General features: G+C 45.0%; 3 protein-coding genes across 6 annotated transcripts in view; 2 read left to right on the forward strand and 1 right to left on the reverse strand.

Moving 5' to 3' along the window:
• The window catches only part of prf1.5 (perforin 1.5), a 6,433-nt gene extending 1,503 nt beyond the window's left edge, over nucleotides 1–4,930 (forward strand). The window contains exons 2-3 of the mRNA XM_024417232.2: nucleotides 2,585–3,116; nucleotides 3,483–4,930. Coding sequence (XP_024273000.1) covers nucleotides 2,590–3,116; nucleotides 3,483–4,506 — 1,551 coding nt within the window. The 5' untranslated portion in view covers nucleotides 2,585–2,589 and the 3' untranslated portion in view covers nucleotides 4,507–4,930. The remainder of the gene's footprint in view (nucleotides 1–2,584; nucleotides 3,117–3,482) is intronic.
• Nucleotides 4,931–14,428: 9,498 nt separating this feature from the next.
• Nucleotides 14,429–25,497, forward strand: LOC112248322 (hematopoietic prostaglandin D synthase). 2 transcript variants are annotated; one of them, XM_024417236.2, is made up of 5 exons: nucleotides 14,431–14,673; nucleotides 16,363–16,455; nucleotides 17,473–17,582; nucleotides 19,579–19,677; nucleotides 25,067–25,497. In XM_024417236.2, the coding sequence occupies exons 1-5, from the start codon at nucleotides 14,541–14,543 to the stop codon at nucleotides 25,229–25,231; spliced, it is 600 nt and encodes a 199-aa protein (XP_024273004.1). In that variant the 5' UTR covers nucleotides 14,431–14,540; the 3' UTR covers nucleotides 25,232–25,497. The 2 variants fall into 2 exon arrangements, with proteins under 2 accessions (XP_024273005.1, XP_024273004.1); XM_024417237.1 differs by lacking the exon at nucleotides 16,363–16,455 and having other exon boundaries at nucleotides 14,429–14,673.
• Nucleotides 25,461–48,841, reverse strand: LOC112248320 (SWI/SNF-related matrix-associated actin-dependent regulator of chromatin subfamily A containing DEAD/H box 1A). 3 transcript variants are annotated; one of them, XM_024417233.2, is made up of 23 exons: nucleotides 48,328–48,841; nucleotides 47,761–47,890; nucleotides 47,491–47,635; nucleotides 47,310–47,376; nucleotides 46,981–47,072; nucleotides 44,323–44,421; nucleotides 42,940–43,018; nucleotides 42,271–42,788; nucleotides 39,969–40,165; nucleotides 39,337–39,427; nucleotides 37,225–37,324; nucleotides 36,940–36,999; nucleotides 36,534–36,609; nucleotides 31,126–31,261; nucleotides 30,684–30,815; nucleotides 28,665–28,760; nucleotides 28,278–28,395; nucleotides 27,712–27,827; nucleotides 27,341–27,529; nucleotides 27,067–27,185; nucleotides 26,579–26,761; nucleotides 26,144–26,253; nucleotides 25,461–25,983 (listed from the first exon to the last, which is right to left on the reverse strand). In XM_024417233.2, the coding sequence occupies exons 1-23, from the start codon at nucleotides 48,437–48,439 to the stop codon at nucleotides 25,922–25,924; spliced, it is 3,027 nt and encodes a 1,008-aa protein (XP_024273001.1). In that variant the 5' UTR covers nucleotides 48,440–48,841; the 3' UTR covers nucleotides 25,461–25,921. The 3 variants fall into 3 exon arrangements, with proteins under 3 accessions (XP_024273001.1, XP_024273002.1, XP_024273003.1); XM_024417234.2 differs by having other exon boundaries at nucleotides 47,491–47,626; nucleotides 48,328–48,840; XM_024417235.2 differs by lacking the exons at nucleotides 46,981–47,072; nucleotides 47,310–47,376; nucleotides 47,491–47,635; nucleotides 47,761–47,890; nucleotides 48,328–48,841 and adding an exon at nucleotides 44,648–44,652.
• Between the last annotated feature and the right edge of the window lie 22,817 nt (nucleotides 48,842–71,658).

The raw sequence follows: 71,658 nt of genomic DNA on the forward strand, positions 1-71,658 counted from the left end.
GCTATGGAAGAGGGGGGGCTACAGAGGGGCTATGGAGGGTTGCTATGGCAGAGGGGCTATGGAGAGGGTTGCTATGGCAGAGGGGCTATGGAGGGTTGCTATGGCAGAGGGGCATGGAGGGGAAGAGGGGCTATGGCAGAGGGGCTATGGGCAGAGGGGCTATGGAGGGTTGCTATGGCAGTGGGGCTATGGCAGAGGGGCTATATGGAAGAGGGGCTATGGAAGAGGGGCTATGGAAGAGGGGCTATGGGGCTATGACAGAGGGGCAGATGGAGGGTTGCTATGGCAGAGGGGCTATGGAAGAGGGGCTATGGACAGAGGGGCTATGGAGGGTTGCTATATGGAGGGCTATGGCAGAGGGGCTATGGAGGTTGCTATGGAAGAGGGGCTATGGAGGGGCTATGACAGAGGGGCTATGGATGGCAGAGGGGCTATTATGGCAGAGGGTTGCTATGGCAGTGGGGCTATGGAGGGTTGCTATGACAGAGGGGCTATGGAGGGTTGCTATGGAAGAGGGGCTATGGAAGAGGGGCTATGGAGGGTTGCTATGGAAGAGGGGCTATGGAAGGTGAAGAGGGGCTATGGAGAGGGGCTATGGAGGGGCTATGGAAGAGGGGCTATGGAGGGTTGCTATGAGGGGCAGAGGGGCTATGGAGGGTTGCTATGGAAGAGGACTATGGAAGAGGGGCTATGGAGGGTTGCTATGACAGAGGGGCTATGGAAGAGGGGCTATGGCTAGGGTTGCTATGGAAGAGGGGCTATGGAAGAGGGGCTATGGAGGGTTGCTATAGAGGGGCTATGGAAGAGAGGCTATGGGCTATGGAGGGGCTATGGCAGAGGGGCTATGGCAGAGGGGCTATGGGAGGGTATGCAATGACAGAGGGGCTATGGCAGAGGGGCTATGGCAGAGGGGCTATGGAAGAGGGGCTATGGAGGGCTTGGAAGAGGGGCTAGAGGGGCTATGGCAGAGGGGGCTATGGCAGAGGGGCTATGGCAGAGGGGCTATGGAAGAGGGGCTATGGCTATGGAGGGCTATGGAAGAGGGGCTATGGAGGGTTGCTATGACAGAGAGGGCTATGGAGGGTTGCTATGGAAGAGGGGCTATGGAAGAGGGGCTATATGGCAGAGGGTTGCTATGCAGAGGGCTATGGAGGGTTGCTATGGAAGGGGAGGGGTATGCTATGGAGGGGCAGAGGGCTATGGAGGGTTGCTATGGAAGAGGGGCTATGGAAGAGGGGCTATGGCTATGGAAGATGGAGGGGCTATGGCAGAGGGGCTATGGAAGAGGGGCTATGGAGAGGTTGCTATGGAAGAGGGGCTATGGAAGAGGGGCTATGGAAGAGGGGCTATGGCAGAAGAGGGGCTATGGAAGAGGGGCTATGGAGAGGGCTATGGAAGAGGGTTGCTATGGAAGGGGCTATGGAAGAGGGGCTATGGAGGGGCTATGGAAGATGGGGGCTATGGAAGAGGGGCTATGGCAGAGGGGATGGAGGGGCTATGGAAGGGCAGAGGGGCTATGGCAGAGGCGCTATGGAAGAGGGGCTATGGCAGAAGGGCTATGGAGAAGGGCTATGGGAGGGGCTATGGAAGGGTTGCTATGGAAGAGGGGCTATGGAAGAGGGGCTATGGAAGAGGGGGCTATGGAAGAGGGGCAGAGGGGCTATGGAAGCTAGAGGGCTATGGCAGAGGGGCTATGGAAGAGGGGCTATGGAGGGCTATGGAAGAGGGGCTATGGCAGAGGGGCTATGGAAGAGGGCTATAGCAGAGGGGCTATGGAAGAGGGGCTATGGAAGAGGGGCTATGGAAGAGGGGCTATGGAAGAGGGGCTATGGAAGAGGGGCTATGGAAGAGGGGGAAGAGAGGGGCTATGGAAGAGGGGAAGAGGGGCTATGGACAGAGCTATGGAGGGGCTATGGAAGAGGGGCTATGGAAGAGGGGCTATGGAAGAGGGGCTATGGCATGGAGAAGGGCTATGGAGGGTATGGAAGAGGGGCTATGGAAGAGGGGCTATGGCTATGGAAGAGGGGCTATGGAAGAGGGGGGCTATGGAAGAGGGGCTATGGCAGATGGAGAGGGGCTATGGAAGATGGGGGCTATGGCAGAGGGGCTATGGAGGTTGCTATGGAAGAGGGGCTATGGAAGAGGGGCTATGGCAGAGGGGCTATGGAAGAGGGGCTATAGAAGAGGGGCTATGGAAGAGGGGCTATAGCAGAGGGGCTATGGAAGAGGGGCTATGGAGAGGGGCTATGGAGAGGGGCTATGGAAGAGGGGCTATGGAAGAGGGGCTATGGAAGAGGGGCTATGGCAGAGGGGCTATGGAAGAGGGGCTATAGCAGAGGGGCTATGGAAGAGGGGCTATGGAAGTGGGGCTATGGAAGAGGGGCTATGGAAGAGGGGCTATGGAAGAGGGGCTATGGAAGTGGGGCTATGGAAATATTTTAAAAGTTATGTTTTGATTTAGAAGATGTTGTGAAACATCACTCAACATCCCATTGCATTGTGGAGGCATTTACATGTTTTAAAGAATGTAGACACTGTTTACAGTACAAGAAATGATAATGATAATAACCTCTGTAAATTCCAGGAGCCATGGCCTTCCGAAGTCTCTTCCTTTATACCTTGAGTCTGTCCGTCCTGGTGCAGATGCCCACCAGCAGAGCCTGTAGGACTGGATCGGGGTCAGAGTGTGAGAAAGCCCCCTTTGTGCCTGGCTACAACCTGGCGGGGGAGGGCTTTGACGTGGTCAGGATGCGTCGTAAAGGGGCCTACGTCATCAACGTCAAAGCCCACCTGTCTGACAACCACACATGTGTTCTCTGTGAGAACCGCTTCCAGGAGGGACAGGTCCAGAGGTTGCCTTCTGCCGTGCTGGACTGGCGTCCATTGAGCCGCTGCAGCAAGCAGCTATCCAGTGCCCTGCACCACTCGGTGGACTCCCTACTACGTAGCTCTAGCTCCCTCATCAACAACAACTGGGATATGGACCTGAGGCTAGAGAGTTATGGCAAGGCAGTGCTGGGGGGCAGCCGCTCAGAAATGGCCAAGTTTGCCAGATCCCAGCACAGTGTGGACAAGGCCACCTTTGCTACCCATGAGATCAGCTGTACATACTACAGGTAGGGAAGGGCTTTATTGTTGACAGTTGTTTTCTATAGACTAATCTACCTCACTGTCACTAAATATATTCAATATCTATGCTGAGGTTAATCTGTGTCGTTCTATTTGCATGAATTATTACAACGCATATGATATCATTATGACAACTTACTGAATCACTAATCATTGCAGTATACAGTTTTGTCTATCCTGGTCCCAGATCTGTTCGTGCTGTACTTCAAACATCTATGGTGGGTGTCATGCCAAACATGACCATGACCATGAGAGTTGACATGAGACAGCACAAGCAGATCTGGGACCAGGCTGAGTATTCTCAATGAAAAGGGGTTGATGTAGATCCACGTGCCCCGTTGTTGATTTTCCAGTTACAGGCTGGCAGACCATCCGGACCTCAGCGCTGAATTTGCTAAACATCTCAAGAGACTGCCACAGGAGCTTGACAACAAGAGCAAATTGCTGTACCGGCGGTTGATCGACACGTACGGCACTCATTACATCCGTCAGGTACAGCTGGGTGGTAGGGTGAGGCGCGTCACTGCCTTCCGCACCTGCCTGGCCACCCTGAAGGGCTTCTCCGAGTCCGAGATAAAGACCTGCTTAAATGTTGAGCTGAAAATGGCCTTAGGCTTCCTCCCAGCAAACGCGTCCTTCTCCAACAAATGTGATGCCCTCCTAAAGGGGAACATGAGCATGGGCTTCTACCAGGGCTTTATGAGCCACAAGATTGAGGTTCTAGGTGGGGAAAAGTATTTTCCTGATATCTTGTACCACCAGGACCCGTCCGAAGCGTACCATAGCTGGATGAACAGCTTGCATGATAATCCAGATGTGGTCTCCTATGCTATATTCCCCCTGCACCACCTGGTTGATGATCCAGAGGTTAGTGCCAACCTGAGGAGCATGGTGACAGAGTACATTGACGAGAACAAGCTTCCTGTAGACCAGGGGGAATTCAAAACCTGCTCCCCGACCCCTAACCTGGATCACAACTGTTGTCCTCTACGGGCAGGACGCGGGACTCTCAGGTTAATGGTACACAGAGCCGCAGGTTTGAGAGCAGATACCTTCACAAAGACTGATGGCTATGTTAAAATATGGTACAATGGCATGTATGAGGAAACAGATACTGTCATGGATGATAATGATCCGGTGTGGAATGCCACGTACAACTTCGGCTCAGTGGAGTTTGGTCATCAGCTGCTGTTCGAGGTTTGGGACAGAGATGTGATTTACAATGACATGGCAGGAAGATGTTTGGTCTTCCCTGAACAAGGAACTCATTCACACAGCTGTCAGCTAAAGAAAGGGGTTCTGCACTTCACTTACAGCTCCGAATGTGACGCCCACTTAACAGGCTATAGGTGTGGACGGTACTCTCCTAGTACATAAAGTGTTGGATTGAAAAAACACCTGGGTCGTATTCATTAGTGCACACCGTAGCAAAACATTTTGCAACGGACACACACACACACACACGCACTTCTTATTTGACAATAATAAGAGTGTTGGTCAAAATGCTGATGTGTCCCAACCCTGGCCTGTATCAATAATTGGTGTTTATTTTTGAATAAGGCCGGGATTCATTAATAAGTGCATTTTGGAGTGTTGCCATTAAAGTCAATGATCCAGTTTCAGTTCACAGAGATCATATTATCGGCAATAGCTGCAAATGTCTGCTAATGTGGAAATAACCTTAAATGTCAAGCGAGCTACAATGTGCATCGAGGTTGAATCCCGGCCTTAGTCAACCTTTCTTTATTCCTGTATCTATTATATACTTAGAAAACCATACCAATAAAGTAGATGAACATAAGTATTCACGTCTCAGCTTTTTGTTCAGTAATGAACACAACAATTATTTATTGTTTGGTCATCTCCAGGTGAATCTATCATTGTAAAATCAGTTACAACAAACACTGCCATATAATATTTTTTTCGTGCTCTAAATTCACATGCACCATCAGGATAAATCCATTTGATTTCAATCACTTCTTGACAGCAACTACAATGTAGAAAATAGTCAAAATAAGGGAAAACCCTTGAATGAGTAGGTGTGTCAAGACTTTTGACTGGTACTGTATATATTTATATAAAATATTTTGACAACCCTGTTTGTAAGCATTTAAATGATATCAACCTCAACCGTTTCTGTTTTCCAGTGATGAAGACATTGTATGGTAGGGTTTGCAAAATGGGTCAACTTTGAGCACCTCCTATCTCCTGAATGTTTTGGTATTCAGGTCCCAAAAAACAGTTTCTGACCACTTATTCCATGGGCAAACATGTATGCAAAGTTTTGATTTAAATCATCATGGATTCTGTCAAAAAGTGATTGAATTCATGTGGATTTACCAATCAACTAAATCCACAGATCTCTATAGTTGTACTTTGACTGGTCACGATGGACTCTAGTGCAGGCCTACTAGCAAAGATTTTTTATAACTAACCCAAGATAGAACATAGCCTGTCGTTTTCAATGGGAGCAAATTAATCAGTGTGCAGAACAAGCAAGGAAGTGGGCAGAGCCAAGCAGGAGCTAGTGAGATCCTATTGGCACGTTCTAGCATGTAGTTTTACCATTAGGGAACGCCTAATCTGTGAAGTGCGCATTTGCAATAGCTAAATTCACCCTTACACTTCTTCTAAACAATGTCATTCTTTGAAACTTTTTGCAAAAGGTAAAGTCTAAAAAAAATAGCCGACTTTGTTTGTAACACCTTTTTGTTTTGGGAACAGAAAACTGTACTGAGATCTAATGTTTCATCGATGACAAAATGTGCAGAATGTCTGGGTGGAAATGCCAACCAGATGTTTCAGATTTATACATCCGGTTGGACATCTGGCTCATTGTTGTAGCTGTGCTACTAGTCCATTTTCCTGTTCAAAAGGTATAATTTTCGCTCTTTCATTTCAGCTCTCTCATTTCCTGTCAAAGTAAAAATATTATATAATATATATTATATTAGTCTTTCACAAGATCATAATCTTTCACAATGAACAAGTAATTCACAATAATACTCAAATTAGGTATAGTAATCGAGACTAGTCTTTCAGGGTCAAATACTTAAGTAGGCATAGCAATAAACTCAACGTTTATTTGTTCTGTAGATACAGGACAGTTTACATTGCACAACTAAATAGTAGCCATACATTCAGTAATGGCAGTGTAGTGGAATACAGGGAATACTTGTACAGTGGTGCAATAGAGGCAGCAGTGGTGTGGGTGTAGAAATGCGCAAAGAGTCATCCTGTGACAAGAACATGGACAGAATATATACTTTATTGTCCATTGATTAGAACGGAAATGTGAATTCCGCTTTTCCCAACACCCTGCAGTGCAGCACCCCTGGGTGGAGAACAATTGTAGGGGGGTTAAGTGCCTTGCTCAAGGGTACAATGGCAGGAGATGATACATGGGCGAATTCCAGCTGCCAGTTCAGTTCCACACCCATTGTTGTGTCGCCCTAGGTTTGAATCACTGTAGTCATGGCAGCAGACCCATTCATTACTCCTGTAAGAGTCCTAGAGCAGTCCTTCCTGATCCTGGTCCTCCTAGGGACCCAAAGAGGGGCACATTTTTGTTTTTGCCTTAGCACTACACATCTGAATGAAATCATCAAAGCTTGATAGATTGATCACTTGAATCAGCTGTGTAGTGTTATGACAAACATAAGAATGTGCCCCCCTTTGGATTCCCGGGACCAGAATTGAGAAACAAGAGGCTGGAGAGGCAGAACAGCTGCTGGAAGGTTGCTGGTTTAAGCCCAGGGCCGGGCAACACAGAAATGGGAGTGGACCGGAACTGGCAGGTGGAAGGCTGCTGGTCATTGATCACATGTACCATCTCTTGACATTGTGCCCTTGAGCAAGGCCCCTAACCCTCCAAAATTTTTCTCCGTCCAGGGGATCTGCACTGCTGCTGACCCTGTGTCAACTTGTTTGTATTTCTTGCTGTTGGAAAAGGGATAGGACACATTTTCCTTCCAACCAATGGATTGTGAAGTGGTATTAAATTCCTCTTTGAAGTCATCTACATCTCTATCCAGCAGATCTAGAGAGGGATAGACAGCGCTGAGAATGTAAGCTGGCTCCCCATGTAGTCCACTCCAGGAAAAAATACGTCTACCATCAAAACAATTACAAATAAACGAGAACAAATTAGATTCCCCTGCACAGGCATTTGCTGAAATATATCAGCACAATGTTGGTGGGACACATTTCACTTTGTTATTGACCCCTATACCCCCAAGATGAATATAGGTAGCCGATAGTGGCTAATGAATTGCCAAATCGTCCTCTAAGTTACTCGACCTCATGCATGCCACTTTCCTCCCCCCAGATTTCAGTCTTAAGTAGCTCGTAAATAAGATCTACATTTCAATAAAACAAGTGTGGATTGTTCTCAATCCACCCCTGATTCAGAATATACCATTTTCATAGTAATGGCGTGCTTGGTTCAATAGTTATTAATGAGAGAAAACTGAATATCCAATGTATACCATGGCATTGTTGAATATTAGTTTCTGATTGGCTTGAAGGACATTCTAGAGAGAGCATTATTTCCCTATAATGCATGGGATATTTCAATGGCTATGAAGTTCCTTCTTGGTCCATGTATGTTTTGTTATTTTGATTCCCGAATCAAAACAGAGAATTGAAAAACAGCTTGTTTTATGTTTTTAGCGTCAAAATTGGACATGGAAATAATGGAAAACAAATATCAACGAAATGTATTACTTTTTTTTTTTTCATACCCGGAAGTACACACCCCCTCATTAAGATATTCAGAGGTTTAGGGGGTGTGTCTACAGCCTAGGTTGGCAACACAAAGAAAGGATTAGACTGTGTGAGTGTGACAGGAAGATAAAATACTCATGTTAGCTAAGATGAAGAGCTTATAATGAAGTTAACATGCCAATAAACTCAACTACAACTGAACAAAGTTGTCTTGAAATAGCTGGCTAGTTAGTACTAACTGGCTACTGACTCACTAGCAGGCTGGCTAGCTAGCCCTACCTGGTTACTGGCTATAGTCATGCTAGTTAGTAGAAGTTTTGAAACTGCAGTTGACTGTGGTATGTTGGATGCAGTGATTGTAGAATAACTGCAGGTATACTGCACTCAAACTACAGTTACACTGCAAAGTACTGCAGTAAAAAAAAGTCATTTTGGACGCAGTAGTTGCAGCATACTGTAGTTATACTGCACTCTTTTTTAACATATCAAAATGTGGAAAAAGTCAAGGGGTCTGAATACTTTCCAAATGCACTGTAGCTCTCGTCTAGCAATAGATACTGTTGTTTTGGCTGTATAGCATCATTTAATAAGATTACCAACGGTTAGCTAGGATATATCAGTCAGCAAACCATTTACGGTAACAGCAGTTCATTAATAAGTCAACGCACACTAAATCTTAGAATTGAGAAATCTTGCCCTTTCTTGGTACTGTGGCACGGTATGGGCAGCTTTAAATCAATGAATTAATGGATAATAGATTCATAAAATGGAGTTAGAAGGGTGGCCTACTTTGAAAGGACAGGAAGTGTTAGCTGTGCACTTAACCAGGCATTTCACATTTAAGCCCACCCACATTTGAACATTCAAATATCATGTAGTTATGGGGTTTTACATTGAAAAACAACTAATTAAGCCATTTTCACGTTCCCCATTGCTCCATTTTAACTCGGAAAACAAAATATCAAAATCTTACCTCAGGAAACTTGATTTAATTTGTCCATGAAGAAGGCTAATTATCCTGACCGCTGCAACAACATTAGACACAAATGTTCTGTCAATCTTCAAGATCAACATAAATTCCTGCACTTTGGCTGTTAAGTTTCATGCATTATCACAAAAGCTCTTTATCACTTGACTGTCATTCAGAAAATGATTTCCTGAATCGGACGCTGGTGCGGGATAATGTCTCCACATAACTAAACAACTCGACATCAAATACGTATCAAACTATTATGCATATTTATTGAATAACCCTGTAAACGACCGTATCAATATTTTTTCATTAATCGTATTGAAGTTACTCAATCACATACATTGTTTTGGATATGTGTGCCCATGAAAAGTGTTTTCACACCGTAACATAGAGAGAGAATGTTACAGTTCACTTCAGAGATCTCCATACAAAACAGAGTCCAACAGCAATGTCCGGGAATCTGACGTGATCACGGTCAGTGTGTAATTCAATTGTTAAATGCTTAGTATATGATATAACAGCAGTATCATACATGTAAGGAAAGAATGGTAGTGTTTATGTCACACGGTTTTTGCCAAATCTGCGAAGACCAAGCATGAGAAAGGGTTGATTCAACGCATACATTTTATTGAATGTATCTATACTGAACAAAAATATAAATGCAATATGGAACCATTTCAAAGATTTACTCAGTTACAGTTTATATAAAGGAAATCAGTGAATTGAAATAGATTCATTTGGCCCTAATCCAGGGTTGCCCAACCCTCTTCCTGGAGATCCTCCGTCCTGTAGGTTCAGTCCAACCCTCTTCCTGGAGATCCTCCGTCCTGTAGGTTCAGTCCAACCCTCTTCCTGGAGATCCTCCGTCCTGTAGGTTCAGTCCAACCCTCTTCCTGGAGATCCTCCGTCCTGTAGGTTCAGCCCAACCCTCTTCCTGGAGATCCTCCGTCCTCAGGTTCAGTCCAACCCTCTTCCTGGAGATCCTCCGTCCTGTAGGTTCAGTCCAACCCTCTTCCTGGAGATCCTCCGTCCTGTAGGTTCAGTCCAACCCTCTTCCTGGAGATCCTCCGTCCTGTAGGTTCAGTCCAACCCTCTTCCTGATTCCTAGTTAAGGTCTTGTTGAGCAGCTAATTAGTAGAATCAGCCCTGAAAACCCCAGGACAGTCTTCCAGGAAGATCCTCCGTCAGGACTGTAGATCTCAGTCCAACCCTCTTCCTGGAAGATCCTCCGTCCTGTAGATCTCAGGGTGGGCTGAAAACCCCAGGACTCTTCCAGGAAGATCCTCCCACAGGACTGTAGATCTCCAGGAAGAGTCCAACCCTAATTCCAGGAATATCTGAAAATTCAGCTAGTTCCAGGAAGGTCTTGCTGAGCAGCTATCTCCATTAGGGTAGAATACCCACAGGACGGTGTAGATTCCAGGAAGAGGGTTGGACTGAAAACCCACAGGACAGTAGATCTCCAGGAAGAGGGTTGGACTGAAAACCCACAGGACTGTAGATCTCCAGGAAGAGGGTTGGGCTGAAAACCCACAGGACTGCAGATCTCCAGGAAGAGGGTTGGGCTGAAAACCCACAGGACTGTAGATCTCCAGGAAGAGGGTTGGGCTGAAAACCCACAGGACTGTAGATCTCCAGGAAGAGGGTTGGGCTGAAAACCCACAGGACTGTAGATCTCCAGGAAGAGGGTTGGGCTGAAAACCCACAGGACGGTAGATCTCCAGGAAGAGGGTTGGACTGAAAACCCACAGGACAGTAGATCTCCAGGAAGAGGGTTGGACTGAAAACCCACAGGACGGTAGATCTCCAGGAAGAGGGTTGGACTGAAAACCCACAGGATGGTAGATCTCCAGGAAGAGGGTTGGACTGAAAACCCACAGGATGGTAGATCTCCAGGAAGAGGGTTGGACTGAAAACCCACAGGATGGTAGATCTCCAGGAAGAGGGTTGGGCTGAAAACCCACAGGACTGTAGATCTCCAGGAAGAGGGTTGGGCAGCCCTACCCTAATCTATGGATTTCACATGACTAGGAATACAGATATGCATCTATTGGTCACAGATACCTTAAAGAAAGGTAGGGGTGTGGATCAGAAAATCACCATTTGCCTCATGCAACACGTCACATCTCTTTCACATAGAGTTGATCAGGCTGTTGATTGTGGCCTGTGGAATGTTGTCCCACTCCTCTTCAATGGCTGTGCAAAGTTGCTGGATATTGGCGGTAACTGGAACACGGTGTTGTACACGTCAACCCAGAGCATCCCAAACATGCTCAATGGGTGACATGTCTGGTGAGTATTTCAGGCCATGGAAGAACTGGGGCATTTTCAGCTTCCAGGAATTGTGTACAGGTCCTTGCGACATGGGGCCATGCATTATCATGCTGAAACATGAGGTGATGGCGGCGGACGAATGGAACGATAATCATGATAGCTCTGTGCATTCAAATTGCCATCTATAAAATGCAATTGTGTTCATAGCTTATGAATGTTCAATTCTCTGGCAACATGTCTGGTGGATATTCCTGCAGTCAGCATGCCAATTACACACTCCCTCAAAATGTGAGACATCTGTTGCATTGTGACAAAACTGCACATTTTAGAGTGGCCTTTTATTGTCCCCAGCACAAGGTGCACCTGTGTAATAATCATGATGTTTAAACAGCTTTTTGATATGCCACATATGTCAGATGGCAAAGGAGAAATGCTCTCTAACAGGGGTGTAAACCAGTTTGTGCACAAAATTGAAGAGAAATACGCTTTTTGTGCGTATGGAACATTTCTGGGATCTTTTATTACAGCTCATAAAAACATGGGACCAACACTTTACAGGTTGCATTTATATTTGTATTCTTTATCTTAATGAATTCATATGAAAATAAAAAGGCAAATTATTTGTAATGACATTGTAGCAGCTCTATTATAAGAACTTTGATCCAATATCCATAAGCCAACACCTCATTTGGCCGCCTTTCGTTCCAGTACTCTGCTGCCTGTGACTGGAACGAATTGCAAAAATCGCTGAAGTTGGAGACTTTTATCTCCCTCACCAACTTCAAACATCAGCTATCTGAGCAGCTAACCGATCGCTGCAGCTGTACATAGTCTATTGGTAAATAGCCCACCCATTTTCACCTACCTCATCCCCATACTGTTTTTATTTATTTACTTGCTCTTTTGCACACCAATATCTCTACCTGTACATGACCGTCTGATCATTTATCACTCCAGTGTTAATCTGCAAAATTGTAATTATTCGCCTACCTCCTCATGCCTTTTGCACACATTGTATATAGACTCCCCCCTTTGTTTTCTACTGTGTTATTGACTTGTTAATTGTTTATTCCATGTGTAACTCTGTGTTGTCTGCTCACTGCTATGCTTTATCTTGGCCAGGTCGCAGTTGCAAATGAGAACTTGTTCTCAACTGGCCTACCTGGTTAAATAAAGGTGAAATAAAAAAATAAATAAAAATCCCAGTATATAGAAATACCCATGCACAGAATACCCCTGTTGTCCACTTTTTAATCCACTAGATGGCAGTCATGTGCTACCACCGCTACTGAAAGTTGATGTTGGATTTAGCAGTTACAAAGGGTAACGGTGAGCATAAAGCCCATTTTCCTGTTGTTGTTTTTTTAGCCTAGAGTAAAACAAAGTAAAACACACCAATCCCATTCCTAATTTAAATGTAGTAAATCTCACTCGTTTGCCCACGGTCACAAAAATAAGAAGTGTACACCACTAAAAGTAGAGACTGGGTTAAAAAGCTCTCGTAGGGTGTTTGACATATATTTGGTGGGTGCTATGGTGGCCCAAAGGTTCCATGGCCACAATAAAACTAAATAGCCTGTAGCCACATCTCGTGTCTGAGCCAGTGAATTGCAACTCCACTTTGTCTCTGTACTGAAGTTTTGCCTGTTTGATTGCCTTACGGAGGGAATAACTACACTGTTTGTATTCTACCGTATTCCCAGTCACCTTGCCATGGTTAAATGCGGTTGTTTGCGCTTTCAGTTTTGCTCAGATTCTCCCATCTATCCACGTTTTTTGATTTGGTCTAGGTTTTAATAGTCACAGTGGGAACAACATCCCCTATACACTTCCTGATGAACTCCCGTCACCGTGTCCGTATATACTTCAATGTTATTTTCAGAGGCAACCTGGAACATATCCCATTCCTTGTGATCAAAACAAACTTGAAGCATGGATTCCGATTGCCAGCATGGAATATACCTTAGCACGGGTACTTCCTGTTTGAGTTTCTGACAATAGGAAGGGAAGAGCAGGATGGAGTCGTGATCTGATTTGCCGAAGAGGGCCTTGGAGCCATCCTGGAAGGGGGAGTAACAATGGTCGAGTTTAATGAGCAAGTACTCCAGGCAATGTGTTAGAACGTCGGTAGCTTTATCCCTATTTGTTTTGTTAAAATCCCCAGCTACAATAAATGCAGCCTCAGGATATGTGGTTAGAAGTTTGCACAAAGTTCAATGTAGTTCCTTGAGGGCCGTCGTGGTATCGGCTTGAGGGGGAATATTCACGGCTGTGACGATAACCGAAGATAATTCTCTTGGGAGGTAATATGGTCGGCAATTGATTGTGAGATATTCTAGGTCGGGTGAAGAAAATGACTTGTACGTTATCACAATCACACCATGAGTAGTTAATCATGAAACATACACACCCACCTTTCTTCTTCCCGGAGAGTTCTTTATTCCTGTCTGCATGATGTACCGAGAACCCAGCTGGCTGTATGGCCAGGGACAGTACAGCCGGAGAGAGCCTTGATTCAGTGAAACAGAGTATGTTACAGTCCCTGATGTCTCTCTGGAAGGAGCTCCTCGCCCTGAGCTCGTCTACTTTATTGGCCAGGGACTGAACATTAGCGAGTAATATACTCTGAAGTGGTGGCTGGTGTGCACGCCTCCTGAGTCATACTAGAGGTCCACTCTGAATACCTCTTCTCCACCGGATACATCTTGGGGCAGCCTCTGGCATAAGTTTAATTGTCCTCAGGATGCAATTAGTGAAAGTCGTATTTCTGGTTGTAATGCTTGTGAGTTACCGCCACTTCGATATCCAAAAGTTATTTATGTTGTGTAATAACACTAAAAACGTTCTGAGCTAATAATGTAAGATATAACACACACAAAAACCTAAATACTGCAAAGTTGCTTAGGAGCTAGAAGCAGAGCTGCCATGTCTGTTGGCACCATCTTCATTCATGTGCAAGCCAACTTTGTTCAGTTGTAGTTGAGTTTGTTCTATTGGCATGCTACCTTCATGATAAGTTCTGCATCTTAGCTAACATGAGTATTTGTATCTTCCTGTCACACTCACATAGTCTAGTCCATTGTTTTTGCTGCCAACCTAGGCTTTTAATACACCTCCTAAACTCATGAATATTCTATGAGGGGTGTGTACTTCAGAATATGAACAAAGCAAAAAAAAAAAAAAAAAAAAAACATTTAATAAATTGTGTTATTTGTTTTCTTTTATTCCATATCCAATTTTGACACAATAAATGAGAAAACAAGTCGATTTAAGGGTTTTGTTTTTAAAATACATAAAACGAAAACGAGTTGTTTTTTTCGAAGTCGCCTTATTCATACACATATGGGTCACCAGGTCTCAGTTCGGGGGTGGATCACTTATCCTCACTCACAATTGCACTGGATAACCTTTCAAACTGCATTCCAACTCCGCAGGAGCAATGACATCCTACAAGCTCACCTATTTCAACATGCGAGGTAGAGCAGAGCTGCCTCGGTATATCTTTGCCTATGCTGGAATAGCCTTCGAGGATCGACGGGTAGAGTGGAGAGACTGGCCATCGATTAAGAAGAGTGAGTAATGTTTTAGTAACCAGATCACTTCAACCACATTGACAAGACAATTAGCTACTGATGAGTTATGAGCTAATAGAGGAGCTATAAGAAAAGAATCGGTATGCGACTGTATGATCCCGATCCCTATTTACCCTGGTATGGCCCCGATTTCCAGTGTTGTAGGGACCAACTCGGGGGAAAGTTTGAATCAACGTGGAAAAGTCACCAACGTAAGGGAAGTTAGTATTTTCACCCAACTTTTAACTTAAATGCAATAACATGGTGAAATATTTGTTGAATTCACGTTAGTTTACAACTCAACCAAATGTACATCAAAACTAAACGTTGAACTGACGTCTGTGACCAGTGAGACTCAGTCTCAATCTCGTTGTCGGATACATTTTTACTCGGTCAGTAGGTTTTCATGAGAGTGAAGTCATATCGTATATATTAAAAAATCAAGACAGCAGTGATGGAAACATGAAGTTTCGTTACAATTTTATAATTTTCCTACGGATAATTTGTTCATTAGACATGGTGGGATATTTTTTGTGTTAGTAAATGTAACAAGCGAGAAATAGCGTTGGAAACGCTTTTTTGCGCAAAAAAATGTTATAATAACCATCATATCGAAGGAAAGCATATGGTGTGTGGTCGTACACTACGACTCGGGAAACGATGCAGTTTATTAGGCTATAGATACAGTGCATTATGAATTTGACAGGGTGTTGAACGTGCACGCTATGACTTTGATCCTGCTTTCCAATAAATATCGAGGGTCATATTCTGGTGACATGATGGTCGATGCTTGACTGCCGTTTGACAAATACAAATATTCTCGCTCTTATCCATAATCTCATCATGTAGACTACCCTTCCTGCACTGTGTCTGCGAGCTGTTGACTAGAGCGCATGTGCATAGACCAGAGTCGGCATATTTGGTATTTAACGCAACCTTTTTGGAGGGACAGAACTATCCGTAGAGTTGAAAATGCGATGGAAACACATTGAACTTTAGATTTGTATTCGGTACAAATCAATTTGGTGGAAACACACCACTGAAGGGAAATGTGCATATTTTCGTTATGCTGATTTTAGAATATTCGCATGAAAATCTGTCGTCAATTGGATGGAAACCTAGATACTAATTTCTTCCAGAGACCAGCCCAGTAAAAAAACTCATTATCAGCTCCCATTCAGTCAGTGCATAAAACCGTTAGTCAGTCAAAATATCCTCACCCCTTAAATTACGAAAAAAGATTGCAGTCAGAGTGCAGTATGCGGCAAATACTGCGTCCAATAATGTATTTTTACTGCAGTAATTGCAGTTAAAATGCAGTAAAGCTTCAGTTCAACTGCAGTAATTCTGCATTTACTGCATCCAAATTACCACAGTCAACTGCAATCTTTTTTTGTAAGGGTTTTATCACACAATATCTTATCACCTATTGAAACCTGGACCTGGACTTACTTTACTGAATTGGACTCACATTCTTCTGGTCTTGAATTGGACTCACATTCTTCTGGTCTTGACTCGGTCTCGGTCCCCTTGCCCCCCTCACGGTCTTTGGTTTTGACTCCGATTCGATTTGCTCCGGTCTTGAATCGGTCTCACTTTCGGTGGTCTCAAACACAACACTGATATTTTCCATCTTCTGGTTAGAAGTGTTGATGATGAAGAACAACATACTTATTCACACTCTCTCAGCCTTTCCATTAGGAAAGCTCCCAGTGCTAGAGGTGAATGGACTCCCTCTGACCCAGAGTCTGGCCATTGCACGGTTCCTGGCAAAGGAAGCAGGTAATAATAATAATATAGACTAATACATTTAAATTGTAAAGTGCTTTTCATTAGTGTTCTCAAAGCTCTACATAGGCAAAAATACAATAAAAACATTTTGAATCAAGGCAGGAAATAGCAATAATAGGCTAGGTGCTAAAAAGATTAGGACTATAAGAAAGTCTGTAGAAATGTGTTTCATGGACTGTTTTTAAAAGTTCAGATTGATGCAGTGACTCTCAGATGGCCAGGGAGAGCATTCCATAGACTAGGGGCAAGGGAGCAGAAGGCTCGGTCCTCCGTTGTGACGGAGATGTGTCTTATATTATAATCCTATATTTGAACGGTAGCCAACATCTGTATGCTAGTAATGACTAGTATTTCCCAACATGCACAGCTCAGATCTTAAAAGGCCCCTACTGCACATTTTTATCTCGATATCAAATCATTTCTGGTCAACAATCGAGTACCTTACTGCGATTGTTTTCAATCAAAATTGTAAAAAAAGAAAGAAAAATAGCTTCTTAGCAAGAGCAATTTCTCAAGCAATAATTTAGCTTGGACTGGTCTGAGTGGGGAGGGGAAAACTAGCTGTTATTGGCAGAGAGGTTTGGATCTCTTTCTTATTGGTCTATTAAAATGATTTACCACCTGGGGATGTCTCCAGGCAGGCCAAAACTCCATCCCCCCCAAAACAGGCTGAAATGTCAGACAGTCTTTTCAAACAGCTCTTACACTAAAATGGCATTATCATTAATTTTCACAGTATTATTGCAGCCTCATAGTGTGGAAATATATATACACACACAACACAGGAAACTGCACTGGATCTTTTAACAATATATTTAATAATCTTGTTATGGTGAAACAGGTCAAGTAGCAAGAAGAGGATATTCCAGAACATTCTCTTCTCCTCTTGCATTTAATGAAATTTAAAAGGCAAGAGAGGAACATAAAACGCTTGGGAACTCGGTAGCCACTGTGCTTTAGTAACAACTGTGTTCATTCCCTTCTTGGCGCAACTGTTTTTTCCCCCAGGGCTTGTGGGTAACAGCAGACTAGCCGAGGCCCAGGCAGACGCTCTGGTCGACACTCTCAATGACTTCACCCTCTTAATCCCATGGAGAGAGGACAACCCACAGATCAAAGTAGGAAAGGCACGGACACCCAATCCCAAATCGACACTTACAGTGCATTCGGAAAGTATTCAGACCCTGTGACCTTTTCCACATTTTGTTACGTTACAGCCTTATTCTAAAATATATTGTTTTTTTCCTTATACACAATACCCCATAATGACAAAGAAAAAAATGGTTTGTATACATTTTTTCTAAATTTACAAAACTAGACATATCACACTTACATAAGTATTCAGACCCTTGACTTAGTACTTTGTTGAAGCACCTTTGGCAGCTGTTACAGCCTTGAGTCTTCTTGGGTATGACGCTACAAACTTGGCACACCTGTATTTGGAGAGTTTCTCCCATTCTTCTCTGCAGATCCTCTCAAGCTCTGTCAGGTTGGAAGGGGAGCATCGCTACACAGCTATTTTCAGGTCTCTCCAGAGATGTTAGATCGGGTTCAAGTCCAGGCTCTGACTGGGCCATTCAAGGACATTGAGACTTGTCCCGAAGCCACTCCTGCATTGTCTTGGCTGTGTGCTTAGGGTTGTTGTCCTGTTGGAAGGCGAACCTTCGCCGCAGTCTGAGGTCCTGAGCACTCTGGAGCAGGTTTTCATCAAGGATCTCTCTGTACTTTGCTCCCTTCATCTTTCCCTTGATCCTGACTAGTTTCCCAGTCCCTGCCGCTAAAAAACATCCCCACAGCATGATGCTGCCACCACCATGCTTCACCATAGGGATGGTGCCAGGTTTCCTCCAGATGTGACTTGGCATTCAGGCCAAAGAGCTCAATCTTGGTTTCATCAGACCAGAGAATCTTGTTTCCCATGTTCAGAGTCCTTTAGGTGCCTTTTGGCAAACTCCAAGCGGTCTGTCATGTGCCTTTTACTGAGGAGTGGCTTCCGTCTGGCCATTCTACCATAAAGGCCTGATTTGGTAGAGTGCTGCAGAGATGGTTGTCCTTCTGGAAGGTTCTTCATCTCCACAGAGGAACTCTGGAGCTCTGTTAGAATGACCATCAGGTTCTTGGTCACCTCCCTGACTGGGCGGCCAGCTCGAGGAAGAGTCTTGGTGGTTCCAAACTCCTTTCATTTAAGAATGATGGAGGCCATTGTGTTCTTTGGGACCTTCAATGCTGCAGAAATGTCTTGGTACCCTTCCCCAGATCTGTGTCTCAATACAATCCTATCTTTGAGCTCTACGGACAACCTCATAGTTTGGGTTTTTGCTCAGACATGCACAACTGTGGGAGCTTATATAGACATGTGTGCCTTTCCAAATCATGTCCAATCAATTGAATTTACCACAGGTGGACTCCAATAAAGTTGTAGAAACATCCAAGGATGATCAATGTTAACAGTATGCACCTGAGCTCAATGTCGAGTCTCATAGCAAAGGGTCTGAATACTTACATAAATAAGGTAAAATGTGCAAAAATGTCTAAAAGTTTTTTGCTTTGTCAATATGGGGTATTGTGTGTAGATTGTTGAGGAAAATGTTCTATTTAATCCATTTAAAAATAAGTCTAACGTAACAAAATGTGGAAAAAGTCCAGGGGTTTGAATACCTTCCAAGTGCACAGTATGCTCTATGCAGTTATGAAGATCTGAGAGGATTTGATATGCGAAAACCTCCATCTAGTGCTAGCCTATCAGAAGGCAAGGTAGAGCTATTAGCTAATTCTCCCAGATCTCAACAAGTGCATAGGGTCTAGTGGTCCATTTAGGATTGGACCAGAGATATCTTCATGAAGTGTTTGACAATGCCTTGACAATCATTCATAACATAATCTGTGTCTAGGACACTGGTACACTTATGACCACTCCTCAAATAAATAGCATTCTCAATGGAGAATCTCCATTTCCTTTTTTCCAGGACAGATGTTTTTTGTTGTCAGGGAAACCCATCCCAAGAAATCAAGTCATTGATAGTGACTTTAGTTTAAACCACAGTGGGGCTCAACCTCTGCATGCTGAATGATTCACAGTGCTCACCTGAGTGAGAACCCTGTTTTGTTCTGCAGACACAGAAGATTGACATGCTTTTCCAAAGCCACGCCCCCAAGTTACTGGACCATCTCCAGTGTCATTTGGGAGACAGGAAGTGGTTAGTGGGTGATTCGGTAAGTTGAAAGGAGGGGGGCTCTCCACTGTAATTCAGTCCCATAGTTTTGGCCAATGACATCAGTTTGTTAACATGACTCATGAGACATCTAAATAGTGTGAGGAGCTATAGGACTATGGGCTCATTGTAACAGCATCAATGGAACAGAGTCATTCCCATGTGTTGGATGTTTGGTACCATTCCATAGATTCCATTCCAGCCATTACAATGAACCTGTCCTCCTAAAGTTTGGACACACCTACTCATTCAAGGGTTTTTCTTTATTTGACTATTGTCTACATTGTAGAATAATAGTGATGACATCAAATCATGGTAGTAACCAAAAAAAGCGTTAAATAAATTGAAATATATTTGAGATTCTTCAAAGTAGACACCCTTTGCCTTGATGACAGCTTTGCACACTCTTGGCAAGAACAGCTCAAATAAGCAAAGGGAAACAACAGCCCATTATTACTTTAAGACATGAAGGTCAGTCAATCCAAAAAATGTCAAGGACTTTGAAATGTAAAAAAAAATACATGAGTAAGTGTCCAAACTTTTGACTGGTACTTTATACTCAACAGTGGATATTAAGATGTGTCTGTGAGATCTATATCTATCTATCTATCTATATCCTCTTGAGACTAGGGGAGCAGTATTTAGATTTTTGGATGAAAAACGTACCCAAAATGAAAGTACCTATTTCTCATGCCCAGAATCTAGAATATGCATATAATTGTCAGATTAGGATAGAAAACTCTAAAGTTTCCAAAACTGTTAAAATATTGTCTGTGAGTATAACAGAACTGATATTGCAGGCGAAAACCTGAAGAATATCAAACCAGCCTGCCTTCGCTCCATTTAAAAGGATATCAACCAGATTTCTTTTCTTATGGCTTGCTCATGCTGTAAACAGTCTTTAAACATAGTTTCAGGCTTTTATTTTGAAAAATTAGCAAGAAAGAACCCATCGCATCAGTGGATGGCTGGGTGCCAGCAGAGTTTTTCATGCACAACAGCCATTTTCTTTCTCTCGCCTATGGAAGAAGCTACATTCCAGTTGACATTATCTATTATATATTGTAAAAACAACCTGAGGATTGATTATAAAAAAAATATTTGACATCTTTCTACGCACTTTACGGATACTATTTGGAATTTGTCTGCGATGTCGTGACCACTCGAGCCTGTGGATTTCTGAACATAACGCGCCAAACAAATGGAGGTATTTTGGATATAAAAATAATCTTTATGGAGCAAAAGGAGCATTTATTGTGTAACTGGGAGTCTCGTGAGTGCAAACATCGAGAAGATCAAAGGTAAGCGATTTAATTTGTTGCTTTTCCGACTTTCGTGACCAATCTACTTGGCTGCTAGCTGTTTAATATTTTGTCTACTGAGAGAGATGTTCTTACATAAACGCTTGTTATGCTTTTGCCGAAAAGCTTTATTGAAATGTGACACGCCAGGTGGATTAACAACAAGTTAAGCTGTGTTTTGCTATATTGCACTTGTGATTTCATGAAAATTAAATCTTTGTAATTTTATTTGAATTTGGCGCTCTGCAATTCAGCGGAAGTTGATGACAATTATCCCGCTAAAGGGATAGGTGCACCAAGAGTATATCATATCGAGAGAGAGTTGAAGTCGGAAGTTTACATAAACTAGTTAATGACTCCAACCTAAGTGTTTCAACCATAAAGACATATTGAACAGATATTGTTTTACGAGAATTCTGACAAACTACACACATCATTTATTATAACTTTACTGAGTAAAACTACACAAAACCATCATAATAATTGTATGATTCTAATCAATTTCATAGTCATAAGGTTTCAGAGTGGAATTATTTCATCATTATCTTCCAACATTTAAATTACTTCAAACTCTCTGGGATATGTGGGGCGCTAGCACCAAATTCAAATAAATTACTATAAAAATCAAACTTTCATGAAATCACATATGTAAGATACCAAATTAAAGCTACCCGTGTTGTGAATCCAGCCAACATGTCAGATTTCAGAAAGGCTTTTCGGCGAAAGCAAACGATGCTATTATGAGGGTAGCACCTCCGTAAACAAAGAGAAAACATATTTCAACCCTGCAGGCGACACAAAACGCAGAAATAAAAATATAAGTCATGCCAGAACCTTTGACGAGCTTCTTTTGTTGGCACTTCAATATGTCCCATAAACATCACAAATGGTCCTTTTGTTTCATTAATTCCGTCGATATATATCCAAAATGTCCATTTATTTGGCGTGTTTGATCCAGAAAAACACCGGTTCCAACTTGCGCAACTTGACTACAAAATCTCAAAAGTTACCTGTAAACTTTGCCAAAACATTTCAAACTACTTTTGTAATACAACTTTAGGTATTTAACATAAATAATCAATAAAAGTGAAGATGGGATGATCTGGTTTCAATACAGGAAGAAAACAAACTGTAGCTAGCTTTCTGGTCACGCGCCTCTAACAGTACAATACAAGTGACCCTCATTTTGAACAGGGCTACTTCTTCATTACACAAAGAAAAAACCTCAACCAATTTCTAAAGACTGTTGACATCCATTGGAAGCGGTAGGAACTGCAAGGAGGTCCCTTAGAAATCTGGATTCCCAATGAAAACCCATTGAAAAGAGTGAACTCCAAAAAAAAAAAAAAATCTGAATGGTTTTTCCTTGGGGTTTCGCCTCTTACATACGTTCTGTTATACTCACAGACATGATTCAAACAGTTTTAGAAACTTCAGAGTGTTTTCTATCCAAATCTAATAATATATCTACTAATAATATGCATATATTATCTTCTGGGGATGAGTAGCAGGCAGTTGAATTTGGGCATGCATTTCATCCGGACGTGAAAATACTGCCCCCTGTCACCAAGAAGTTAACAATAGTGTGAGATGAGACAAGGATATCCCTGCCGGCCAAAACCTCCCTAACCCGGAACGACGCTGGGCCAAATGTGCGCCGCCCCATGGACCACCCAGGATCTCTGGTGGCACAGCTAGCACTGCCTTATACCACTGCGCCACCCAGGAGGCGCTAAAAATAGAACTGTTTGGCCATAATGTATGTGTAAACATTTATACGCAGGGCCCAGCTGTAAAAGAGACCTTGGTCTCAGTCTGTGTTCCTTGTTGAAATAAAGGTATAATAATAATGACCATTGTTATGTTTGGAGGAAAAAGGGGGAGGCTTGTAAGCCGAAGAACATCATCCCAACCGTGATTCATGGGGGTCGCAGCATCACGTTGTGGGGGTGCTTTGCTGCAGGAGGGACTGGTGCACTTCACAAAATAGATAGCATCATGAGGTAGGAAAATGATGTGGATATATTGACGCAACATCAAGACATCAGTCAGGAAGTTAAAGCTTGGTCAAAAATGGGTCTTCCAAATGGACAATGACCCCAAGCATACTTCCAAAGTTGTGGAAAATGGCTTAAGGACAACAAAGTCAAGGTATTGGAGTGGCCATCACAAATCCCTGACCTCAGTCCCATAGAATATTTGTGGGCAGAACTGAAAAAGCGTGTGCGAGCAAGGAGGCCTACAAACCTGACTCAGTTACACCAGCGCTGTCAGGAGGAAGGGGCCAAAATTCACCCAACTTATTGTGGAAGGCTACCCAAAACGTTTGACCCAAGTTAAACAATTTAAAGGCAATGTTACCAAATACTAAGAGTATTTGTGAACTTCTTACCCACTGGGAATGTGATGAAAGAAATAAAAGCTGAAATAATAGTGATTTATTCTGACATGTCACAATCTTAAAATAAAGTGGTGATCCTAACTGACCCAAGACATTAAATGTCAGGAATTGGAAAAAACTGAGTTTAAATGTATTTGGCTAACGTGTGTGTAAAGTTGACTTCAACTGTGTGTGTGTGATATATATATTAATATATATATATATATATATACGAGCAATGGACCGGTGTTAATCAGTCCTTTGGTCTGAGTCCAAATTAGATTTTTGGTTCCAACCGGCGTTTCTGTGTGAGACACAGAGTAGGTGAACGGATCTCCGCATGTGTGGTTCCCACCATGAAGCATGGAGGTGGTGTGATGGTGTGGGGGTGCTTTGCTGGTGACACTCAGTGATTTATTTAGAATTCAGGGCACACTTAACCAGAATTTCTACCACAGCATTCTGCAGTGATACGCCATCCTCTGGTTTGCGCTTAGTGGGACTATCATTTGTTTTTCAACAGGACAATGACCCAACGCACCTCCAGGCTGTGTCAGGGCTATTTGACCAAGAAGGAGAGTGATGGAGTGCTGCATCAAATGACCTGGCCTCAACCCAATTGAGATGCTTTGGGATGAGTTGGACCGCAAAGTTAAGGAAAAGCAGCCAACAAGTGCTCAGCATTTGTGGGAACTCCTTCAAGACTGTTGGTGAAGCTGGTTGAGAATGCCAAGTGTGCAAAGCTGTCAAGGCAAAAGTGTGGCTACTTTGAAGAATCTAAAATATATTTAGATTTGTTTAACACTTTTTTGGAGAAACAGACAGACTGACAGAAAGCGTGACAGCAGAGACCGACTGCACAACAGGGAGGTAGAGGCTCAGTTAGTGGTGAGTTGTATTTGTCTTACTCAGCTGGTTAAAAAGAGAGGACTACATTTCATAAGTTACTGGTAAAGTAAAAGTTGAGAAATGCTGTAGTATAGTGTACTGGAAGGTGTGGGGGTGCACAACTTACTGTATGATAGAGAAATGAACATTCTCTGGCAATAGTTCTGGTGGACATTCCTGCAGTCAGCATGTCAATTGCATGCTCCTGCAAAACTTAACCATCTGTGCCATTGTGTTGACAAAACCGTGCCTTTTATTGCGCCCAGCACAAGGTGCACCTGTGTATTGATTCTGTTAACTCAGCTTCTTGATATGCCACACCTGTCAGGTGGATGGATTATCTTGGCAAAGGAGAAATACTCACAGGGATGCAAACAAATGTGCACAAAATTTGAGAATAAGCATTTTGTGCGTATGGAACATTTTTAGGATGCATTTCAGCTCATGAAACATGGGACCAACACTTCACAGGTTACATTTATTGGTGTGTTTAGTTACAGGATTACCTCGCATACCTTAAACTATTCAGCAATAATTTGAAAATTAGTTTCCATAATTTGACTAAATAAAATAATCCACCTGTAGAACAGAAAAATGTAGATCTTAAGAAAATGTCTCATATCTGCAGTCATTTTTGTTGTTGCGACATTGCTTTTGTAGAATTAACCTGGGTGGGTCAATGGAAACCTGCCAATTGTCCTGTTTGAGTTGACAGGATAGCATACACAGATCTGGGAACAAGCCATGTCAGTTTCTCCAACTGCCTCGCTCAATGTGGCCACCATAGTCTGACATACCTTACCTTATTCTATTTGGTGCAGGAGACCTGGGCTGATCTGTACTGCCATGTGTGCTTCACTACCTTCAGTGTGCTGAGACCGGGCTTTGCTGATCACCATCCCGCCCTGTGTGGCCTGACTCACCGGGTGGAGGCCATCCCAAACATCGCTAAGTGGATCCAGTGCAGACCTACAACAGAGTTCTAAAACCTGAGCCAAGTTCAGTAGGGACAAAACAGGATAAATGTTCTGAAGCTTAGAATTGGTCCAATAATTCTAATTTAAATGTTTGTTTCAAATGTGTTTGCATTTCCGTGCTTACTGAACACAAACCACAACTTACCCTGCAATGAGGAATGCGTATGCAGGAAGTACTGATGTGAGGCACATTACTGTAGAAGTAGAGCCAGACATGACAAAATGAAGATTGCAAATGTACTTTAAAAATAAACCATTAAATATTAAAATCTTTATTTAATGTTTCGACAAACCCTGTTGATGTCGCAACAAGGACATACAAAAAAAAATACGAACGGCCAAGTAACAGCTTCGACATGGGTTTTACAGTACAACCGCAACAAAAACAAGCATTTCTTAAATGGACAAGTTCAGGTTAGTCCTTCCCCGTTTTGGCCCTTTTGCTTTCGTTTGGTTCCTAATGAATACATCCCTATTTCTGCAAAGAGCAGAGTGGCCTCAACGACACTGTCAACAGGGGCAAACAATCCATTCATATCATCTCTATTCCAGACTGTTGGAAGTGGACAGCTGTGCCTCATGGGTGGGTGTGAGCAGGGAGACCCACAAAGTTCCAGGAGGAGGATTCAAGTATCCGTGGCAAGTTTCAGTCAATCGGTGGCGCCTGGGCGGTGACGCTCCAGGCTGGATCCCAGATCCTCACAGGCCCAGTGATGCTTTGAGCAGAGAGGCCATGTCCTCGGGTATGGTGCCCTCGTCACCTGGGTAAGAACACAAAACGATTAAGTGATGATTCCATTTCTCAACATGTGATACTGATTTATTACATAAAGAAGAGAGACCATGGACACTGGACTTTCGGGTTGAGTGTGTGGGAGTGAGTGTGTCAAGCGCACGTCTGTATGTGTGCTAGGTCCTTACCCTCCTCGGCAGCAGTCATATCCTGCTCCAGTTTGAGTTTCTTCTGACCCAGCTGCAGCATGCAGCCCTCTATGGTGTCCTTCTGGATCAGCTTGATCACCTGGACTGTCCTGTAGGAGGACATGGACAGACACTGACCACCAATCATTCATCACAAGAGTATTGTAGTATTGTCTCATAACTTGCCAAGTTTTTTTTGCGTGACCACATGGTAACTCTTATCGTCACTACTTCTAGAGACTTGTCTCTAAGCAAGCCATCTCTCACTACTGACCCTAACCCCATAATGCAGCCCAGCCCTCTCCGTCCGTCTGCATTATGGGGTTTAGGTTTAGTACGGGGGGCCCGTCTCACCTGGGCCCCCCCTTTCCGGTCTGTGTCTCACCTGGTCTGCCCCCATTTCTGTCTGTCACCCCCAGCTCTTGTGTCTCTCACCTGGTCTGCCCTAGTCTGTGGCAACGGTCCTCAGCCTGTTTGTCATTGTAAGGGTTGTAGTCGATGTCATGCATAATGACCACGTTGGCTGAGGTCAGGTTGATACCCAGGCCTCCGGCCCGCGTCGACAGCAGGAACACAAAGATTTCCGGGTCCGTGTTGTAGTCATCAATCAGCACGATCCTGCACCAAACACAGATGGGTCCGGGGAAAACAATGGCTTTCTGCCGTTTCTGTACAGACACTACAACTACATACACTACATACAACACTACTACATACAACACTACTACATACAACACTACTACATACAACACTACTACATACAACACTACTACATACAACACTACTACATACACTAACATTGGTCTCTGAATATTGGCCACTGCCAGTTAAGAGCTTTTTGTGATGAATTACCTTGGCTCCAGTTGCACTCTGCCAAAAGACTTACATACAATGTTGGACGGAAGCCATTGAGTTGAACCCACCTGTCTGCTATGGGCGTGGAGCCGTCCAGTCTGATGTAGCGGTGGCCCAGGTGTTTGAGCAGAATCTCTAGGATGTCCAGCATCATGGTGAACTGACTGAAGAGCACTACTCGGTCTCCCTGCAGAGACAGCACGTTTAAGTCTTTGAAAAGCGCTATCATGTATTATTGTTATTAGAGCACAGTAAAGCACAGATCAGGACTGTATTCAGTGATGTGGAGACACCATGACATTTAACCCGGCGCTAAAGCATGGCCCCTCTTCCTCTCATTACCTTGGTCTTGAGCGTGGCAAGTAGTGTCTGGAGCAGGTGAAACTTCCCAGAGTCCAGTAGAAGGTCTTTGTCCAGCTGGTATTTGTCCAAGGACGAGTACTGCTGGCACAGCCTGTGGAGCTCAAAGTCAGACATCACAGCCATGTCCTCTTGGATCAGCACTGGGTCTGCATCAAAATGGGTCGGCTCCTAGGGGGGGGGGCATAAAGAACAATTATAGAGAGAAGAGACAGGAGATGAATATAAACAGAGAGAGCAGATTTAACAGGTAAGGGTGGTAAACAACGGGGTTACGTAGGAGAGGGACTTTTATCTCTATTATTTACTGAATAAACCAGAACAGACAAACACAAAATGAATGAAGCAACAACCTTGAGCATGAGGCTACTCATGGCCTCCAGTCTCTCTGTGGTGTAGTACTGTCGGTGGAGCAGAGGGTGGTTGGCCATCTTCCTCAGCTGCATCATCACGTTGCACAGCTCTCTCTCTACACACGTGAAAAGAATGAGAGCGAGTGGGTGGGTGAAAGATTTTATTGAATTGAACGGAATTAAATGTCTAAATTAATGTAACTGATCTATTCAATTGCTTTACTGTACTATAATTGCATTGCTTTGGCAACACACGGTACCCATTGGTGTGTGTGTGTGAGAGAAACAGTTGAGTTAAATTGAGGACACAGGATGTAAGACACCGACCACACAAAGCGTTATCCCTGATATCTCATCTGCCATCACATTGTGCTAGTTACGAGGCACCGATGTGTCACGACACTGCTGTAACACACAGTAGGGTGAAACTGCCACTAGATCCTGACTTTGGGTCTATTTGACATTTTCCTCACTAATGGTTGGAGTTAGGAACAGGGAGGGGAAACCGATCTGTACCTAGGAGAAAGTTCATCCCAGAGTTCCCTACAGTTCAGTGCAGTACGTACTCTCTCCGATGGCAGACTTCTTGAACCTGCCCACCATGGTCTGGTAAAGCTGCTGCTGCTTCTCACTCATCGGGCAGAATACCAACTTCTCCTCCTTCGCTGGCAGCAGCTTAAGAACCTGAGACACACAGACACATTTAAAGTTTAACGTTTATTTAACTAGGCAAGTCAGTTAAGAACAAATTCTTATTTACAATGACGGCCTACCGGTTAACTGCCTTGTTCAGGGGCAGAACAGCAGATTTTTACCTTGTCAGCTCGGGGATTCGAACCAGCAACCTTTCGCTCTAACCACTAGGCTACCTGCCGCCCCATACAGATATCTTTAAAATGTAACATTGTGAACCATCCAACATTTCTAAGTTTACCCAGTCACTGAGTCCTTACCTCAGTCTTGACTCGTCTGAGGATGAAAGGTTTCATGATGAGTTTAGCCTGGGCGATGCGGTCCCTCTCGAAACGACTCTGCTCCTCATGGGATTTCTACGACAAAACAAAATATAAACACCATCAAAACACATCCTACAGTACGAGTCTGACTAAACATGAGGGGAGCGGGACCACGGTCCGTATTCACAAAAACCTAATTTAGACAGCATTGTTGGTATGTGAAAGGGGATGATTCCTCCCCTAAACATTCTAAGCCTTTTATATCTCCCCGCATGCTGAGTGGGAATAGGGGGCGTGCGTCTATTTGAATAAATCCATTGTATACACATTCTGAATGAGTTTAGGCAGGTCTCCAGAACAATGAGACAACAGGACCGAGTCATGGACACCCTGGTCGACAGGAAACATGACGGCACCAAATTAAGTCAATCGTTTTGAACAAACTAAATTTACGACACACTTGCTGATCACAGTCAACACACATTTTATAGTAAGAATGGAATATACATATTTTTCCCATCAACTTGAGTGTCATGGGAACCTGTCATAACAAACAAAAAAGTGCCTTTAAAAAAAAAAAAAAAATGTATTTAAACTTTAAGCAGTTAAGAACAAATTCTTATTTACAATGACGGCCTACCGGGGAACAGCGGGTTAATTGCCTCGTTCAGGGTCAGAATGACAGACTTTGACCTTGTCAGCTCGGGGACTCGATCTAGCAACCTTTCGGTTACTGGCTCAACGCTCTAACCACTAGGCCACCTGCCGCTCCAATTTGAAACAGAGCGCATGCCCTCTTCCTGAGAGTTTGTATGTGCGTTGGAAACAAACTCTAAGGTTTCTAATCAAGTAAAAAAAATGTAAATCTGACCTGGATGACCTCTGTAGGAGCATTTGAAAAAGTGGTTTTTTTTCATCTTTGTTCCCTACCATCACTCTGCTTTGTTAGATAGTGTCATACACATTGATAGCTTGCTGCAAAACATTCCAGCTAACTGTTTTTTTAAATAGTAATAATCATAGCAAAACATGCTCAACATAAATGTCCAAGATACTGTAACCTATAGCTTCTGGCTCCAGGAGGAGAGGACTAGTGCAGCAGCTTGCATAATTGCGCATTATTCCTTGGATAAATATTAGCTGTAATACTGAAGTAAATGTATCATCATCAGCCAATGTGATCACACCATCGCTCTCTCTCTTTTCAAAGTCCCCACCAGCTATTTTGGCCGAAGACCGATACACTACAAAATCGCGTGCACATTACCCAGAATTTTAAAGCTAATTATAAGGGCCTTTAAATATTTATCTGTCAAAGTTGAGAACACATTAAAAAATGGTTAAGAGGCAAAGCATTACTGTGACAAGCATGAACAGCTCGAGGACCAAAATACCTAAATTTTAATGGAGTAAATGCATTCAAATGAATTGTGACTGAGAAGTTTGATGTCAGATAAGAATGTTCATGATTTAACGAGGGCCAAAGCCAGTAAGATGGAAAGGAGACATTTTATACTGAGGCGTTGGTGGGACTTTTAAACATAATACCACAATCATGATTACCTCAGTTGGAGGAAATAAAAAGTACCTTTTCAGATAAAGGTGGTAAAAAGCTGAAGTTGGCGGGTTTTTGTCTTGGCATGATAATGTCACCGAGTAGGAGCACTGAGCAAGAGTCAGTTGTTACGATTTAAAAGGGCAAAACGGATCCTAGATCAGCACTCCTACTCTGAGACGCTTTGCGAAGACAGGCCCTGGTCTGAGTTTGGTACAAGCTTGGTTTGAAACCCAGTTTTGATCTCCAATCCCCATCCGCTCGATCCAAGCTTCTGCCAGCCTGACTAGTGTTGTAAAATTCCAGTAACTCCCAGTTTGTCTATAAATCGTGGTTGGAAGATACTAGATTTCCTGCTTATTCCCTCCAGATTACGAGAATGTTCCAACTGTCTTCAAATCTTCCAACCCTGGGAATTTGGGGAAAGTGACCAAAAATGTCAACCCTAAACCTGACCTTACCATGGAGAACATCTTGGCTATCTGCGTGGTGCTGCTGGAGAACATGGAGGGCATGATGAAGTTGAGCAGCGACATCAGCTCCAGCAGGTTGTTCTGCACAGGGGTGCCAGTCAGGAGCAACCGGTGCTCAGCCTGGGGACACAGAGACAGGTAGTCAGGCAGGGAGAGGTAAACACAGGCAGGGAGAGGTAAACACAGGCAGGGAGAGGTAAACACAGGCAGGGAGAGGTAAACAGAGAGTTAGGAGCAACCGGTGCTCAGCCTGGGGACACAGAGACAGGTAGTCAGGGAGAGAGGGGTAAACACAGGCAGGGAGAGGTAAACACAGGCAGGGAGAGGTAAACACAGGCAGGGAGAGGTAAACAGAGAGTTAGGAGCAACCGGTGCTCAGCCTGGGTACACACAGAGTCAGACAGAGCCAGGCAGTGTTGGGTACACTAACATTGATGGCCATGAGGTGGCGGTAACGGAGGGACTTCATGTTCTTCAGCATGTGGCCCTCGTCAAACACGGCATACTTCAGTTTGAGCTTGCGGAAGAGACTGCGGTCGCTGTCGTTGCCGATGGCCAGGTTGTATCTGCAGAGAGGAACGACAGACATCAGCATCTATAGTTGAACGTTCATTCCCTTTGGTCGGGCCTACATCAAAGTGGAAGGGCTTCAGGCATGCAAGCGCACACTATGACCACTAGGGGGGGACAATTAATTTATATCTATTTTTACATCAGATACTGTCGGCTTTCGTGTGAAGCTGTCTAATGTCTGTTGTTGGGGGCCTGCGCTGCTGCCAGCAACAGTTTGGGTCTCAGTGCGTTTCTTTCACATGGCTAGGCATTGGACCTGTACTATCATCACTGTACCTCACCTCGCAATGTTAGCATTTCACCACCATCTCATTTAACATCTCAAAGTACTGCCATATTGGACTTCACAGCTGTTGCTTGCCATTCTCTGCCATTTTCCCAACTGTTAACAACGATGGCATGCTGATGAGCATGATGATGATGGATGATGATGATCAGGAGCAGTTATTTTATCATTTACATTTTGTGAAGAAAAAATTTTACTTTCAGTTAGCGATTTTCTCAAAACATTAACGTTTAAACATTCACACCCCTAGCACGCATGCGCACACTAAGCAAAGTCAAGATGTCAGGGCCTTTAAGTTCCAGTGAATTCCTGGTACTTATCAAATTGACTCATCATGTGTGGAGGCTTAATGTCAGCTAACAAGATTGGAGAAGACGTACCAAGGGTGGACTCAGTGCCTTCATTTTCCATATGGCCGCCTCGTACACTGGAACCATCCCAAATAGCACCCTTTTCCCTTTATAGTACACTACTTTTCACCACAGCTCATAGGGCTCTGGTCAAAATATGTGCACTATAAAGGGAAGAGGATGCCACTTGGGACAGCCACAGCACGTAAAGCTCTTTCATATCATCCAGCTCTGTACTGGTGGTGCCCAGATCGCGCAGCTGAATCAACTTTAGGACACGGTCCTGGCTTTTGCTCGACTTTCTTGGGCGCCCTGAAGCCTTCTTCACAACAATTGAACCGCTCTCCTTGAAGTTCTTGATGATCCGATAAATGGTTGATTTTAGGTGCAATCTTACTGGCAGCAACATCTGTGTAGCCCTTTTTGTGCAAAGCAACGATGACAGCACGTGTTTCCTTGCAGGTAACCATGGTTGACAGAGGAAGAACAATGATTCCAAGCACCACCCTCCTTTTGAAGCTTCTAGTCTGTTATTCAAACTCAATCAGCATGACAGAGTGATCTCCAGCCTTGTCCTCGTCAACACTCACACCTGTGTTAACGAAAGAATCACTGACATGTCAGCTGGTCCTTTTGTGGCAGGGCTGAAATGCATTTGAAACGTTTTTTTTTTGTGTGATTCAGTTCATTTGCATGGCAAAGAGGGACTTAGCAATTAAATCGCAATTCATCTGATCATTCTTCACAACATTCTGGAGTATATTCAAATTGCCATCTCATACAAACTGAGGCAGCAGACTTTCCACCAGACACACAACTGGAGCTTATCTACATCCAGTGTGACAGTGCTTTGAAGGAGAAGTACAACCACAAAAAGTTTCCAAACATGAAAAAGCACGCTCAGAGTATGCTGGTTTTATTCAGGTCGTGTGTGTGAAAACTTTCTCAGTAATTTAAAGCATGGGCAGGGCCACTACAACAAATTTAACAAACCACTTGTCAGCTGTTCTGAGGATCTCTACTTCAGAAATGACACCAGACTTTAACACTCTTTCCAAGAGAGCTGACCAGACCCATTGCGCACATTAAGACTGAAATCACCAAGAGTGGGATAGGCCAGGCCAGGGTTTTCTTTCCAAAACAGTCTTTTAAAAATGATTATGTGATGGTTATTGCAGTGAGAATTATCCAGCAATGCACTCGGATGCTGGATTTGTCCCCATTCATTTTACATTACAATGGTTCAGATTGTACTTTATTTGGGCTGAGATGATTTGACAACTGTTCAGTAATCTGCTTTAATATTTATTATTTTTATTTCCCCTTTATTTAACCAGGTAGGCAAGTTGAGAACAAGTTCTCATTTACAATTGCGACCTGGCCAAGATAAAGCAAAGCAGTTCGACACAAACAACGACACAGAGTTACACATGGAGTAAAACAAACATACAGTCAATAATACAGTACAAACAAGTCTATATACAATGTGAGCAAATGAGGTGAGAAGGGAGGCAAAGGCAAAAAAAGGCCATGGTGGCAAAGTAAATACAATATAGCAAGTAAAACACTGGAATTGTAGATTTGCAATGGAAGAATGTGCAAAGTAGAAATAAAAATAATGGGGTGCAAAGGAGCTAAATAAATAAATAAAATAAATACAGTAGGGAAAGAGGTAGTTGTTTGGGCTAAATTATAGGTGGGCTATGTACAGGTGCAGTAATCTGTGAGCTGCTCTGACAGTTGGTGCTTAAAGCTAGTGAGGGAGATAAGTGTTTCCAGTTTCAGAGATTTTTGTAGTTCGTTCCAGTCATTGGCAGCAGAGAACTGGAAGGAGAGGCGGCCAAAGAAAGAATTGGTTTTGGGGGTGACTAGAGAAATATACCTGCTGGAGCGTGTGCTACAGGTGGGAGAAGCTATGGTGACCATATAAAGAGTTATAGACCACCTACTTATCAACATGAAGCCAAATGTTTTGTGTATGTGGTTTACAATGTTCTTTATTTTAGGGTGGAATTCCATAATATACTGTCATAAACAGGCCATTCAATATGAACTCAAATACTTTATATTTTTTGCATCACTCAGATTGTACATCAGGAACAGAGACGATCTTTATCAGATGTTTGCTGTTTCCAGTCATATAAACATGAGTCTGATTGTGGGTAGAGATAATACAGTGAAATAGTTCTGCAATCTTAGCAGCATACGTACACCTATATATAGTACACTACTACTTGTGTGTCAACGTGAACAAAAGGCTTCATGCTTCATATGTTTTGTCTCACATATAGTATGTGTCCCTTCACTTTGTTTCAAAAGCTGAATGTGGCCCTTTGAGCCAAAAAAAAAGTTTGCCCACCCCTGCCCTAGACACTGATCTTGGGTCAGTACACCCCTTGCACAGCTGTAGAGTGAAGTAGGCCCTAGATGCTGATCTTGGGTCAGTTTGAAAATAAATAAATAAAACACATTAAAAATGTTTTGCTCAGAAAACTTGGGGGGGCAAATAAAACCACCCGCAGGGAAAATCCTGCCTGCAGTCCACCAGATGGGGAATCCTGCACTAGGGGTTATTGTGGTTCCACTGACAGACTGAAACCTATCTGACAACATGGTGTTCATGTGTCTGTTATATACAACTCTAGTTCCCAAAAGATATTTAAAGAAAGCATATGGGCGGCGCCATTAAGTACTTTGACCATTTTGAAGTAGTCAACTGGGTGGGACTTCATATGGGTTAAGGAAGGATCACATAATTCCATCCAGGTCCTCAGGAGGGATAAGTCAATGATTTATACTTGTTCGCAAACATTCCATAACGGCAGGTGGCAGTAAATCGCCAACCTGGTCTTTATACCTGTTCAAACAACACACTCCAGGTGGACGACTTCAAAATGGAGATGGCCTCATTGGCACTATCCGAACATTCAGACGCCATAATCGGACAGACAAAGATGAGTCGTCTATCTAAGTCTATGGTGTGTACATTTGAAGTCTGAAGTTTACATACACTTAGGTTGGAGTCATTAAAACTCGTTTTTCAACCACTCCACAAAATTCTTGTTAACAAACTATAGTTTTGGCAAGTCGGTTAGGACATCTACTTTGTGCATGACAAGTAATTTTTCCAACAATTGTTTACAGACAGATTTCACTTATAATTCATTGTATCACAATTCCAGTGGGTCAGAAGTTTACATACACCAAGTTGACTGTGCCTTTAAACGGCTTGGAAAATTCCAGAAAATTGTGTTATGGCTTTAGAAGCTTCTGACAGACTAATTGACATCATTTGAGTCAATTGGAGGTGTACCTGTGGATGTATTTCAAGGCCTACCTTCAAACTCAGTGCCTCTTTGCTTGACATCTTGGGAAAATCAGAAGACATCAACCAACAAAACAATTTTAGACCTCCACAAGTCTGGTTCATCCTTTGGAGCAATTTCCAAATGCCTGAAGGTACCATGTTCATCTGTACAAACAATAGTACGCAAGTATAAACACCATGGGACCACGCAGCCGTCATACCGCTCAGGAAGGAGACGCGTTCTGTCTCCTAGAGATGAACGTACTTTAGTGCGACAGTGCAAATCAATCCAAGAACAACAGCGAAGGACCTTGTGAAGATGCTGGAGGAAACGGGTACAACAGTATCTATAGCCACAGTAAAACAAGTCCTATATCGACATAACCTGAAAGGCCGCTCAGCAAGGAAGAAGCCACTGCTCCAAAACTGCCATAAAAAAGCCAGACTACAGTTTGCAACTGCACATGGGGACAAAGATTTTACTTTTTGAAGAAATGTCCTCTGGTCTGATGAAACAAAATATAACTGTTGTGCGCCGCTCGAACCCAGAATCTCTGGTGATGCAGTGCCTTAGACCACTGTGATACAGCCTGGAATCAAACCAGGGTCTGTAGTGACACCTCTATCACTGTGATGCCTTAGACCACTATGATACAGCCTGGAATCAAACCAGGGTCTGTAGTGACACCTCTATCACAGCTAGCAGTGCCTTAGACCACTGTGCCACCAGGGAGGCACTAAAAATAGAACTGTTTGGCCATAATGTATGTATGTGTAAACATGTATACGCAGGGCCCCGCTGTAAAAGAGACCTTGGTCTCAGTCTGTGTTCCTTGTTGAAATAAAGGTCTAATAATAATAATAATAATAATAATAATAATAAAATAACCATTGTTATGTTTGGAGGAAAAAGGGGGAGGCTTGCAAGCCGAAGAACATCATCCCAACCGTGAATCATGGGGGTGGCAGCATCACGTTGTGGAGGTGCTTTGCTGCAGGAGGGACTGGTGCACTTCACAAAATAGATAGCATCATGAGGTAGGAAAATGACATGGATATATTGGAGCAACATCGCAAGACATCAGTCAGGAAGTTAAAGCTTGGTCAAAAATGGGTCTTTCAAATGGACAATGACCCCAAGCATACTTCCAAAGTTGTGGAAAATGGCTTAAGGGCAACAAAGTCAAGGTATTGGAGTGGCCATCACAAAGTCCTGACCTCAATCCTATAGAACATTTGTGGGCAGAACTGAAAAAGCATGTGCGAGCAAGGAGGCCTACAGTGCAGTGATATCTAACAAGCATGTGTGTTGAACAACTCACGTGGACACGATGACGTTGAAGTCCACCCGATTATTCAGAATGTCATGTCGCAGATACTGCCGGTCCTCCACAGAGCCTGAAAACACATCAGGGGTTTATGCCATAGAAATATAATGACCATCCAATATGGCTTCATTGATTACAACGGGGACGCCCTTTCTAGTAATAATAGACTCAAAGCTAACAACTCAAAGCTAACAACCGATCACTCAATGCTAACAACCGAAGCTAACAAGACTCAAAGCTAACAACTGATCACTTTATCCTGGACCTGAACAGATAAAAGCTAAGGAAGAGATGGGACCGCAACCAAAATAAGTTAGATGTTATTGTGCCAGTCATGTTAAAAAAAAAATATATATATTTTTTTATTGACAATTAAAATCAACCAATCAAAATGCCTCACCGTAATAGACTAGCACCTTGAGACTGGGGCACCACAGCTTTAGCTCCCGAACCCAGTTATCTGGAGCCAAGGGAACACATTTCAGACCACTTTAATACATTTTAGTACAATTGACTCAGACAAAACCTGATATTTATGCTACACAGATATTATTAAAAGGCCAGTCATTTTTAAGTAAAATGATCAAACAATACTGCCTTGTTTGTGTCATGTTTTCTATAAGTGGTTATAAAACACACTTAATTGGTTATAAAGTGAGTGGATTGACATGAGCAGAGCCCTTACCCAGGGTGGAGGCGGGCACAGTGATGAGGTGGGGGCCTTTGATGCCATCCTGGTACAGCCTGGCCAGGAAGGCTATGGCCTGGATGGTCTTTCCCAAACCCTGTCGAGTAGATGACCAAGAGAGTAAAAAGAGAGATGGAGAGAGAGTGAGAAAGAGAGAAAATAGAGATCAATATCTGCTCTTCAAAACAAGTATGAGTTAAAAAACAGCATCACGGAGTCCCAGGTCTCTTGTCAGGACTTGAATCACCTCCTGGAAACCTAACAGTATTTCAACCAAACAAGACAGCCTTTCCTTCTGTTATTTTTAACATTCTGATCTGTCCCACATTCCTCTAGTTCTGTGTAGTCAGCTGCCGTTGCTCCACCCACACCATTAGTCAAACACTCACTTATCTAGAGCCTTTGTAAAGACTGTTAAATCCATCTAGAAGGGCCACGTAAAAACGATTGGCTGTGAATGCCCTCACCCGCCTGAGCGGTCGGCTGTGAATGCCCTCACCCGCCTGAGCGGTCGGCTGTGAATGCCCTCACCCGCCTGAGCGGTCGGCTGTGAATGCCCTCACCCGCCTGAGCGGTCGGCTGTGAATGCCCTCACCCGCCTGAGCGGTCGGCTGTGAATGCCCTCACCCGCCTGAGCGGTCGGCTGTGAATGCCCTCACCCGCCTGAGCGGTCGGCTGTGAATGCCCTCACCCGCCTGAGCGGTCGGCTGTGAATGCCCTCACCCGTCTGAGCGGTCGGCTGTGAATGCCCTCACCCGTCTGAGCGGTCGGCTGTGAATGCCCTCACCCGTCTGAGCGGTCGGCTGTGAATGCCCTCACCCGTTGTATACTTCTAACTAATTGGTTTGGTAATTGGTAGTGTCTGGGTAAAACATCACTGTACTCTGACAGTCACCATTACACACACACACACACACACACACACACACACACACACGTATCCATTTGAGGATGTTTATATGGTTCTGGTAATCCAAATGACTTGGAATGTTATCGTTGTGGTTGTAGAAGACAAAGATACGAACACATGTAAACAATACTGGTTAAGGGTTGTAACTATGCAATATATATACATCAAGGGCATAAATGGCATCAATATAGACAAACATTCACCTCTTGGAGAGAAAGAGAGAAACAAATGCCTTGGATTGAAAAAGGGGTCAAGATTTACGGCCCCATCTCGCTCCAGCCTTGAGATCAGATGTGTCCTGGTGCCACAGAGTCGTAAATGACTCGGCATGAGCAATCTCCAAGAACTGTCTGGGATGACGCTAGAAGCTCGCTCATGGCAGCACAATAAACAACCCCCTAATAAAACTTTGGAAAACGATGTGGAAGCGTGAGTAGACATAACACTATGTTTATCAATACGACAATTAAACCACTTCTGCACAAGTACAACCAATGCAATAACACTTCCGGCAGTACGCAAAAATACTACATAGGAAAAACAATCCATCAAGTAATATTGTCAACTCTAACATTAAAGAATAGTAACAGCCATACAGTAGAACACATATGGCTGAAAATATATTAACGTAATATGAAGTAATTAGTGGTAATTATCTATTATTACCCAGCATGTGAAAACCCAGATAAAACCCTCTTGCAACTTCCATTCTGATGCTCGGCACAACATTGACATTCCTGTTAATGTTGACAGTAAAAACATGCGTCTTCTCCCGTCAGATGATCATAACGCTCTGACCGGAGCTGAGCGGGTGCAGTGTCCAGATGCGCATTTTCAAGCGCTCCGATTGGTTAGGAATGAAAGTGCTATGATGAGAGAGGGATAACGAAGGTAGGCTGAGCAGCCAAACTGACTGGGACTTCAGAGAAACTGAAGGGACTGCGAGTGGAAGTTAAGTCGACAGGAAAGGAGGAAGACGGCCTTTACAGGGCATTTTATACTTGCCATTATCTGTTTTTGGTTGGTAACAGTTCTACAACACAGGGAGGGGTAATCCACATAATTAAGGAACACCATAGTATGTGGTAAGGTCCCAAATGGCACCCTATTCCCCATGGGCCCTGGCCAATAGTACACTAGAGAGATAATAGGGTGGCATTTGAGAAACAGCATGTATCTGTATTGGGTAGTCAGCTCACCATCTCATCAGCCAGGATTCCACTCAGCTTGTGTTGGTGCAGCAGGAGAAGCCACTTCAGCCCAATCAACTGGTAGGGTTTCAATTTTAACCTGCATGGCAACCAATCATGATGTAAGACATTTAGAGACAAACCAATCACAATACAATATATTTAGATGCAAAAATAAGACATTCCAGTATCTGACAGACATGTGGCATAACATTTATGATGCGATACATATTTGTTCAATGGGGTCAAAAAGGTTTATTCCTTTATTACTTCCAGACAATAAGTCATAGCCGATGTGAGGACAACTGTTTTCAGAATACATCCATTATGCCATGGTAAATGGATGAATGAATTACCATGGCATTCACTTAGCATTTGGGATTTTTATGTTCGTTACCAGTGAGGATTTGTTCTCTTAATAAAAGGGTCTATTGGCCAGTCCTTCCAATACCTTTTAATTCCCCAGCTGGAATATAAAATGACTACAGCAGATTAGATGTCATCTACGTTCAGTAGGCAAACGTTGAACGTTTCAGATAGAAATGCCATTACTCCTTGTCAGAGACGCCTATTTCTTCTACACAACATATTTCTATGTGAACGGTTCCAAAACGAATGGCGCCTCTGGACATTTCACTTACTTTCTGTTGAGGATGGAGGGCTGGGTCATGGAGCCCATGCCGTTGTCGATGACCTGGCTGACTCCCTTCACCATCCTGCCCGAGATGTTCTGGCACTTGGACATGAGACCCCGGACCACGGCTCTCTCCCTCAGCACCACCCTGCAGCCCAGCAGCAGCTCCACAGACAGGCCTTTCTCCTTGTGGAACTGCTCCTTCTGAGAAACAGACACACACATTAAAGTAGTGTGTCACCAACCGGTCATAATGCCTCATCTTTTTCATCTGACATGAGATCAGTTATGCAATTGTACGGTTGCACAACGAAGCCCATGACGTGAATTAAAGATGAAGCTATGTCATGGTCGTTGAGGACTACCATACAGTGGGCCAGCTGAATTCACACCACATTCACATAACATCTTTCAGCTGGTGGTTCATGGTGGTGGGGGAGCCAGTTCAGGTTTAAAGTGCCTTGTGGCTCTTCAATTCACACCTGCATATCCAATGGTCCTGCTTAAAGCTGTGTGGGAGTGACAACCCTGCATATCCAATGACCCTTCCTGTTTAGAGCTGTGTGGGAGTGACAACCCTGCATATCCAATGACCCGTCCTGTTTAGAGCTGTGTGGGAGTGACAACCCTGCATATCCAATGGTCCTGCTTAAAGCTGTGTGGGAGTGACAACCCTGCATATCCAATGGTCCTGCTTAAAGCTGTGTGGGAGTGACAACCCTGCATATCCAATGACCCTTCCTGTTTAGAGCTGTGTGGGAGTGACAACCCTGCATATCCAATGACCCTTCCTGTTTAGAGCTGTGTGGGAGTGACAACCCTGCATATCCAATGACCCTTCCTGTTTAGAGCTGTGTGGGAGTGACAACCCTGCATATCCAATGACCCTTCCTGTTTAGAAGCGGAAGCCGAAACAGGAAGTACCCGTGATTTGCCCCGTTGAGAAATGGCCACCAAAATCAGTTGGTATGCTTCTGGACTGCTTTGCTAGCGCTGATTGGGATGTTTTGAGGCTCCGCCGATAACGTTGATGAGCAAACCACCACTGGCTTCATCAGAAAATACATCAGCGGCGTTGTGCCCATGGCGAGGGTTCCAATCTTCCCCAATCAAAAGCCTTGGATTAACACAGAGGTTGGCACTAAACTAAAGAACAGGGCTACCACACACAGGGCTACCACACACAGGGCTACCACACACAGGGCTACCACACACAACCCTGAGGCTATGGCTGAGGACAGGAACAAGTACAAGAAGTCCCACAATGACCTCCAGTCATCAAACAAGAAAAGGGACATTATAGGAATAAGGTGGAGTCATACTACACAGGCTCCGACGTCCACGGCATGTGGTAGGGGCTACAGTCCATTAAAGATTACAACAGAAGAACTAACCTTCATCTGCCCAACGATGCCTCTCTACCAGACAAACTCAATGCATTTGATGCACGCATTGAAAACAAAAACAGCTTGGGCTGCGTGTGCGAGTGGCAGGGGCTCCGTGTGCGAGTGGCAGGGGCTCCGTGTGCGAGTGGCAGGGGCTCCGTGTGCGAGTGGCAGGGGCTTGGGCTCCGTGTGCGAGTGGCAGGGGCTTGGGCTCCGTGTGCGAGTGGGAAGGTCCACAGCACAGAAGGAGAAAGGAGACTAATAAGCCAGAAGAGGCTCATAATTATTATTATTTTTTTTTTGTGATAGAGCTTTGGAACACCCCCCCCCCCATATGGAAAATACAAAGGAGAGCTTTAGTTTACAGCAGTGTTTCCCTGTTTTCGCTCACTTTGTGACTAACAGGTACCCGTCCTATGAATAAATCGCAAGAAGATGCATATCGTTCATTCTAGGGGGAGAGGGCTCGGGTGACTTTTTCTGACTAGCAAATTGTAAAAAAGTAGCCTTTTTAATTTAAGTGGAAAAAGTACCCAGCTGAAAGTGTGTGTAACCGGCTGTATAGCGGATGCTAGTGGAAAACACTGCTAGCTTATATTTCTCTGCTGCCAAACATAGGTGGCATTGGCAGCAGCCAATGAGCTGGGGTTTCCATCATTCCACAACTAGTCACATGGTTTGTCATAGTAGGCCATTGAGAGCGAGAGAGAGAAGAAACCTAACATGGCTAAGGAGGCCAGGCCACGAGTCGTAGACTGAGTAGAACACACCTTCACCTAAAACCAAAATCAGTGTACATTGCGAAAAGAACAAGAGACACAAATGGAAGAAAATGGGACAGAACTGCAGGGCCTTAGTTGGAGGGAGCATTGAGGCTCAGTGACAAGAGCATGCAGATAGGAGGGGTGGTGGGCAATCTCTTACCAGCTTGTGCCAAAAAGCAAAAGGCCGCAGCTCCACGATCTTCTTGGCCTTCTTCACCGAACAGCCGGTGATGAGGGACAGCTCGTCCAGCGAGGCCTCCTGGAAGAAGAGCAGGATCTGGCCTTGTAGCGTGGATGTGCCCTCGTCTTCCGCCCCAGAGTCCAGCTCCTCGTCCTCGTCCTCAAACTCGCTGCTGGTCGCCTCCTCGTCCTCCGAGCTGCTGGCCCTCTCGTCAGAGGTGTGAGCATTCCTCTTCCTCTCCACTGCCTCCTTTCTAGCCATGCTGGTCCCATTGGACATCTTCAGGCTCTGCAAATTTGAAGAGGAGGTAGGTTTGGATTCAGGGGCAAATTTCTTGAACATCCATTTCAGAGGGGAAGCTTTGCTTGGCTTGGCTTCCTCCATGCCGTCCTTGGACTCTCTGCTTGGCTTGGCGTCACTCTTGCTGTTGCTTGGTTTGGTGTCGCTCTTGACTTTGGGTTCCTTTTGCTTGACTTCAGGGGAGCTGGTGTATTCCTCTTCAGGAAAAGAAATCATTGATACATTGATAAATATAACGAGTACAGTAGTAATAAACACACTAGATGGTAAGAATAGGTGAAACAGTCACATGACTGTAGCAACACTATCAGTGATGTTTCATCTGGATGAGGACAGTATCATGATCACCTGGGTCAGAGAACATGCGAAGCGCCTCCAAGGCGTCGGCTACGTTCCACTCATGTTCCTGGAGCACAGCCCTGAGTTCCTGTAGGATGTGACAGACAGGGGTAGAAGAGATTAATTGTCACACTACAGTCACCTTTTCACCTCTCAAAAAAAAAAATATATATATATATATATTAAAAAAGATTATTATTATTATTTTTTTAAACGCTCAATTTTCTTTATTTGCTTCTCTATTTGTTTCCGCAAGCGAGGGAAGAGGATGATGCCACCGTCAGACCAACTCTTTAAAAAAAGCCTATTCCTCGAAGTTTGCAGTGAGTCTAAGAAAGATTCTCTCACCACCTGGTGTGTTGTGATCATGACTCTGCGAGGTGTGCGTGGTTGCCGTGGCAACGGCTGACCATAGAATTACATCACAGGAGGTTGGTGGCACCTTAATTGGAGAGGACGAGCTAATTGTAATGGCTGGAGCAGAATAAGTGGAATGGTATCAAATATATCAGACACATTGGGGCGATTCTCAATATGAATACTACCGTGATCAACACTCATGCTCCAAGTACACTCTCAGAGGACGTTTTATTGAGTACGTTCTTGTGAGGACGAGTGTGGAGACACTGGCTCTCCCCCTACTGTAATACTCTGCACCTCCCCATTCCCTGACCCTTCTTCCTGCCAGGACGATAGAGACCAAACAAGATACACACAAAGCAAAACGTTTTACTTCCAGATAGGATAACATGCAAAAAATGATCTAAAACCAATGTTATCCAAGGTAGATGTCAATTCTTCATGGATAGCTAGATAACGGTTCTTTGTGGCTATACGACTAGCTAACAGTACTAGCTAGCCAGTTAGATCTATTAACTTACTATGGGCTTGCTACCTACTTTGTAGGCAGGTAACCATGCCAAAATTAACATAGCATGTATTAATTAACACATCAAGATAAAATATTGCAGTCAGGAAACATGAGGCAACATTTCATTCTGAAGTCGGAGTGAATTCTCTCTCGATTCAGCTCTACCAATGGCTGCCATTCATTGAGATAGAATTTTTTATTTTTTATGTTACATGTTTGAGTCATATCATGGCATACTGTCCATTGAAGTTTGCATTGACGCATGCTTCAAAATATATACAAACTGAGTAGTGCCCTCCGCGCTCCATACTTTGATTTGGACTCACGCCGACCCTCCCGTGCGGTAGTATGCATTTTGAGAACCACCCATGGTTTCCATGCGTTTGATGCCACTCCAGTCGCTCCGTTCAGGCCATTATTATGAGCTGTCCTCCCCTAAGAAACCTCCTGTGATACATCTAGAACTGATACGTACAGAAAGTGATTTGTAGGATTTCTGTGTGGCTGACACTCTCACTCACTTCCTTATCCTGGTCAGGGAATTTCCTCTGCAGTTTCCTAACCATGGCCTCCTGTCTTTCCCAGCTGGGCTCTGCGCCCTCTTCTTCAGAGTCTTCAGCCTGGTGAATCAGACAGCGTGTATTCATTAGTGTACACCGTAGCAAAACATTTTGCACAAAAAAATAATAATAGTGAACACACGCACAGTGACGGTTAGTACTGCTAAGGAGAAGCAGCAACAGCACAATGCATGCCTGGTGTGAAAGTCGACCCCCTCCGCCTCACCAGAGACGGTCTGAAGCCCCTCCGCCTCACCAGAGACGGTCTGAAGCCCCTCCGCCTCACCAGAGACGGTCTGAAGCCCCTCCGCCTCACCAGAGACTAGAGGTCGACCGATTATGATTTTTCAGCGCCGATACCAATACCAATTATTGGAGGACCAAAAAAAGCCGGTACCGATTAATAGGCCGATTAAAAAAGATGTATTTATAATAATGACAATTACAACAATACTGAATGAACACTTATTTTATCTATAATATTTTATTTTATATAATTTATCTATAATACATCAATAAAATCAATTTAGCCTCAAATAAATAATGAAACATGTTCAATTTGGTTTAAATAATGCAAAAACTAAGTGTTGGAGAAGAAAGTAAAAGTGCAATATGTACCATGTAAGAAAGTTAACGTTTAAGTTCCTTGCTCAGAACATGAGAACATATGAAAGCTGGTGGTTCCTTTTAACATGAGTCTTCAATATTCCCAGGTAAGAAGTTTTAGGTTGTAGTTATTATAGGAATTATAGAACTATCACTCTATACCATTTGTATTTCATTAACCTTTGACTATTGGGATGTTCTTATAGGCACTTTAGTATTGCCAGTGTAACAGTATAGCTTCCGTCCCTCTCCTCGCTTCTACCTGGGCTCGAACCAGGAACACATCGACAACAGCCACCCTCGAAGTAGCATTACCCATGCAGAGCAAGCGAAACAACCACTCCAAGTCTCAGAGCGAGTGATGTTTGAAACGTATTAGCGCATACCCCGCTAACTAGCTAGCCATTTCACTTCGGTTACACCAGCCTAATTTCGGGAGTTGATAGGCTTGAAGTCATAAACAGCTGCTGGCAAACACATTAAAGTGCTGTTTGAATGAATGCTTACGAGCCTGCTGGTGTCTACCATCGCTCAGTCAGACTGCTCTATCAAATCATAGACTTAGTTATAACATGATAACACACAGAAATACGAGCCTTAGGTCATTATATGGCCGAATCCGGAAACTATCATCTCGAAAATAAGACGTTTATTCTTTCAGTGAAATACGTAACCGTTCCGTATTTTATCTAACGGGTGGCATCCATAAGTCTAAATATTCCTGTTACATTGCACAACCTTCAATGTTATGTCATAATTACGTAAAATTCTGGTAAATTAGGCAGCCCAAACTGTTGCATATACCCTGACTCTGCATGTAATGAACGCAAGAGAAGTGACAATTTCCCCTGGTTAATATTGCTTTCTAACCTGGATTTCTGTTAGGTAAATATGCAGGTTTAAAAATATATACTTGTGTATTGATTTTAAGAAAGGCATTGATGTTTATGGTTAGGTACACATTGGAGCAACGATACGCACCGCATTGATTATATGCAACGCAGGACACGCTAGATAAACTAGTAATATCATCAACCATGTGTAGTTAACTAGTGATTATGATTGATTGTTTTTTATAAGATAAGTTTAATGCTAGCTAGCAACTTAACTTGGCTTACTGCATTCGCGTAACAGGCAATCTCCTCGTGGAGTGCTATGTAATCAGGTGGTTCAAGCGTTGGACTAGTTAACTAAGGTTGCAAGATTGAATCCCCCGAGCTGACAAGGTAAAAATCTGTTGCTCTGACCCTGAACGAGGCAGTTAACCCACCATTCCTAGGCCGTCATTGAAAATAAGAATGTGTTCTTAACTGACTTGCCTAGTTAAATAAAGATGAAATAAAAGGTCTAGTAAATTGTCCACCAAATTAGTGTCCAAAAATACCGATTTCCTATTGTTATGAAAACGGCCCTAATTAATCAGCCATTCCGATTAATCGGTCTACCCCCCCCACACCAGAGACGGTCTACCCCCCCCACACCAGAGACGGTCCCCCCCCCCACACCAGAGACGGTCTACCCCCCCCAACACCAGAGACGGTCTACCCCCAACACCAGAGACGGTCTACCCCCCCCAACACCAGAGACGGTCTACCCCCAACACCAGAGACGGTCTACCCCCCACACCAGAGACGGTCTACCCAAACCCTGGCGACCTCACCCGAGATGGTCTACCCCCTCCATCTTACCAAAGATGTTCTACCCCACCCCCCAGAGACAGTCTAAATCCCCCCACCCCCCAGAGACAGTCTAAATCCCCCCTCACCAGAGTCGGTCTACCCCCCCCCCACACACCAGAGACGGTCTACCCCCCACACCAGAGACGGTCTTACCCCCCCCAACACCAGAGACAGTCTAAACCCCCCTCACCAGAGTCGGTCTACCCCCGAGACGGTCTACCGCACCCCCGGCAGCCCCACCAGAGACGTTCTACCCCAACCCCGTCTTACCAGAGACAGTCTACCCCACCCCCGGCGGCCTCACCCGAGACGGTCTACCTCACCCTCGTCTTACCAGAGACGTTCTCCTCCTCTTGCTGGGCTGCTGGACCACATCTTTGTCTCGACAACTGCTGGATCCGTCCGGTTTCCTCTTCCTCGTTGAGTCTGGACAACCGATTGAGTCAATGTGTGAGGAGAAACATGCCTATATTTGTCATGTTTTAGCAATGGCAGACAAAGCCCTATAACCATCATTACAATGAGGCCCAGGCTGTGTTGTCATGAGCGTAAGAAGAGATGTCATAAACATAGAAAACACTGGTCAAGCTGGCCATGTTTGGTGGTATAGTAGGGGACAGGCCGCAACCTGCTGTCTATGGTAGTAGTAAATCAAATAGATACCTTTGTCACCAAACATCATCAGGCATGAGGCTACGGCACCATCTAAAGTGCTTGTGCTTTCAATCACCTGAAAACAAAGCAAAGTTCAATATATAAGCGATGTGAATCGGCAGTGAGCAGCAGCTGTCTTTAAGAGACTATACAATAGTTTGTGACAGAAAAGTGATTCATATGAAATTACCTCCAACAACTCCTTCCTGTTTCTGTTAGGGAAGATTTCCTGCAGTTTGTACAGTCTCTCTTCCAGCGTCTTGTCAACTTGGTCTTCCTTATCATATGGCTCAGTCATCTCTCTTACCTCTAGCTTCACTGGTTCCCTGAAAGAACTACAAGATTAGACTGACATGTTAAGCAACACTTCATGGAATTAGTTATAACGTTACCTTGACGCAAGTCATGGGGGAAATATAGGCTAGGCCTAGATATTTCATCTCAACGCGGCTGTACTTACTTCACCACTTTCGTTAATTTATCCCTCCTCGAATCACTTGCCAAATCGTCATCAGGGTCACTGATGACATCTTCAAACACTACTCCTCGCCCAGGTTTTCCAAGGTTGGCTATAGGTGTTGTTACTCGTGCTGTATGGGCCATAGAAATATGGGCAAAGACAGTTTAGCAATCACATGCAATTAAAGCGAGGGCACATATTGTAGTTATGCGATTGTTGCTAGCTACCAGTTCAATACCCAAAACACAATTTGGTTGACCAACCAACTAGCTTTCTATTTAGCTAGCTAACGTTAATGTTAGCTGTCGCCCAGAGAAAACGACTGATAAAGCTAGCTAACGTTAGCTAGCGACTAAGGTATAGCTAAATGTCAACAGTATTAGTGTCAGCAAATATTATGATTAGGGTTAGCTAGCTAGCTAAGCCAAATAGGTATACTATAGGTCCTGCTCTTGCCGGTGAACGAGAGTTACATATCAGGTTATAAGCCATTAAGCGATGTGCCAGCTAGCGGTCTAGCTAGCTACATAATGGCTGACTACTGTTAGCTTAGCAAGCAAATCATACCTGGTTTATTCTCCTTTTCTGACTCTGGACTTACGGAACCGGTGTATTTGTCCTGGTTTGACGTTGTTTTATTATTGTCAAAACGAAACCGGTCCAAATTAAATAAACTCATTTTCAAAACGACGTATTTTCAAAACGAAGTATTAAAACGTTACACAACTAGCTAGCAAGCAATAGAGGTGAGCTCTTTGTCTCCGTACAAAAGATTGCTTATTCTGGCTACGATTAACCAATGAATTGGTGCCAATAACGCTACAGTAGCTAGCAAGATAGCCACGAAACGTTCCACCTTTGAATGCGGGACTTTCAAGTTGTCAGAACTCAAACTATCCAACGATAAACTCATCAATCATACAATCCAACATACGTTCATTATTTTTTTTTAGATATATGGCTAGCTAAACGTTAACACTAACTATAGAAAATCTTATACTGTGAGAATCCATTTACTTTCCCGCGAACTCATTCTGCCTCGAATGACTATAAGGACGCTTTCGATTGGACAAGATTTCTCCACGGTAAGAGCAATGGACCAATAGCAAAACCACACACTAAAGCAGAGAACCGACCGGCTTTTCACATCCGGCACCAGTATGTAACCATATACATGTTGTAACTTAAGCTAACATGCAGCTTGTTACATTTTAACGAATACATTTGTGTAGCCAGAACCTTTGTATATATTTTATGTATTCCAGCACAACAGAAATTAATTGCAGTTTATAGTCAAACGTTTTTCATGATTATGTTATTCTGCCTTGGTTATTTCAATATTTGCTAATTTCATTAAGGTTTCAATCTGATCCATAATGGTAATTACATAATAAGAAATTAATTATATTGTTGTAACAGGATAAAATTATAAAATAAGATGATCGATTAAATAAACAATGATCTTTGCAGGCCAGCCAGTAAGGTTTGAAGCTGTGGTTAGAGGTGTATGTGATACGAATGTCCACTAGGTGACACTATAACAGAGCTGCTATTTCATCCACCCTCATACATGTCGTGTCAACAGGGGGGAAACGCATACAAATACTCTTGCCTGGGGCTGGAGCTGAGGATGGAGCTGGGTGGTGTGTAGGGGCTGGGTAGTGAGTAGAGGTTGGAGCTGGGTAGTGAGTATGGGCTGAAGCTGGGTAGTGAGTATGGGCTGGAACTGGGTAGTGAGTAGGGGCTGGGGATGGAGCTGGGTAATGAGTAGAGGTTGGAGCTCGGTAGTGAGTAGAGCCTGGGGATGGAGCTGGCTGGTGAGTAGAGGTTGGAGCTGGGTAGTGAGTATGGGCTGGAACTGGGTAGTGAGTAGGGGCTGGGGATGGAGCTGGGTAGTGAGTAGAGGTTGTAGCTGGGTAGTGAGTAGAGGCTGGAGCTGGGTAGTAGGGGCTGGGGTTGGAGCTGGGTAGTGAGTAGGGGCTGTGGATGGAGCTGGGTAGTGAGTAGGGGCTGGGTAGTAGGAGCTGGGGATGGAACTGGGTAGTGAGTAGGGGCTGGGGATGGAGATGGAGAGTGAGTAGGGGCTGGAGCTGGGATAGTGAGTAGGGGATGGAGCTGGATAGTGAGTAGGGGCTGGGGATGGAGCTGGATAGTGACTAGGGGCTGGAGCTGGATAGTGAGTAGGGGCTGGGGATGGAGCTGGATAGTGAGTAGGGGCTGGAGCTGGATAGTGAGTAGGGGCTGGAGCTGGATAGTGAGTAGGGGATGGAGCTGGATAGTGAGTAGGGGATGGAGCTGGATAGTGAGTAGGGGATGGAGCTAGGTAGTGAGTAGGGGCTGGGGATGGAGCTAGATAGTGATTTGGGGCTGGGGATGGAGCTGGATAGTGAGTAGGGGCTGGAGCTGGGATAGTGAGTAGGGGATGGAGCTGGATAGTGAGTAGGGGCTGGGGATGGAGCTAGATAGTGAGTAGGGGCTGGGGATGGAGCTGGATAGTGAGTAGGTGCTGGAGCTGGATAGTGAGTAAGGGATGGAGGTGGATAGTGAGTAGGGGATGGAGGTGGATAGTGAGTAGGGGCTGGAGCTGGATAGTGAGTAAGGGATGGAGGTGGATAGTGAGTAGGGGCTGGGGATGGAGCTGGATAGTGAGTAGGGGCTGGGGATGGAGCTGGGACTGGAGCTGGGGCTGGAGCTGGGGCTGGGGATGGAGCTGGATAGTGAGTAGGGGCTGGGGCTGGATAGTGAGTAGGGGCTGGGGTGGGGCTGGGGATGGATAGTGAGTAGGGGCTGGGGATGGGGCTGGGGCTGGATAGTGAGTAGGGGCTGGGGATGGGGCTGGGGATGGGGCTGGGGCTGGATGGTGAGTAGGGGCTGGGGATGGGGCTGGGGATGGGGCTGGGGATGGGGCTGGGGTGGGGCTGGGGATGGGGCTGGAACTGGGGATGGGGCTGGGGTGGGGCTGGGGATGGGGCTGGGAATGGGGATGGGGCTGGGGATGGGGCTGGGGCTGGGGATGGAGATGGGGATGGAGCTGGGTGAGTAGGGGCTGGATAGTGATGGGGCTGGGGATGGGGCTGGGGCTGGGGCTGGGGCTGGCGCTAGGGATGGGACTGGAGCTGGGGATGGGGCTGGGGCTGGGTGGGGCTGGGGATGGGGACTGGAGCTGGGGATGGAGCTGGGGCTGGGGGCTGGAGTGTAGGGACTGGAGCTGGGGATGGAGCTGGGGCTGGATAGTGAGGGGCTGGGGATGGAGCTGGATAGTGAGTAGGGGCTGGGGCTGGAGCTGGGGCTGGGTAGGGGCTGGGTAGTGAGTAGGGGACTGGAGCTGGGGCTGGAGCTGGGGCTGGGCTGGAGCTGGATAGTGAGTAGGGGCTGGGCTGGAAGTGAGTAGGGATGGAGCTGGGGATGGAGCTGGGGCTGGGTAAGGCTGGCTAGTGGTAGGGGATGGAGCTGGGGATGGAGCTGGGGCTGGAGCTGGGGCTGGATAGTGACTAGGGGCTGGGGATGGAGCTGGATAGTGAGTAGGGGCTGGGGCTGGAGCTGGGGCTGGTAAGGGCTGGGTAGTGAGTAGGGGATGGAGCTGGGTAGGGGCTGGATAGTGAGTAGGGGCTGGGGCTGGGGCTGGGTAGGGGCTGGGTAGTGAGTAGGGGATGGAGCTGGGTAGGGGCTGGATAGTGAGTAGGGGCTGGGGCTGGAGCTGGGGCTGGGTAGGGGCTGGGTAGTGAGTAGGGGATGGAGCTGGGTAGGGGCTGGATAGTGAGTAGGGGCTGGGTAGTGAGTAGGGGATGGAGCTGTAGATGGGGCTGGGGTTCTCATGATATCCATTTGACAACTACAGGTGTGAACCACTCTTTTTAATATCATCAACGCTACTCACAAAAAAACTGCCCAATTTGTGTGAAAGTAGCCGACTAGATGCATTACAGCACATCTAGACTATAGCTCTAAGGACCAAACTAATAACCATTCATCAACTTCCTTCTAGTAACTTGTTGGGAAAACAACATTGGCATTGAGTTGAAATTAGGTGGTTTGAGCTGGCTGAACCTAAACACGTACTCATCTTGCAGTACGCGACTCCTTGCTATATGGAAGAAAAAAAGGGAATTAATTCATGCTAAATTTAGAACATATTCCAGCATCACTTTTTTTTGGAATGAGTGATGTCACTATGGAAACAAACATGATCTTAAAACATACGTTTATTTACGTTAACTTTCTTGTATACCTTTCAGTGTATAATACTTGCATTATGTGCCCCTGCTCACCTGTATTCAATTCATTTGCTCTTCAAACTCTTAGACCTTAATGGGTTGAAATGCTACCAATCCACCAACAATAGGAGAGAAAAAAACAATTTATGCAATTGCTTTGCCACATACATTCATCACACTATTTAAACCAGGTTGATCGTGTTCATAGGTTATATGTTATACTGTACAGATGCAAATAAATACTAACCTGCTGTGATGGGTATGCAATGCTGTTTAAAATGCATTTACCCCTACAGCATAACGTTGACTGGATGCGTTATAGTGTACAGTCCTGGCTTGTGTCAGCACTGCAGCTCCCATCTGCCGTCCGCCACCCTGTCTCCTCTCCCCATCACCATGGAGACCCAATAACTTACACTACTGCCACGAAGACAATGGGCACACTGACATGGAGTCTGATCAGGGCCTTGACCCCACACAGCGGGAAGCCAAACCATGGCTCCTGGTCAAGTTTTCCTGCAGTCTCGGCTCACCCATGAACTTTTCGCACACCCAGTCTTTCACTCTCTCTCTCTCTCTCTCTCTCTCTGTGTGTGTTTACAATTTTTACTCAGTAAAAGAACTCTTGTTTGGCTCTTAAAAAGAGATGAATGCCCCATTGCTACCTGTCACCTCAAACTATACATGGGAAGCACAACAACCAGTTTACTTACGTGAGCTGGCAGCCGCTGTGTGCTAACAGGTATGAATACTTTATGTATGCCCTTGGATTTACCTTTGACCTCCTAGTTGCCGACTCTTTTCAGTAGAGACGAACAGAGGTGTGGGCCAGACATTAAGAGTAATCAGGAGAGTCAGAATATAGGTGGTTGATGAAAATGAATATGAGGGTTTGGATTAGTGACTGGCTACATGATAAGACCCCATCTATAGATGATGTACATATGGAGATGGGGTATCCCGTTGAGAGAGCACTTTTCAAGCTTGTCCCGATATCCCAGTGGACTTGTCACTGTGTCTGTCTCTATCCGGTTGCCATGACATCCAACTTGGCCGAGACCCGACGGCGTCAGGGAGCACCTTATCTCTATGGCAACACGTCTGGTATTTGACCCCCCCTTCTGAAAATACATATCATCTCCTTCAACCTCCTTACTTGATATGGGGGGCTCGAGTGTTGACACAGTGATGATGATATTCATGATTGGAATGATCATAATACTGATTATGGTAATGAGATGTGTCAGCATTTAATTTGCATCAACAGTTTTAGATATGTTCATCATGTGATGGATAATGCACATAAATGTGAAGTAAACATACCTCTGTACTGGCTGAGAAACAATCCCTGTTATAATTTTGATAAAATACTGTATTTTCTATTTAGAGTCGTCATGTCAGCATTTGAATGCTTGTATGCTATGTGCAATTCACAGGAGGCTGCTGAGGGGAGAATGGCTCATAATAATGTGCGGAATGGAGCAAATGGGATTGTGTCAAACACATGGAAATCATGTCTTTGTTGTATTTGATATCATTCCACCTATTCCACTCCAGTCACTACCAGGAGTCCATTCTCCCCAATTAAGGTGCCACCAACCTCCTGTGGTGCAATTAATAATTGACTTGAAAGTGCCTCTAAACAAGTGTTTTATCAAAACAAAGTCAGTAGGATATGAATGAGGAGTATTAGAGGAGGGAAACCCCACCTATCAACAAGGGCTGTGACTGTCTTGTGAATTTCACTCCATCTCTCCCTCTCTCGTTCTGTCTCCATAGCCAGTAGATGTGGGAAAGGGAGGTGGGCTTTCCGTCTCCTTCAGTGGCATGCTAGGGTTGAACCCCGAGTCCAGGTCCGGGGTGGCGCTGCCTGGAGACTTTAATTAAAATGGTAGGGTGGAAGTGCATGGAGTGGATTGGGTACTGGGGTACTACTGGGACACTACTGGGGTACTACTGGTGTACTACTGGGGTACTACTGGGGTACTACTGGGACACTACTGGGGTACTATTGGGACACTACTGGGGTACTACTGGGGTACTACTGGGACACTACTGGGGTACTATTGGGGCACTACTGGGGTACTACTGGGGTACTACTGGGACACTACTGGGGTACTATTGGGGTACTACTGGGGTACTACTGGGACACTACTGGGGTACTATTGGGGCACTACTGGGGTACTACTGGGGTACTACTGGGACACTACTGGGGTACTACTGGGGTACTACTGGGACACTACTGGGGTACTATTGGGGCACTACTGGGGTACTACTGGGGCACTACTGGGGTACTACTGGGGTACTACTGGGACACTACTGGGGAACTACTGGGGCACTACTGGGGTACTACTGGGGTACTACTGGGACACTACTGGAGTAGTACTGGGCCACTGGGATACTACTGGGGTACTACTGGGGTACTACTGGGGTATTACTGGGGTACTACTGGGGTATTACTGGGGTACCACTGGGTTACTACTGGGGTACTACTGGGGCACTACTGGGCCACTACTGGGCCACTGGGGCACTACTGGGGTACTACTGGGCCAAACAGTGGGGTAGGAGAGCATGGAGTGGAGGGGGCACTGGGGTACTACTGGGCTACTGGGGTACTACTGGGGTACTACTGGGGCACTACTGGGCCACTGGCATACTCCTGGGATACTAATGGGGCAGTACTGGGGTACAGCTGGGCCACTGGGGCACTATTGGGGCACTACTGGGCCAAACAGTTGGGTTGGAGAGCATGGAGTGGAGGGGGCACTGGGGTACTACTGGGGCACTACTGGGGACCTACTGGGCCTCTGGGGTACTACTAGGCCACTGGGGTACTGGGGAACTATTGGGGCACTACTGGGGTACTGGGGCACTACTGGGCCACTGGGGAACTATTGGGGCACTACTGGGGTACTGGGGTACTACTGGGCCACTGGGGTACTACTGGGCCACTGGGGTACTACTGGGGTACTACTGGGGCACTGGGTACTACTGAGCCACTGGGGTACTACTGGGGCACTGGGGTACTACTGGGACACTGGGGTACTACTGGGCCACTGGGGTACTACTGGGGTACTACTGGGGCACTGGGTACTACTGGGCCACTGGGGTACTACTGGGGCACTGGGGTTATACTGGGCCACTAGTGCAGCCAGTGAGAGGAGATGAAACCAACCCATCTCCAGGGTAAAGGCAGTGTGGGAAGAGAATGTGACGCTCCTCACCGTGTCTCCTGTTGGTTGTCACCACTGTTACTCATACACAATGGGAATACCAAGGGGGAGAGGGGGTGGAGTGGAGGTGGGTGGGTCTAATGGCGGGGGGGACATCTTACGCCTCGATCACACTGACAGCGTCGTTGCGTTTTGGTACACCAGAAATACATTCATTTCCATTGGAACGCTGCGTTTAAATTGCAGCAGTTGAAGTTCATTGAATTTAATGTTTGCATGAAATTGTACAGTAGATGGTAGATACATGCGTTGATTATAGTTGCGTAGTTATGCAAAATTGTATGCAATGACGCTGTCGTTGTGACCAAGGCGTTAGGCTTATTATCATACTAACTATAGTAATCATAACAAACATAGATATGCAGGCACTTATCTAGTAGATATTCAATGTGTGCTGGTACACCCTATACTGTATATAGCCTCGCTACTGTTGTTTTTTTGTTGCTCCTTAATTATTTGTTACTTTTCTTCTTTTTATTTATTTTTAATTTTTTACTTCAGTTTATTTGAGTAAATACTTTCTCAACATTTTTTTCTTAAAACTGCATTGTTGGTCAAGAGCTTGTAAGTCTGCATTTCACTGTATGGTCTACTACACCTGTTGTATTCGGCGCATGTGACAAATACTGCAAAGTGCACAGTGAAAACCTCTGCGATTGTTTATTAGTACTTTAGTGTAATTTTGCTTTAGTGTCTGTGATTGTTCAATCGTCTGTGATTGGGTACGGTCTTGAATGGACTGGTCTGTGATTGGGTACGGTCTTGAATGGACTGGTCTGTGATTGGGTACGGTCTTGAATGGACTGGTCTGTGATTGGGTACGGTCTTGAATGGACTGGTCTGTGATTGGGTACGGTCTTGAATGGACTGGTCTGTGATTGGGTACGGACTTGAATGGACTGGTCTGTGATTGGGTATGGACTTGAATGTACTGGTCTGTGATTGGGTACGGTCTTGAATGGACTGGTCTGTGATTGGGAATGGACTTGAATGGACTGGTCTGTGATTGGGTACGGTCTTGAATGGACTGGTCTGTGATTGGGAATGGACTTGAATGGACTGGTCTGTGATTGGGTATGGACTTGAATGGACTGGTCTGTGATTGGGAATGGACTTGAATGTACTGGTCTGTGATTGGGTACGGTCTTGAATGGACTGGTCTGTGATTGGGAATGGACTTGAATGGACTGGTCTGTGATTGGGTATGGACTTGAATGGACTGGTCTGTGATTGGGAATGGACTTGAATGTACTGGTCTGTGATTGGGTATGGTCTTGAATGGACTGGTCTGTGATTGGGAATGGACTTGAATGGACTGGTCTGTGATTGGGTACGGTCTTGAATGGACTGGTCTGTGATTGGGAATGGACTTGAATGTACTGGTCTGTGATTGGGTATGGTCTTGAATGGACTGGTCTGTGATTGGGTATGGACTTGAATGTACTGGTCTGTGATTGGGTACGGTCTTGAATGGACTGGTCTGTGATTGGGTATGGTCTTGAATGGACTGGTCTGTGATTGGGACGGTCTTGAATGGACTGGTCTGTGATTGGGAATGGACTTGAATGGACTGGTCTGTGATTGGGTACGGTCTTGAATGGACTGGTCTGTGATTGGGAATGGACTTGAATGTACTGGTCTGTGATTGGGTACGGTCTTGAATGGACTGGTCTGTGGTCTTGAATGGACTGGTCTGTGATTGGGTATGGACTTGAATGGACTGGTCTGTGATTGGGAATGGACTTGAATGGACTGGTCTGTGATTGGGAATGGACTTGAATGTACTGGTCTGTGATTGGGAATGGACTTGAATGTACTGGTCTGTGATTGGGTACGGTCTTGAATGGACTGGTCTGTGATTGGGTATGGACTTGAATGGACTGGTCTGTGATTGGGTATGGACTTGAATGGACTGGTCTGTGATTGGGTATGGACTTGAATGTACTGGTCTGTGATTGGGTACGGTCTTGAATGGACTGGTCTGTGATTGGGTATGGACTTGAATGGACTGGTCTGTGATTGGGTATGGACTTGAATGGACTGGTCTGTGATTGGGAATGGACTTGAATGTACTGGTCTGTGACCACGGTCTTGAATGGACTGGTCATGAATGGACTGGTCTGTGATTGGGATGGACTTGAATGGACTGGTCTGTGATTGGGAATGGACTTGAATGGACTGGTCTGTGATTGGGTATGGACTTGAATGGACTGGTCTGTGATTGGGAATGGACTTGAATGTACTGGTCTGTGATTGGGAATGGACTTGAATGGACTGGTCTGTGATTGGGTACGGTCTTGAATGGACTGGTCTGTGATTGGGTACGGTCTTGAATGGACTGGTCTGTGATTGGGTATGGACTTGAATGTACTGCCAGGAGATATCATGCTCTTTTCCTCATCCTGTCACTATTATAACCACCACACATATCTCAGAACTAACCTGTCACTATTATAACCACCACACATATCTCAGAACTAACCTGTCACTATTATAACCACCACACATATCTCAGAACTAACCTGTCACTATTATAACTACCACACATATCTCAGAACTAACCTGTCACTATTATAACCACCACACATATCTCAGAACTAACCTGTCACTATTATAACCACCACACATATCTCAGAACTAACCTGTCACTATTATAACCACCACACATATCTCAGAACTAACCTGTCACTATTATAACTACCACACATATCTCAGAACTAACCTGTCACTATTATAACTACCACACATATCTCAGAACTAACCTCTCACTATTATAACCACCACACATATCTCAGAACTAACCTGTCACTATTATAACCACCACACATACCAGTTACCGGTACAGAGTCAATGTGGAGGCTATATACAGGGGGAACCGGTACAGAGTCAATGTGGAGGCTATATACAGGGGGATACCGGTACAGAGTCAATGTGGAGGCTATATACAGGGGGGTACCGGTACAGAGTCAATGTGCGGGGGCACCTGTGTGGAGGTAATTGAGGTAATATGTATATGTAGGTAGAGTTAAAGTGACTCTGCATAGATAATAACATGTTAAAGAGGGGTCTGGGTAGCCATTTGATTAGCTGTTCAAGAGTCTTATGGCTTGGGGGTAGAAGCCTTTTGGACCTAGACTTGGTGCTCCGGTACCGTTTGCAGTGCGGTAGCAGAGAGAACAGTCTATGACTAGGGTGGCAGGAGTCTTTGACCATTTTTGGTCCTTCGTCTGACACCGCCTGGTATAGAGGTCCTGGACGGCAGGAAGCTTGGCCCCAGTGATGTACTGGGCCATACACACTACCCTCTGTTGAGCCATTGCGGATGGAGGCCGAGCAGTTGCCATACCAGGCAGTGATGCAACCGGTCAGAGTGCTCTCGATGGTGCAGCTGTAGAACCTTTTGAGGACCTGAGGACCCATGTCAAATCTTTTTACTCCTGTGGGGGGAATAGGCTTTGTCGTGCCCTCTTCACGACTGTCTTGGTGTGTTTGGACCATGATAGTTTGTTGATGATGTGGACACCAAGAAACTTGAAGCTCTCAATCTGTTTCACTGCAGCCCCGTCAATGAGAATTTGGGGCGTGTTCTGTCCTCCTTTTCCTGTAGTCCACAATCATTTCCTTTGTTTTGATCACGTTGAGGGAGAGGATGTTGTCCTGGCACCACATGGCTAGGTCTATGACAGACAGGAGAGGAGAGAGGGGGAAAGGGGGCAGACAGACAGGAGAGAAGAGAGGGGGGAAGTGGGCAGACAGACAGACAGACATTCAGGCAGGCAGGCAGGCAGGTAGGCAGGCAGGCAGGCAGGCAGGCAGGCAGGCAGGCAGGCAGGCAGGCAGGCAGGCAGGCAGGCAGACAGACAGACAGACAGACAGACAGACAGACAGACAGACAGACAGACAGACAGACAGACAGACAGACAGACAGACAGACAGACAGACAGACAGAGGAGAGAGCGGGGAAGGGGGCAGACAGTCTCTGTCATTTCCGGTCACAACTTCTGGACTTGTTTACGTGCTGCTGTGTGGTTTGTTGCTAACGTTACTTTGCTACCTGCCAACTTTACGGTTTTTACTTTTTAATTACTGTTTTATAGTATATTGTTTTTTTTCCACTCTACTTTTTTCATTCAATTTTTTCACCCCTGACGCTTTATCTGGACATGGTTCTACACAACCTCCACCAGCCGAAGCTAAATAGTAACATTAACATGTTGTCTTCTAATTGCAGCCGCTGTACTCATAATATACAGGAGAACGATCGCCTTATGGTGAGGATAGCCGTGCTGCAAGCCCAACTTCAGACACAATCGTTAGGCAAGGGTAATTTAAGTGTAGGAAAGGATGAAACAGCATCTGTGCCATCAGTAAGTACAGAAAGTAGTACAAATCCCCTCGCACAGTCCCCGCAGCCAGACAATTCTCTCATGGCTTCTGGAAGGAAATGCTGTAGGAATGCTCAACCGGTGTCGCTCATTGAGCTGACAGAAACTTTCAACCGGTTTTCCCCATTAAGCAATGAGTCGGAGTCAGAGGCCAAGCCTTCCCCTGTCTCTCCTCCACCCATAACGGTGTCTGAGACCCGAAAGCCTCCCACAATTAGCTCAAATTGAAACCCAAATCATTGGCGACTCCATTACCCGCAGTATTAGAATCAGTGATCATACACTGTTTACCAGGGGGCAGGGCTATCGACGTTAAGGCTAATCTGAAGATGGTGCTGGCTAAGGCTAAAACTGGCAAGTGTAGACAGTATGGGGATATTGTTATACACGTCGGCACCAACGCTGTTAGGATGAAACAGTCAAAGGTCACCAACATAGCTTCAGCGTGTAAATCAGCAAGAAAGATGTGTCGGCATCGAGTAATTGTCTCTGGCCCCCTCCCAGTAAGGGGGAGTGATGAGCTCTACAGCAGTGTCTCACAACTCAATCGCTGATTAAAAATTCTTTCTGCCCCTCCCAAAACATATCATTTGTAGTTAATCGGCCCTCTTTCTGGGACTCACCCACAAAGGACCAAGCCTGGCCTGCTGAGGAGTGACGGACTCCATCCTAGCTCGAGGGGTGCTCTCATCTTATCTATGAACACAGACAAGGCTCTAACTCCTCTAGCTCCACAATGAGATAAGGTGCAGGCCAGGCAGCAGGCTGTTAGCCAGCCTGCCAGCTTAGTGGAGTCTGCCACTAGCACAGTCAGTGTAGTCAGCTCAGCTATCCCCATTGAGACCGTGTCTGTGCCTCGATCTCGGTTGGTCAAAACTAAACATGACGGTGTTCGCTCTAGCAATCTCACTAAAATAAAGACCTCCTCCATTCCTGCCATTAATGAAAGAGATTGTGATATCTCACATCTCAAAATAAGGCTACTTAATGTTAGAACCCTCACTTCCAAGGCAGTTATAGTCAATGAACGAATCAAATCAAATCAAAGTTTATTTGTCACGTGCGCCGAATACAATAGGTGTAGACATTACAGTGAAATGCTTACATACAGATTCCAACCAATGGTGTGGGGAAAAAAAGAAGAAAAAAAGGTGTGTGTGTAGGTAAGTAAAGAAATAAAACAGTAAAAATACATTTGAAAAAAGAGTAGCAAGGCTATATACAGACACCTGTTAGTCAGGCTTATTGAGGTAGTATGTACATGTAGGTATCGATAAAGTGACTATGCATATATGATAAACAGAGAGTAGGAGTAGCGTAAAAAGAGGGGTTGGCAGGTGATGGGACACAATGCAGATAGCCCGGTTAGCCAATGTGCGGGAGCACTGGTTGGTCGGGCCAATTGAGGTAGTATGTACATGAATGTATAGTTAAAGTGACTATGTGTATATGATAAACAGAGAGTAGCAGCAGCGTAAAAGATGGGTTGGGGGGGCACACAATGCAGATAGTCCGGGTAACCATTTGGTTACCTGTTCAGGAGTTCTTATGGCTTGGGGGTAAAAACTGTTGAGAAGCCTTTTTGTCCTAGACTTGGCACTCTGGTACCGTTTGCCATGTGGTAGTAGAAAGAACAGTCTATGACTGAGGTGGCTGGGGTCTTTGACAATTTTTAGGGCCTTCCTCTGACACCGCCTCGTGCAGAGGTCCTGGATGGCAGGCAGCTTTGCCCCAGTGATGTACTGGGCCGTACGCACTACCCTCTGAAGTGCCTTGCGGTCGGAGGCCGAGCAATTGCTGTACCAGGCGGTGATGCAACCGGTCAGGATGCTCTCGATGTTGCAGCTGTAGAACCTTTTGAGAATCTCAGGACCCATGCCAAATCTTTTTAGTTTGCTGAGGGGGAATAAGCTTTGTCGTGCCCTGTTCATGACTGTCTTGGTGTGTTTGGACCAATCTGGTTTGTTGTTGATGTGGACACCAAGGAATTTGAAGCTCTCAACCTGCTCCACTACAGCCCCGTCGATGAGAATGGGGACGTGCTCGGTGCTCCTTTTCCTGTAGTCCACAATTATCTCCTTAGTCTTGGTTAAGTTGAGGGATAGGTTGTTATTCTGGCACCACCCGGCCAGGTCTCTGACCTCCTCCCTATAGGCTGTCTCGTCGTTGTCAGTGATCAGGCCTACCACTGTTGTGTCGTCAGCAAACTTAATGATGGTGTTGGAGTCGTGCCTGGCCATGCAGTCGTGGGTGAACAGGGAGTACAGGAGGGGACTGAGCACGCACCCCTGGGGAGCTCCAGTGTTGAGGATCAGCGTGGCAGATGTGTTCCTACCTACCCTCACCACCTGGGGGCGGCCTGTCAGGAAGTCCAGGATCCAGTTGCAGAGGGAGGTGTTAAGTCCCAGTCTGTGACAGCAAAGCAGTCCTGTAGTTTAGCATCTGCTTCATCTGACCATTTTTTTTATAGGCCGAGTCACTGGTGCTTCCTGCTTTCATTTTTGCTTGTCACTGGTCATATTCACTGGTCATAATCTTGATGTGATTTGCCTGACTGAAACATGGCTTAAGCCTGATGAATTTACTGTGTTAAATGAGGCCTCTCCTCCTGGTTACACTAGTGACCATATCCCTTGCGCATCCTGCAAAGGCGGAGGTGTTGCTAACATTTACGATAGCAAATTTCAATTTACAAAAAAAAATGCATTTTTGTCTTTTGAGCTTCTCGTCATGAAATGTATGCAGCCTACTCAATCACTTTTTATAGCTACTGTTTACAGGCCTCCTGGGCCATATACAGCGTTCCTCACTGAGTTCCCTGAATTCCTATCAGGCCTTGTAGTCATAGCAGATAATATTCAAATTTTTGATGATTTTAATATCCACATGGAAAAGTCCACAGACCCACTCCAAAAGGCTTTCGGAGCCATCATCGACTCAATGGGATTTGTCCAACATGTCTCTGGACCTACTCACTGCCACAGTCATACCCTGGACCTAGTTTTGTCTTGTGGAATAAATATTGTGTTTAATGTTTTTCCTCATAATCCTGGACTATCGGACCACCATTTTATTACGTTTGCAATCACAACAAATAATCTGCTCAGACCCCAACTAATGATCATCAAAAGCCATGCTATAAATTCTCGGACAACCCAAGATTCCTAGATGCCCTTCCAGACTCCCTCCACCTACCCAAGGATGACAGAGTACAAAAATCGGTTAACCACCTAACTGAGGAACTACATTTAACCTTGAGTAATACCCTAGATGCAGTCGCAATTTGTCATAAGAAACTAGCTCCCTGGTATACAGAAAATACCCCAGCCCTGAAGCAAGCTTTGAGAAAATTGGAACGGAAATGGCGCTACACCAAACTGGAAGTCTTCCGATTAGCTTGGAAAGACAGTACCGTGCAGTATCATCCTATTTTCCAGCTTAATTAAGGAGAATAAGAAAAATCCCAAATTTATTTTTGGATTTTGTCACAAAGCTAACTAAAAAGCAGCATTCTCCAAGAGACGATGGCTTTCACTTCAGCAGTGATAAATTCATGAACTTCTTTGACAAAAGATCATGATCATTAGAAAGCTAATTACGGACTCCTCTTTAATTCTGGGTATTTCTCCAAAGATCAGTTGTCCTGAGTCTGCACAACACTGCCATGACCTAGGATCAAGAGAGACACTCAAGGTTTTTAATACTATATCTCTTAACACATTAATGAAAATAGTCATGGCCTCTAAACTTTCAAGATCCATACTGGACCCTATTCCAACTAAACTACTGAAAGAGCTGCTTCCTGTGCTTGGCCCTCCTATATTGAACATAATAATAAGTTCCATTTTAGGACCAATATTGTTTTCACTATATATTTTACCTCTTGGTGATGTAATTCGGAAACATAACGTTAACTTTCACGGGATTGCGAATGACACACAGCTGTACATTTCGATGATACATGGTGAAGCCCCTAAATTGCCCTCCCTGGAAACCTGTGTTTCAGACATAAGGAAGTGGATGGCGGCAAATGTTTTACTTTTAAACTCGGACAAAACAGAGATGCTAGTTCTTGATCCCAAGAAACAAAGAGATATTCTGTTGGATCTGACAATTAATCTTGATGGTTGTACAGTTGTCTCAAATAAATCTGTGAATGAGCTCAGCGTTACTCTGGACCCTGGATCTCTCTTTTGACGAACATATAAAGACTGTTTCAAGGATAGCTTTTTTCTATCTTCGTAACATTGCAAAAAATAGAAACCTTCTGTCCAAAAATGATGCATAAAAAGTAATCCATGCTTTTGTCACTTCTAGGTTAGACTACTGCAATGCTATAGTTTCCGGCTACTCGGATAAAGCACTAAATGAACTTCAGTTAGTGCCAAACACGGTTAATAGAATCCAGCCTCTCTACACTGGCTTCCTGTTAAGGCAAGGGCTGATTTCAAGGTTTTACTGCTAACCTACAAAGCATTACATGGGCTTGCTCCTACTTATCTTTCCGATTTGGTCCTGCCGTACATACGTGTGTTATGGTCACAAGACACAGGCCTTCGTGATGTCCCTAGAATTTCTAAGCAAACAGCTGGAGGCAGGGCTTTCTCCTATAGAGCTCAATTTTTATGGAATGGTCTGCCTATCCATATGAGATGCACACTCGTTCTCGACCTTTAAGTCTTTATTTAAGACTCATCTCTTCAGTAGGTCCTATGATTGAGTTTAGTCTGGCCCAGGGGTGTGAAGGTGAACGGAAAGGCACTGGAGCAACGAACCGCCCTTGCTGTCTCTGCCTGGCCGGTTCCCCTCTCTCCACTGGGATTCTCTGCCTCTAACCCTATTATGAGTAAGAGTCAATGGCTTACTGGTGCTCTTCCATGCCGTCCCTAGGAGGGGTGCGTCATTTGATTGGGTTGAGTCACTGATATGATCTTCCTGTCTGGGTTGGCTCCCCTCTTGGGTTGTGCCGTGGGGAAGATGGTTCATGGGCTATACTCGGCCTTGTCTCAGGGTACTAAGTTGGTGGTTTGAAGATATCCCTCTAGTGGTGTGGGGGCTGTGCTTTGGCAAAGTGGGTGGAGTTATATCCTGCCTATTTGGCCCTGTTTGGGGGTATCGTTGGACAGAGTCACAGTGTCTCCTGACCCCTCCTGTCTCAGCCTCCAGTATTTATGCTTCAATAGTTTATGTGTTGGGGGCTAGGGTCAGTCTGTTATATTTGGAGTATTTCTCCTTTCTTATCCGGTGTCCTTTGTGAATTTAAGTATGCTCCCTCTAACTCTCACTCTCTCACTCTCTTTCTCTCAGAGGACATGAGCCCTAGGACCATGCCTCAGGACTACCTGGCCTGATGACTCCTTGCTGACCCCAGTCAACCTGGTCGTGCTGCTGCTCCAGTTTCAACTGCCTGCGGCTATGGAACCCTGACCTGTTCACCGGACTTACTACCTTGCCTGCTGTTTTAGACTCTCCTCTCTACCGCAAATGCTGTCTCTAACTCTGAATGATCGGCTATGAAAAGCCAACTGACATTTACTCCTGAGGTGCTGACCGGTTGCACCCTCGACAACCACTGTGATTATTATTATTTGACCCCGCTGGTCATCTATGAACATTTGAACATCTTGGCCATGTTCTGTTATAATCTCCACCCGGCACAGCCAGAAGAGGACTGGCCACCCCTCATAGCCTGGTTCCTCTCTAGGTTTCTTCCTAGGTTCTGGTCTTTCTAGGGAGTTGTTCCTAGCCACCGTGCTTCTACATCTCCATTGCTTGTTGTTTGGGGTTTTAGGCTGGGTTTCTGTATAACACTTTGTGACATCAGCTGATGTAAAAAGGGCTTTATAAATACATTTGATTGATAGACAGGAGAGGAGAGGGGGAAGTGGACAGACAGACACACAGACACACAGACAGACAGACAGACAGACAGACAGACAGACAGACAGACAGACAGACAGACAGACAGACAGACAGACAGACAGACAGACAGACAGACAGACAGACAGACAGACAGACAGACAGACAGACAGACAGACAGACAGACAGACAGACAGACAGACAGACAGACAGACAGACAGACAGACAGACAGACAGACAGACAGACGGAGAGAGCGGGGAAATGGGCAGAGAGAATTAAAAACTTGTTAGTGGTGTCTCTTGCCTTCTTTGCTTTATGGATTGCAGAGATTGTGAGATGGCTGAAATGGGAAAATGAAGATGGGAGCTACCCCCTACCGGCAAGGGCTGGTGGGCTTGTGTCTGCTTTAGGACAAGCCAGCAGGGAGGCCTGGTGACAGCAGCAGAAGAGATGTGAGAGAGGGGGGCTGACGCCACGGGGGTCGATGTCTGACATGACCCCCTCAGCATGGCCCCAGCAGGCCACTGGGAGGCTGTAGCCCAAGCCAGTTGCCATGGAGCACTCTCCTCCCTGTCCCAGTGTATGTCTGTGTCTGTCTGTCTCACCAAACTGCTTGAATATGAATATGATTGAATACTAAGAGGTCCCACTGTGCATGTGCACACATCTCAAAGGTTTGCTTCATGTGTCTCGTACATAAACCAAATACTAAATACACCACAGTCTGTCACAGCATTGTATTATTTTCCATGACTAGATGCAACCAATTGATCGTTCGTGATGCCCGTTAGGCTGCGTTTACACAGGCAGCTCAATTCTGATATTTTTGTCCAATTATTGGCAAAAGAGCTGATCTGATTGGTCAAAAGAGTTGGGCTGCCTGTGTAAACCATTGTCTTAGATCAGATTCCATCTGTTCTGATCTGCTTGATAACTCCTAAACATTAATGGTACAGATCAAAGTAGTTTGGCAACACATTATTTTGCTGTCATAACATTCTATAAAACTATTAACAACCCAATTCTACATCTAGCTAAAGAATTTAGAAGTTGAACAGGCAGCCTAGTGGTTAAAGCGTTAGGCCAATAACTGAAAGGTTGCTGGTTCGAATATCTGGCCCGCCTATGTGAAAATATGTTGCTGTGCCCTTGAGCAAGGTACTTAACTCTCATTTGCTCTATGCACTACTATGGCTGACCCTGTAAAACATACACAAATAGTCCAAATTGGTGAAGTGAAATGAAAAAAATTATAAAACAATTTAAAACGGAAAAGTGGTGTGTGTATATGTATTCACCCCTTTGCTACGAAGCCCCTAAATAAGATCTGGTGCAACCAATTACCTTCAGAAGTCATATAATTAGTTAAATAAAGTCCAACTGTGTACAATATAAGTGTCACATGATCTGTCACATGATCTCAGTATATATAAACCTGTTCTGAAAGCCCCCAGAGTCTGCAACACCATTAAGCAAGGGGTACCACCAAGCTCTCCAAACAGGTCAGGGACAACGTTGTGGAGAAGTACAGATCAGGGTTGGGTTCTAAAAAATATCCAAAACTTTGAACATCCCACAGAGCACCATTAAACCCATTATTAAAAAATTGAAAGAATATGGCACCACAACAAACCTACCAAGAGAGGGCCGCCCACCACAGCTCCGCTCCGCTGTGGAGCTTTGCAGCTCCACAGCGGAGATTAGAGTATCTGTCCATAGGACCACCATAGGACCAGCTCCAAAGAGCTGGGATTTATGGAAGGGTGGCCAGATAAAAGCCATTGCTTAAAGAATAAAATAAGCAAACGTGTTTGGTGTTTAGCAAAATGCATGTGGGGAGACTCCCCAAACAGATGGAAGAAGGTACTCTGGTCAGATTTTTGGCCATCAAGGAAAATGCTATGTCTGGTGCAAACCTAACACCTCTCATCACCCCAAGAACATCATCCCCACAGTGAAGCATGGTGTTGGCAGCATCATGCTGTGGGGATGTTTTTCATCGGCAGGGACTGGGAAATTGGTCAGAATTGAAGGAATGATAGATGGCGCTAAATACAGGGATATTCTTGAGGGAAACCTGTCTTCCAGAGATTTGAGACTGGGACGGAGGTTCACCTGTTTTTTCATCTTATTTCTTGTTTGTTTCACAATAAAACATATTTTCCATATTCAAAGTGGTAGGCATGTTGTGTAAATAAAATAAATAAAATTTAAATAAAAATGTATTTAAAAAGCCCTTCTTACATCAGCTGATGTCACAAAGTGTTATACAGAAACCCAGCCTAAAACCCCAAACAACAAGCAATGCAGATGTAGAAGCACAGTGGCTAGGAAAAACTCACTAGAAAGGCAGGAACCTAGAAAGAAACCTAGAGAGGAACCAGGCTATGAGGAGTGGCCAGTCCTCTTCTGGCTGTGCCTTGTGGAGATTATAACAGAACATGGCCAAGATGTTCAAATGTTCATAGATGACCAGCGTGGTCAAATAATAATAATCACAGTGGTTGTCGAGGGTGCAACCGGTCAGCACCTCAGGAGTAAATGTCAGTTGGCTTTTCATAGCCGATCATTCAGAGTTAGAGACAGCATTTGGGGTAGAGAGGAGAGTCTAAAACAGCAGTGGTTGTAGAGGGTGCAACGGGTCAGCACCTCTTGCGTAAATGTCAGTTGGCTTTTCGATCATTCAGAGTATCTCTACCACTCCTGCTGTCTCTGGAGAGTTGAAAACAGCAAGTCTGGGACAGGTAGCACGTCCGGTGAACAGGTCAGGGTTCCATAGCCGCAGGCAGAACAGTTGAAACTGGAGCAGCAGCACAACCAGGTGGACTGGGGACAGCAAGAAGTCATCAGGCCAGGTAGTCCTGAGGCATGGTCCTATGGCTCAGGTCCTCCGAGAGAGAGAAAGAAAGAAAGACAGAAAGAAAGAAAGAAAGAGAGAAAAAGAGAGAGAGAATTAGAGAGAGCATACTTAAATTCACACATGACACCAGATAAGACAGGAGAAATACTCCAGATATAACAGACTGACCCAAGCCCCCCGACACATAAACTATTGCAGCATAAGTACTGGAGGCTGAGACAGGAGGGGTCGGGTGACACTATGGCCCCGTCCGACAATACCCCCGGACAGGCCAAACAGGCAGGATATAACCCCACCCACTTTGCCAAAGCACATCCCCCACACCACTAGAGGGATATCTTCAACCACCAACCTACCATCCTGAGACAAGGCCGAGTATAGCCCACGAAGATCTCCGCCACGGCACAACCAAAGGGGGGGCGCCAACCCAGACAGGAAGACCCTGTTTGTGACTCAACCCACTCAAGTGACGCACCCCTCCTAATGACGGCATGGAAGAGCACCAGTAAGCCAGTGACTCAGCCCCTGTAATAGGGGTTGAGGCAGAGAATCCCAGTGGAGAGAGGGGAACCGGCCAGGCAGAGACAGCAAGGGCGGTTCATTGCTCCAGTGCCTTTCCGTTCACCTTCACACTCCTGGGCCAGACTAAACTCAATCATAGGACCTACTGAAGAGATGAGTCTTCAATAAAGACTTAAAGATTGAGACCGAGTGTGCGTCTCTCACATGGATAGGCAGACCATTCCATAAAAATTGAGCTCTATAGGAGAAAGCCCTGCCTTCATCTGTTTGCTTTGAAATTCTAGCGACAACAAGGAGGCCTGCTTCTTGTGACCGTAGTGTGTAGGTATGTGCGGCAGGACCAAATTGGAGAGATAGGTAGGAGCAAGCCCATGTACTGCTTTGTAGGTTAGCAGTAAAACCTTGAAATCAGTCCTAGCCTTAACAGGAAGCCAGTGTAGAGAGGCTAGCACTGGAGGAATGTGATCCAATTTTTTGGTTCTAGTCAAGATTCTAGCAGCCGTGTTTAGCACTAACTGAAGTCATTTATTGTTTTTACCGGGTAGCCGGAAAGTAGAGCATTGCAGTAGTCTAACCTAGAAGTGACAAAAGCATGGATTTCTTTTTCTGCATCATTTTTGGACAGAATTTGATTTTTGCAATGTTGCGTAGATGGAAAAAAGCTGCCCTTGAAACCGTCTTGATATGTTCGTCAAAAGAGAGATCAGGATCCAGAGTACCGCCGAGGTCCTTCACAGTTTTATTTGAGACGATTGTACAACCATCAAGATCAATTGTCAGATCCAACAGAAGATTTCTTTGTTTCTTGGGACCTAGAACTAGCATCTCTGTTTTGTCTGAGTTTAAAAGTAGAAAAATGATACAGCCCCCCCAAAATTGTTATTTCAGGTTGTAAGGCAACAAAATAGGAAAAATGGGGGTGAATACTTTTGCAAGCCACTGTATGTGACAATAAAACGTTCTTATTTGTATTTATTTTTGGGGGGCCACATTGTCTACAGAAAAAAAATACCCAAGTCCCCCCCCAAAATGCTTGACGGACATGACAGCTTTTGTGTAATCAAAACTCACACAGTCACCCAATCCAAATTGTGTATCTCCTCTTCACCTTCTCCCTCGTTCTCTATTTCCACCATGTCTGCTTCTGCTTCTCTCTCCCGTCTCCTCTCTGTCTCAGGAATGTGATCTTGGGGAGCATTTCTTCTTCTTCTCCTGCTTGTCCAGCAGACTCTCCCCTCTGCACCCCTCTCCTTTCTCATTCTGTCTGTAGTTCCCTGCCACCCTCCCTCCCTCCCTGCCACCCTCCATCCATCCCTCTCTCCTTCCCTATTCACTGGTCTCACTCCTGATAAGTTGCCACAAAGCCCCCACTGTGTCACTGGCCTGTTCCCTGCTCCTCATGGAGCAGCCGAGCGTGAGGCCAAAAAGAGGACTCACTTATCTCTACGCCCCTCCCCCACCTCATCCTCCTCGTCTTCCTCCTCGTCCTCCCCGTCCTTCTCCGTCTGCACCTCCTCATCCTGCTCCTCCACCCCCTTGTCCTCCTCCTCCTGCTGCTCCTCATCGTCCTCCTCCTCGTCCTTCCTCGTCCTTCTCCATGTCCTCCTCCTCCTCCGCCTCCTCCTCTGCCTCCTCCTCCTCCCCCTACCTAACCCTCCACTCAGAGAACCTTTCCTGCACAATGGCTGCCTGCTTTTAATGCCAGACAATGACACCGCCGATCTGAAAGTTAGCCTGCCATTTGCTCTGACACCCCCCTCCCACCACCATCACCATTATGGCTACCTATGCTACACCCCCAACCCTCCACCCCAATTCCACGCCCCCAGTCCGTCCAGCGCCACCCAAAAGCCCCCAGCAGCATGCATGAAAGAGACTATAATGGTCCTTGTTAGCCACTTCAGCGGCTGCACCCATCCTCCTTATCTCCCCATCAGTGTACTCAAAGATGGCTGCTGGGGGAATGTCAGGGAGCCCAGGCAAAGGTCATGTTTTTATTCGCCCAATCGGCTGCAGTCTGATAAGACAATTTGTCAGGAGAAATCAGAGAGGGCTGTGGCCATCCGAGTTCACTGGTAGGATGCAGGTAACCTGAGGGGACTGAGGTTACAGGGTGAGTTGAGATCATGTGCGGCTGCAGCTCTCTAGCTTTGACTCCATGGGGGAGCTATGATGTGTTTATGTGTACTGAAGAAGAAGAAGAAGAAGAAGAAGAAGAAGAAGAAGAAGAAGAAGAAGAAGAAGAGAAGAAGAAGAAGAAGGAGAAGAAGAAGGACAAGAAGAAAGAAGAAGAAGAAGAAGAAGAAGAAGAAGAAGAAGAAGAAGAAGAGAAGAAGAAGAAGAAGAAGAAGAAGAAGAAGAAGAAGAAGAAGAAGAAGAAGGAGAAGAAGAAAGAAGAAGAAGGAGAAGAAGAAGAAGAAGAAGAAGGAGAAGAAGAAGAAGCAGAAGAAGAAGAAGCAGGAGCAGAAGAAGAAGAAGAAGAAGAAGGAGAAGAAGAAGAAGAAGAAGAAGAAGAAGAAGAAGAAGAAGAAGAAGAAGGAGAAGAAGAAGAAGAGAAGAAGAAGAAGAAAGAAGAAGAAGAAGCAGAAGAAGAAGAAGAAGCAGAAGAAGAAAGAAGAAGAAGAGAAGGAGAAGAAGAAGAAGAAGAAGCAGAAGGAGAAGAAGAAGAAGAAGAAGAAGAAGAAGAAGAAGAAGAAGAAGAAGAAGGAAGAAGAAGAAGGAGAAGAAGAAGAAGAAGAAGAAGAAGAAGGAGAAGAAGAAGAAGGAGAAGCAGAAGAAGAAGTAGAAGAAGAAGAAGCAGAATAAGAAGAAGAAGCAGAAGAAG

Source organism: Oncorhynchus tshawytscha, linkage group LG04 (genome assembly GCF_018296145.1).
Source record: "Oncorhynchus tshawytscha isolate Ot180627B linkage group LG04, Otsh_v2.0, whole genome shotgun sequence".
Taxonomy (NCBI): Eukaryota; Metazoa; Chordata; class Actinopteri; order Salmoniformes; family Salmonidae; genus Oncorhynchus; species Oncorhynchus tshawytscha.

Coding starts and splice junctions, on each gene's coding strand:
- LOC112248322 (XM_024417236.2), top strand. CDS start 14,541: ATGACATCCTACAAGCTCACCTATTTCAACATGCGAGGTAGAGCAGAG. Junction 14,674..16,362: donor CTGGCCATCGATTAAGAAGA/GTGAGTAATGTT, acceptor ACACTCTCTCAG/CCTTTCCATTAGGAAAGCTC. Junction 17,583..19,578: donor AGGACAACCCACAGATCAAA/GTAGGAAAGGCA, acceptor TTTGTTCTGCAG/ACACAGAAGATTGACATGCT.
- LOC112248320 (XM_024417233.2), bottom strand. CDS start 48,439: ATGAGTTTATTTAATTTGGACCGGTTTCGTTTTGACAATAATAAAACA. Junction 47,377..47,490: donor ACAGGAAGGAGTTGTTGGAG/GTAATTTCATAT, acceptor CTTTGTTTTCAG/GTGATTGAAAGCACAAGCAC. Junction 30,816..31,125: donor GCCACCTCATGGCCATCAAT/GTTAGTGTACCC, acceptor CTGTGTCCCCAG/GCTGAGCACCGGTTGCTCCT.